General features: G+C 35.8%; 2 protein-coding genes across 2 annotated transcripts; one reads left to right on the top strand and one right to left on the bottom strand.

Moving 5' to 3' along the window:
* Positions 1–49,800: 49,800 nt before the first annotated feature.
* On the top strand, positions 49,801–53,720 carry LOC136211244 (cytochrome P450 71D445-like). Its single transcript, XM_066002711.1, has 2 exons — positions 49,801–50,764; positions 53,010–53,720. The coding sequence occupies exons 1-2, from the start codon at positions 49,853–49,855 to the stop codon at positions 53,631–53,633; spliced, it is 1,536 nt and encodes a 511-aa protein (XP_065858783.1). The 5' UTR covers positions 49,801–49,852; the 3' UTR covers positions 53,634–53,720.
* A 6,151-nt stretch (positions 53,721–59,871) lies between these two features.
* On the bottom strand, positions 59,872–63,509 carry LOC136220910 (cytochrome P450 726A27-like). The gene is made up of 2 exons (XM_066008753.1): positions 62,599–63,509; positions 59,872–60,749 (listed from the first exon to the last, which is right to left on the bottom strand). The coding sequence occupies exons 1-2, from the start codon at positions 63,469–63,471 to the stop codon at positions 60,141–60,143; spliced, it is 1,482 nt and encodes a 493-aa protein (XP_065864825.1). The 5' UTR covers positions 63,472–63,509; the 3' UTR covers positions 59,872–60,140.
* Between the last annotated feature and the right edge of the window lie 8,580 nt (positions 63,510–72,089).

Genomic DNA, 72,089 nt, shown 5'->3' with positions numbered 1-72,089 from the left:
GGCAAACAGTTTAGAGGCCTGATTATCTATACCTGTATTTTTCACCTTATGAAGAGACGACCTAACTTCTTCCAAAGTCAAAGTATCTTTACCAACAATACATGATTGAACAAAATTCTCATATGAAAGCAGTAAAGACACCAACAAAATCAAAGCAGCATCTTCATCTTCAACTTTCACATTAATATTACGGAATTCTAATAATAATGTGTTCACTTGATCTAAATGATCCCTAAGCTACATACCTTCCTGCATTCGCAGGCCAAACATACGTTGTTTCAGAAGAAGTTTGATTGTTAGAGATTTCATCATGTATAATCTCTCTAACTTCATCCACGGACCATTAGCAGTCGCTTCATTTGAGACCTCAGTGATGACGTCATTTGTGAGGAACAACATAATTATCGAATGTGACTTTTCTTCCAGAATAGCCACCTCAGCATTGACCTCTCATGTTGTCTTCTTCAACGACGTCCACAGACCTTGTTGTTTTAACAAAGCCCACATTTTAATCTGCCATAGACTGAAACTATTTCTCCTAGTAAACTTTTCGATTTTCACGTTCCTAGCAGACATCTTTCTCTCCAGAAAACAAAACACTAATTGGAAACCAAAAGCTCTGATACCAGTTTGTTGTGCAGAATTAATGAAAGATAAATAAGTAAATAATCGAAACACATATTTTTGTGGTTCACCAACGTTGTGTTGGCTAGTCCATAGGCAGAAGGAGAAGAGTATTTATTAGGAGGCAGAAAAACCAGATTACATTATTAGGTTACATAATGGGGTATTTATAATACCCAATCTAACTTAATCCTACTAGGAACCCATGATCCTAATCCAACTAGGAACTCGTGATCCCATAATGTCCCCACGATTTCGAATCCAAGTAGAAATCCGAAACACAATACTACTCTGAATAGGAAACAAGATATACTGTTTCAAGGCATTACGGAAATATGAAATGTAATTATCATATATAACGTCTCTGATGATTTTTTATAGAGTATGAAAGTAATCAGTGTATTTGTTTGATAGGGAATATAAATTTTTTCAACCGTTGTATTGGTTTTTTTAAATATTTCTTTATATGGAATGTATTATGTAACGTCTTTGATGATTTTTTTTTATAGAGTATGAAAGTAATCAGTATATCTGTTAGGAAATATAGATTTTTTGAACTGTTATATTGATTTTCCTAAATATTTTTTGGTGTGGAATGTAATTATCATATGTAACATCTCTGATGATTAACAATGTCTCAAACATTGGCTTAAAATTTGCACAATATTCGAAACATTGAACCTAACATTACATTGTTTTTCATGTTTGAATCATATTTCTTCTATTACGCTTGTAAGAATCAAAAGTGCACATTGAATTGTTTTTCATGTTTAAATCATATTTCTTTTATTATGTTTGTAAGAACCAAAATATAAAGACTTTTATGTAGAGTTCGTCTACATGACTTCAATGGTAGGTTTAGGCACTCGAGGCATAGATACTATAATGATAGATTATATGGTTGACTTTGACACTCATAAGTTAATTAACATTATAACACCAACAGTTTAATTACACTCAATAAGTAAAAAATAATATTGCAGGTGAAACTAAAATTAAAAGGAGTATGCGATATGGTGAGGATATTGGTAAAATAAAAAGTTTTATATTTCATTCCATTAAAAATTTTAGGGTCTCCGGAAAACCTCATAAAACAGTGTAAGAAAACTTAAATTTTTTTCTCATAAATCATGAGATAGAGAGAAGAGCATACTGTCTAACCCGAGATAGCTTACAGCTTGTAAGAAGCGATCATGAAGCCAATTAGTCCACATCACCTTCGGCTTCTTAGCAGCAACAACAATAAGAACATCAGAACTCTCAACCTCAATGATATTGAAAGCTTCACATTCACACACAAATAATAATAATAATAATAATAATAATAATAATAAAGTTTAAAAATGACAATTAACTCAGAATTTTTCTGAATTACATATCTCTGTGATTTTCCATAGGAATTCATTTTTTTTGAGAAAGGAGAAAGATGATCTCAAGGTGAAAAGTTGGATCTTGAAGTAAGAGAGATGGATGCAAGTAAGGCAAAATGATGGACGCTGAAAGATGGATGGATGATGAGTTTAACAAATATGGTGATATAAAGGAGAGAGTTGGGGTTTTTTTTATAGAGTACTAGTTTTTAAGTGTTAGTAAATATTATATATGAAAGTAAATATCATATATTTTTTATATGGAATATAAATTATCAACCGTTATATTGTTTTTCTAAATATTTTTTAATATGAAAGTAAATATTATATGGAATATAATATTTTATATGAAAGTGAATATCATATATGAAATTAAATATTATATATTATTGATAACTTGCCGAATTTGATTTGATGATCCTCGTCGTAGTTACCCGCAAAACAAAACAGGAGACAGGATCTCCGGGAAAACTCTCCGACGATCAAGTCAGTTTTATATGGAATTTAGTAGATCGATAATCGTATTGAGGAAAAAGTGTGAAGTTACCCCTCTTTTGGCTTTCTTATCTCTTTTATAAGCACTTCTAGGTAACCGCCGAGGGCGGTTACTCTTCCTGTGCCACGTCCTCCACGCAGTCATAAACGTGGTCCTGTTTCTCTGAGTGGGTGGTTTAGTGCCTTGTTAGGATTTTGGGGCGGTTAGTCCTTTCCTTTATTAGGAGCCCATTTATTCTTAAACCATGGGCTTAAGTTATCTTAGGTTGGGCCCGTGTTTCGGATTCGGCCCGGTTGGCTTTGCGAATCATCAATTATGTATGAAAGTAAATATAATATTTTATATGAAAGTAAAGATTATATTATATATTTTTATATGGAATATCTGTCCGCGATAGGAAGGGGAAAAAACCCTAGACCAACGCTGCTCCTCCAGCGGCGTCTTCTCCACTCGTCCTCCACTAACGGCGGCATCTTCAGGCCTCTGTAACGATCGGAATCATCTCCGATCTCCCTGTCGCAGTCTACCAGTCAAGATCGATGATGTGTTTGGGAGGGCGCTGCTAAGGGTTTCCTGGTTAATTTCTTCTCCTCCCATTCTTGATATCTGATGGACTACTATAGTCATGTTGATCTCTTTGCTCCTCTATCTCGGCCAATTTCTCCTGGGAGGGCAATACGACTGCTGATTGCCTTTCTTGCAAAGGGGCAAGTGCTTCTGTTGATCAGTGGTAGAATAACTTCCCCTTTTTTTGCTCTATATATGTTTTTAACAATTTTAATGGAACAGAATATAGAAGATATAGCTAGCTTCTAGTCTGGGACATGTTGTCCTTTAGAGTTCATCTCTTTACTACGTTCTTTTATTTTCATTGTATTTTTTCTTCCTATTTTATTAAATTGGTTGGCCGGAGGCACAACGACTGGTGCTTTCCTTTTTAGGATATGCCAATATTGCTTTACCTTTCACCTACAACTTTCACTTAAAAAAAATATTATATTTTTTTATATTGAATATAAATTATTGACCGTTATATTTTTTTCTAAATATTTTTTACATGAAAGTACTCCATATAATATTTTATATGAAAGTAATTATTATATTTTATATTTCATTGTATTTTTTCTTCCTATTTTAATAAATTGGTTGGCCGGAGGCACAACGACTGGTGCTTTCCTTCTTAGGATATGCCAATATTGCTTTACCTTTCACCTACAACTTTCACTTAAAAAAAATATTATATTAATTTATATTGAATATAAATTATTGACCGTTATATTTTTTTCTAAATATTTTTTACATGAAAGTACTCCATATAATATTTTATATGAAAGTAAATATTTTATATGAAAGTAATTATTATATTTTAAGTATGTCGTATTATATTGACATATAGATATATTAGATTAGTTTGCAAGTACGTCATATTGTGTTCACATGTAGACATATATAATTGTAAATAACCATAGATATATTTTCACAAATACGTCGTATAATATTCACACATGGAGAGAGATTCCTTAATTGCGTTTGATTTCATGAGAAGTGTGATGGTCGCTAATCATTTCTTTTGTCTTGCTTATTAGATTGCGTCATCAATTAAAAGATTAAAATTTGGAGCTTATCTTTTTTCATGTGTAACATGAGAGCAATTGTTTTGCTTGTTGGAAGGTGAAATTCATAGGAGCTCTTTAAAGCATCGTGATCATGAGTATGACGTGCCTCCTAAATATTGTATTCCAAATTTAGTCTGGTTTTTATCAAAGCTATGTTTTTATGTCTTAGTTTTCTTTTTTGTTATAAGCTTTATGTCGTGATAAAAAAAAAATTATATTATAGAAGTATTTTAATTAAAAGCTTAAATTGAAGTTTGAAAGAATAATTTTTACCATGCTTTATTCGTGCCAACCTAAATAATGTTTGAATTAAATATTTTAATATTATATAAAATAATGTTCGGAATTGAGAAAGTGACTAGATGTATTTGACAATGGGAATCCCCATTTTTGAGAAAGTAACTAGATGTATTTGACTCCAACATCCTTATATATGGAAATGAAAATAACGGTTTTGAAAAGGTATTATTGAAGATAATGAAAATGTTTTGTTCAATAGAATATATATGTATAGCAAGAGTCAACCTTTTTTTAAACCGTTGCGATAATTTATATTCCAGACATTAATCATCACAACCGTTACCCAGACATTTCCATATATAATCACAACCATTGGCGAGCATGATCTGGTATCACTAGGTGTGCCTTAGGTAGTAATTTGGCATCACATGAAATAATTCACCATTTTAAGGAATAATTAATTTAATGTTTAAGAGAAATATATAGCTAGTTGTACAACATCCATACACTGAAAGGTAAAATATCAAATCAACTTACTATTTAAGGCTTTGGGAGAATGAGAATTCCCTTACATTATTAGTTTTGATACACTCATTCTTGCATTCAGTTATACGTTTAGTTGGATTAATTTGGAATAAATTAATGGATATAAGTTAAAGAGTTAATTTTCTATCCAATTTAGTATTAACTAAATTGCAATATATGGCTAGTTGTGGTAAGGACCTCATGGGTCACACATTAATAAAACCAAAAGGAATAAAAGGATTCCAAATGTCACGGTTAGAAAGATGTGTGTATTAATTTGTTTTAATGAATTATATAGAGAATTATAATTAATATAATTCACCATTTTAAGGAATAATTAATTTAATGTTTAAAAGAAATAAATAAATTTAATTTATTTAATTTTTTAAAGCTAATAAATTGATTATATCTATTATAATAATTTATATACGTGACATTGGATAGGAAGAAGGTTTATTTGAAATTAAATTAATCCTAACCAAAAACAATCCACACATAGGAGAACTAAAAGGGTATATATTGTTCTCATTTCAAGAATAACATAATTTACATAAGTTATATATACCCTAGCCAAACTCTCTCTTTCTATGCCTCTGTTCTTCCTCGTTCTTCATTCTTGTGAAGCAACGTCAGAGATACTCGACTTCGGGTATTATAAAAGTTGACATCAACTCGTTATTTTTACTAAACTAACTAATTTTGGTTAGTTCTTCATATTAAATATATTATTATAACTTAATCCTGGTTTAGTGAGATTGACATCAGGATAAATATCGATCACAGGCATATCAAAATGTTTTATTTCCATGTTTCACCATTCTGCAAATTAGAATGCTTTTGATTCTGAATAACAGTTCCTGCTAGCGGCGGAGACAGGCCCGGCCACCGGAACCACCATGGCCACGAGTAGTTTCGGCTCCCTTCATAAAATTTAAGATTATAGTGATTCCAGCCCTCCTGTTTCCAAGAAATTTAGCTTGGGTGTTATATTAGTATCCAAATTGGTTTACCTCCGGTTAAGTCCTCTCTAAAATTTCAATTTTTTAGGGCCTGTTAGCCCCTCTACTATTTATGCCCAAATTTCTAATTTTTTTTTTTTGCCAGTTAAGCTCGAATTAAATCCAAATTTCTAATTTTTTTTTATTGTTTTAAATCTAAATTTCTAATTTTTTCCACCTATTAACCCATCTCTCTAAATCCGAATTTTTGCTATTAGACACCAATTTACAAAAAAAATAAAAATAAAAAATTACACACCACATGTAATTCGGCCCCCAACCGAGCAATCATGTATTGGCCACTCGTTTTAGTATCAACAAAAGTTTCCAGTACCACACAAAACAATACATTCTATAAATCAGAAACGATTTTTGAAAATAGATCCTCCAAATTACATATCAGAATAAGTTCTATTACCGCATACAACAATCAATCAAAAATCAACGATTATAGATTTTTCTCCACCTGTTTAGAAAGCAATAACAAGAGAAAATCATGCTCATAATAGATAATACTAATCTCATAGAATAGCAACAAGAAATTCCAAATGAAAATTATCCAAAACGAAAAAAGCATAACACAATGAGATATAGTATTTTATTACAGTTTCCAAAAAGAACAACATTGATAGCAACACAAACCATTACAAATCATGGCCTTGGAGGAACTGCAGGAGGCAGAAACTCATACATGGGAGTTCTTCAGGCTCAGAAGAGGCATTGCTTTTGGCTTCAGTGCGATGGATAGAATCCCATCTTGCAATAATGTCAGAATTGGAGGGTAGAAAAGTGAGAGATGTCTCTAACTCTATGATTTTTTCATTCTGTTGATTGATGGCATTGTTTAGGTCTGCAAATCCTTCCTTCAAAATAGCAGTTAAATAGAAAAGTGAGAGCTTTTGAATGTCAGTTGTACCAGATGAGGTGGAGGAGGAGCTTGGTTTGGATTCAGATTTATGAATGAAATCTTCTACAAGCTTAAGGCTAGAGATTAAGGGAAAGACCATTGATCTTGCTTTGGACAGAACATGTGTGGGACTAAAGGAGGATTGTGAAGTGGTGATAGGTGCAGAAATAGTTGGACAAGTGATAATTGAATCTATGAAACTTGGTGGATTCAAACTTAATGAAAGAGATGGACTAGATTGACTCATTGAAGATATTAGAGCATCAGCAATGTATTCATGTGGATTATCATTGCAATCATAAGTGTCTTGAGCATCATCAGATTCAGGGTTCATATTTGTTAACTCAATACATCTATCTTCTTCTCCTCTATGATTGTCCATATGAATTAATTTTTTGAGAAAGGAGAAAGGAGAGATGGATGCTGAGATTTTGAACATTAAGTAAAAACTTAGTTCTGTTGCTTACTAAACCCTAGCAACCTCAACCTCCAACCCCCTTCTCTTTGTAATCATTATATATGTTTTATTGGAAATATAAAAAATTCAGCCGTTATATTTGTTTTTCTAAATTTTTTTTATATGGAATGTAATGATCATTTAACGTCTCTGATGAATTTTTTAAAAAACCATTCTTTTTATATGGAATGTAATCATCAACGTAACGTCTCTAACAATTTCTTTTTTATAAAGTATGAAATCTGTTTTATAGGGAAAAATTCAAGTTTCTTTTGGAGAGGATTGTGGGAGGCGCGGAAAATATTTGAGGGTGGTCTAATTTGGAAAATTGGACGGGGTCAGCGTGTACACATTTGGAGGGATCGATGGGTTCCGAGTTTAAACGCCAAAAGATCATTGATAGCATGCAGGGTGCAGCGACCAACCATGGTTAGTGAACTTATCGACTATGACGCGGGACAATGGAAGCATAATTTTGTGAAGGAATCATTTGGGGGAGGAGGAGGCACATGCTATTTTGAAAATTAAGTTAAACTTCTGGTGGCCTGATGACGAGCAATGTTGGGAACGGACGAGCTCTTGGATTTTTTCTCTAAAATCATGTTATTATCTGGCTAAGGAAAAAACGAGATAGCTTAATCTGAGGCCATCTCCATCGTCTAGAAGCAGTGACATATGGAAAATATATGGAGATTGTGGGTTCCTCCCAAAGTTCAACATTTTATGTGGAAGTTTGTTCACAGTGCGTTACCAGTATTTAGTAACTTGAAACACCGATGAATTGAGGTGGACGCGCAATGTCGTAGCTGTGGGTATCCCTTCGAAGACGAGGAGCACATTTTTTTGAGATGCCCAGCTGTGAAAGAAGTTTGGAAAGCAAGGCTGTTACCGACTCGAGTGGATAAGAGAAGTTATAGCTCGGTAGTGGATTGGTGCATTGATATTTTATCAAGTTCTTTACCTTCGGAGCAACATGTCTTCTCGATCATGCTATGGTGGATTTGGTTTCGAAGAAACTGCTTTGTTTATGAAAATGTCCAAATTTCAGTCAGCAGCGCAACAACAAAAATCAGATAGTTTGTGAATGAATTGGAAAGAAGTGTAATGGGTTTGCGCGAAGAGACACATGTGCAAGCTCGTGCTATCACAAGACCTGCTGCTAGGTGGACCGTCCCGCCTAATGGATCGATTAAACTTAATTGCGACGCTGGGTGGAGTTGTGGCGAAAATAAATGCAGTGTTGGAATAATTGCTCGCAACTCTGAGGGCTTATTGATGGCATCTGCTGTAAGTGTTGTATGCCCTAGGCCATTCCTTTTGTATATTTTACAGTGTGAATTTTGTATCCAGATGGCAGTTAATAAAATATGTATTCATATGTAATTATTTGTATTGTTTAATTACTTAATGAATATACATATTAGTCCAAAGATTATTTACAAAGAGATAATATTATTAAGAGTTAATAATAATGAGATATATATTTCTTTGGTAAAATAATAATCTTAAATGTTCATAGTCGGTGGATAATGAATTGGACACTCATGTATCCTTAGACTATCACCTCTGTTTATTTTCTTGATTAGTATGAGATATTAATCAGAAACAGAAAATCTCATTGTGTTTGATATGTTGATATCAGAATAAATATGTGGACATTTGAAGAGGCGAATGCTTCGAACCATGACGTTAGATAATAATTGCACAAAGGTTTACTCCTAGTCAACATAATTATTATCTAGGTCATAACAGTGCATATAGTCCTTTGACTTGAGGAAACTTAGTTGTTCTTGCGCAGGTAATTATAGTTTGTTCCTGCTTTGTACTGGGATCTTAATTTTGGTAATCCGGCAGTGAATCGCTATAGTTAGTTGTGTAGTGTAACAAGAGTTTGCTAAGAGAGGATTCATTACTCTAAGTAAATAGAGATAAATCCTAAGATAGTTATTGATTAGTTTTTTGATGGAATGAGTTCCTGGCCAGGACAATAAGACTCATCTTATGAGATAAGTATCAAAGAATGGTTCTTTGATAAGAGTCTTATTTTATCAAAGACTTAATCAATATTTCTTAGTATCTTGACGATTAGAGTTTGACACTTTGTGACTCTAGTCAAGATCGGGATTTTTAATGAAAGGACTTTAGTGCATGGAAATTATGATCGATGGTTCATAATTAGTTTAATTATGAATTTACTTTAAGTAACTTCATTCTTTAATTGAGACGTCATGGCGCAGTGTGTTAGCTGGAGATCATGACCTTTAGAGGACTATAAGTATATATAAGCCAAGCTTATATAGGATACACTTGTAGTACAAGGAATTGGATTCCTAACATAATTAATAAGTGTTATTATTATGCCTCTAATGCCAGTTAAAGATGAACCTAGAAAGTCACACACTTATAAGTTGTCTGTATCAAGCTTTAGTTAAATTGATTAATTAAAAGTGTTTTAATTAATTAATTGACACAATTGAATATGTCAATGGGATTGACAAAACATTCTAACACTATTTGATATTCAATTGAGGAAATTATAAATTATTATTCTTGCTCAATTTAAATTGATGGCTTTTTCCAAAAACAATAGTCAAGTGTTGACTGTTGAAATAAAGGATATAATAGTAATTAATTAAGTTATTAATTAATTATTATTAAAAATAAATAATAATATAATTAATTATTATATAATAATTATATTATATATATATATATATATATATATATGTGAAAGATGAAGTAGGACACTACGTGTCCTACTCATCCATTATATATATATATATATATAACTTTGGAAAAGTTATCTACAGATAATTTTGTCCAAAGAGTTATATATACATAATACAATCAAAAGGGTTTTGATTGTTTTTCGTGTGGTTCGATTAACGTTGAGTAAGACTAATCCGTTTCTTCGAGGCTTGATCTAATCGACTTAGTGAACTGACTAGAGGCTTCACTAGTAGAGAAGTTTTAATACCTGATTGGAATCTACAAGAGGTATTTTTCAATCTCGTAGTATAAATATCAATTTGATTATTAAAGAATTTAATGATCTTGGTTAAGGATTTGATGTCAGACATCGGATGTTTGACTGTTAATCAGAGTGATTGGATCACACTGATTGTTTGCTTAGGGAAATTTTTTGAAATTCGTCTCCTAAATACCGACATGTTTCCGCTTCAAATCCTTCAAGTGGTATCAAAGCCATCTAAGTTCTTTTATAGTTAATTGATATTGTGTTCTATTGATTGATATAATTATGGATTATTGGGGCTTTTCTTTTATTATATTGCTCTTGTTGTAATTGTGGAGCAAAGTTGAAGAAACGACAAAATTGACAGATTGCAGAATTTATGGCGTGGGCATGCTTTAGACAATTTTTAGTTGTCTAGTTTATATGTTGTCTATTGTTATAAAATTGAAATGTGATTACAATTATATATTGGCCTTAAATGTAAGTGTTACATTTAGGAACAATTGAGGGTCAATTGTACGAAAATGGCCAATTGTGTAATAAAATCAATTTTGATTTTACTACATAAATATATATAATTTTATTAATTACATGTTCAATTTTATCCAATCCATAATTATACCAATAAGACTATATGAATGCTAAGATTGATCACCACAATGCATGTTATTGGATAATGTGCAAACATTAACTAATAAATTGAATTAAGTGTTAATTCAAGATAAATTTCTTTTTATGCAAAATTGCATGTTAGAAATTTAAATTGGTTAATGTGCAAAGTGAGACCTTAAGTTAAATTTAATTTAACTGCAAGACCGGAAATCTTCCAAATAAATATTAAATCCGATAAAGATACAAGAGTTGTATCGAGGCTCTCCACTGGTGCATTAATACACAAATAGTTTGTGTGATTAATGTGAAAATTAATTCCCATTGAATTAATTTGTGGGTTACATTGAGCAATTAACATTGTAAGAATGCCAATGTGAAGCTGAACAATGTTAATTCGGGCTTAATATAATCTGCTGATCTAGTGGGTTGGATTTATCTAGTGTTGAAATCCAAGAACGTCAAAGGGAAACTGAGGATTAAAACACTAGGAGCTAGAAAAGTATTAAATTGAATTTCACAGCATAGTGCAAGGTGATTGACAAGTGTTGTCAACTTATGAATTTATTGGTTATCCCAAGAATACCAATGTGAAGTTGAGGGAGAACCTAATAGAATTTATAAGAATTCGATTTACCCACTAGTAATTCATTCCAAAGAATTATCGTTTCCTATTTGGAAGTATAGGATTCTCCAAATTAGTGGGAAACCATTATGATAAAAGTCCATGTCATATTGGTTCGTATAATTCACCTTAAATATATAATTGACTAGCAATCTTTATTTTCTTCAGTTACTCTTTGATTCCAAACATGTTATCAACACCTCTCCAATCGATATTAGACCGTAATAGGCTCACAGGGCCGAATTATGTGGACTGGCTGAGAAACCTTAAGGTTGTGCTAACTCAGCAACGTTTATTATATGTAATTCTAAAGCCTAAGCCTGCATTCCCTAAAGAGGATGCAGCAAAGGCTTTACATGAGGCATGTGATAAATGGGTAGATGATGATACCCAGGCCAAATGCTATATTATTGCTTCTATGGATAATGAATTACAGAAGCATTATGAAATTATAGCAACATCTTTTGAAATCTTATCGGGCTTAAAAGACCTATATGGTGAGACCAGCAGGACTATGCGATATAAGATATCAAGTAAGCTCTTTAGGATGAAGACGAAAGAAAGCCAAAATGTTTCTGATCATGTTGGAGAAATGATCCATTTAATCCAAGCTTTGAAAAATTTGGATTTTGCAATGGCTCATGAACTCCAAATTGATCTCGTGCTTTCTTCGCTCCCACGTTCATATGGAGGTTTTGTTTCAAACTTCCAATTAAACAAAGTGGAGTGTACTTTGGCTCAGTTGCTGCAGAATCTGGTTGTTCACCAACAGAATGTGGTGGACCAAGATAAAAAGAAAGATGGCGTTGTAATAGTGGCTGCATCTTCTTTTAAGAGGAAGGGTAAGACCCAACCTAAAAAGAAGAAAAAGAAAGTTCAAAATACCACTAATGCAAGTCCATCGTTTGTGAGGCCAAAAACCTCAACACAACTTAAGGGTGCTGTTAAGCAGGGATGTTTCCAATGTGGAATGGAAGGTCACTTTAAGAGAAATTGCCCAATCTTTCTGAAAAGTTTAGAGAAGGGTAAGGGTGCAGCTTCTGCATGAGGTATTTCTCTTAATAATTATTTAAATGTTGATTTAAATAATGATCTTTCTTATAACTCATCTAATGCCTGGATTTTAGACACTGGAGCAACTTCTCATATTTGTTCCTATGTTCAGGATCTGGCAAATAGAAGGTTGTTGGAAGATGGTGAAGTGGAACTCACACTGGGAAATGGTGCAAGGGTTGCAGCCAAGGCAGTGGGAGATATTTCACTTATGTTAGACCATCATGTTTTGTTATTGAAAGATGTATTGTATGTACCAGGAGCATATAAAAATGTAATATCTGTATCTAGTTTGACAAAAAGGAATTATGAATTCTGATTTTGTAATAAAGCTTGTACAGTATATTTTGATAATGTGATTATCGGTTCTAGTGTTTTACATCGTGGTTTATTTTATGTTGATAAAAATATACCAAATAACAAAAATGAAAATAAGCAAGTTTTGCTTGGCAACCTAAAAGAGATGAATAATAATTCCACAGATAAACAGTCAGAATTTAATTCAAAATATTTATGGCATCTCCGTCTAGGACATATTTCTAGTAATAGACTCACTAAGTTGGATAAGATGGGAATTTTAACAAATTTTAATTCTCAATCCGATTATTCAACATGTGAATCATGTTTACAAGGAAAAATGACTAGAATACCATTTGTGGGACAAATGAAGAGAGCCAATGAAATATTAGAATTAATACATTCTGATGTTTGCGGGCCATTTAGTGAAATAGCTCGTGGAGGTTATCACTACTTCGTAACCTTTATTGATGATAAATCAAGATATGGTTATTTGTATTTAATGAAATACAAATCTGAAGTTTTTGAAAAGTTCAAAGAATTCAAAGCTAAAGTAGAAAATCAAATTGGGAAAAATATTAAATCACTAAGGTCAGACCGAGGTGGTGAATATATGAGTACTGAATTTGATGATTTCCTCAAAGAAAACGGAATTATCTCTGAACTCACTCCTCCTTACACACCACAATTAAATGGAGTATCTGAAAGGAGGAATCAGACTTTGTTGGACATGGTTCGATCGATGATGAGTTACACTGATTTGCCTATCTCATTCTGGGGATATGCAATTGAGACAGAACTTTACATTCTCAATCGTGTTCCTTCTAAATCTGTTTCTACCACACCATATGAAATATGGGTTGGAAGGGCACCAATTTTGAATCATGTTAAAATTTGGGGTTGCCCTGCTTATATAAAAAAGCAGAAAACATAAAAATTAGAGGAACGGTCTACTAAAGGACGATTTGTTGGATACCCTAAATCGAAAGGATCTATGGGTTATTATTTCTATCTCCCTGATGAATAAATTGTTATTATCAGTAGGGATGCCATTTTTCTTGAGAAAGAGTTTCTGCAAGAAGGTGGTAAAGGTAGAAAGATTTTATTAGATGAGGAATCATCTAATAAAGAAATCCAACATGCTGAACCAATGCAAATTGATCAGCCAGATGAGCCTACCAAAACAACAGATATCATCACTCCAACTCTTAGGAGGTCTGAAAGGGTTTCATATCCTCCTAATAGGTATGGTTTTATTACTGACCATGAACAAGAGTTATTTGTTTTTGGTAGTACTGACCATCCTGATGATCCAGTTACTTATGAAGAAGCAGTATGTGATACTGACTCTTCTAAGTGGTTAGAAGCAATGCAAAGTGAGATTGATTCCATGTATAAGAATGAAGTTTGGGAAATTGTTAATCCACCTGAAGGAATAGTTCCTATAGGTTGTAAGTGGGTATTCAAACGCAAACTGAATTCTGAAGGAATTGTGGATACTTATAAAGCAAGGCTTGTGGCGAAAGGTTATCGCCAACGGGAGGGAATTGATTTTGAAGAAACATTCTCACCCGTAGCTATGTTTAAAAGTATTCGAATAATGTTATCTATTGCAACACACTTTGACTTTGAGATTTGGCAAATGGATGTTAAAACTGCATTTCTCAATGGATTTCTTGAAGAAGAAATCTATATGGAACAACCGAAGGGTTTTATATCCAAGGAAAGTTCTCAAGTGTGTAAGCTTAAGAGATCCATTTATGGACTTAAGCAAGCTTCAAGGAGTTGGAATAAAAGATTTGATGAAGCCATACAGAGTTATGAGTTTGTCAAAAATCTTGATGAGCCATGTGTTTACAAGAAGGTTAGTGGGAGAGCTATCACTTTCCTTGTCTTGTATGTTGATGATATTCTGTTAATTGGGAATGATATTGGTATGTTAACTAATGTTAAGGTCTGGTTATCCTCTACCTTCTCTATGAAAGATTTGGGAGAAGCCGCTTATATTCTTGGAATTAAGCTTTATAGAAATAGAGCTAAAAGAATATTAGGGCTATCTCAAAAACTCTATTTGGAGAAAATTCTAAAGAGATTTAGAATGGAAGACTCCAAAAGAGGATTGATACCTGTTAGACATGGTTTGCAACTCTCCATGGAGCAATCACCTAAGACTCCAGCGGAGAGAGCATAAATGGCCAAGATTCCTTATGCTTCTGCTATAGGAAGTCTTATGTATGCTATGTTGTGTACAAGGCCAGATATTGCATTTGCTGTTAGTCTAATAAGCAGATATCAATCAAATCCAGGTATGACTCACTGGATTGCTGTTAAGGCTATCTTTAAGTACTTGAGAAGAACTAAAGATATGATCTTAACATATGGAGGAGGTGATATGTTAATTGAAGGCTTTACAGATTCTAGCTTTCAATCAGATAACGAGAAACTTATATCCACTTCAGGATATGTGTTTACATGTAATGGAGTTGCAGTTGTTTGGAAGAGTTCTAAACAAGATACTGTAGCTGATTCCACTACTGAGGCTGAATATATTGCCGCCTCAAGTGCCGCTAAAGAAGCAGTGTGGTTGAAGAACTTTATCACCGAACTTGGTGTGGTTCCTTCTATTGTTAGTCCAATCCCTTTGTATTGTGATAACAATGGAACGATTGCACAATCCAAGGAACCAAGGTCTCACAAGAACTTCAAACACGTGCTTAGGCGGTATCACTTAATCAGAGAGATTGTTGGACGAGGAGATATCTCGGTGCAGAAAATAGCATCAGCTGCTAATCCAGCTGATCCCTTTACTAAGCCAATGACTCAGTCACAGTTAGACCGTCATCTTGAGAAGATAGGTCTTAAATATTGTACTGAATGGCTCTAGTGCTAGTGGGAGATTGTAAGTGTTGTATGCCCTAGGCCATTCCTTTTGTATATTTTACAGTGTGAATTTTGTATCCAGATGGCAGTTAATAAAATATGTATTCATGTGTAATTATTTGTATTGTTTAATTACTTAATGAATATACATATTAGTCCAAAGATTATTTACAAAGAGATAATATTATTAAGAGTTAATAATAATGAGATATATATTTCTTTGGTAAAATAATAATCTTAAATGTTCATAGTCGGTGGATAATGAATTGGACACTCATGTATCCTTAGACTATCACCTCTGTTTATTTTTTTGATTAGTATGAGATATTAATCAGAAACAGAAAATATCATTCTGTTTGATATGTTGATATCAGAATAAATATGTGGACATTCGAACTGTGATGTTAGATAATAATTGCACAAAGGTTTACTCCTAGTCAACATAATTATTATCTAGGTCATAACAGTGCATATAGTCCTTTTGACTTGAGGAAACTTAGTTGTTCTTGTGCAGGTAATTATAGTTTGTTCCTGCTTTGTACTAGGATCTTAATTTTGGTAATCCGGCAGTGAATCGCTATAGTTAGTTATGTAGTGTAACAAGAGTTTGCTAAGAGAGGATTCATTACTCTAAGTAAATAGAGATAAATCCTAAGATAGTTATTGATTAGTTTTTTGATGGAATGAGTTCCTGGCCAGGACAATAAGACTCATCTTATGAGATAAGTATCAAAGAATGGTTCTTTGATAAGAGTCTTATTTTATCAAAGACTTAATCAATATTTCTTAGTATCTTGACGATTAGAGTTTGACACTTTGTGACTCTAGTCAAGATCGTGATTTTTAATGAAAGGACTTTAGTGCATGGAAATTATGATCGATGGTTCATAATTAGTTTAATTATGAATTTACTTTAAGTAACTTCATTCTTTAATTGGGACGTCATGACGCAGTGTGTTAGCTGGAGATTATGACCTTTAGAGGACTATAAGTATATATAAGCCAAGCTTATATAGGATACACTTGTAGTACAATGAATTGGATTCCTAACATAATTAATAAGTGTTATTATTATGCCTCTAATGCCAATTAAAGATGAACCTAGAAAGTCACACACTTATAAGTTGTCTGTATCAAGCTTTAGTTAAATTGATTAAGTAAAAGTGTTTTAATTAATTAATTGACACAATTGAATATGTCAATGGGATTGACAAAACATTCTAACACTGTTTGATATTCAATTAAGGAAATTATAAATTATTATTCTTGCTCAATTTAAATTGATGGCTTTTTCCAAAAACAATAATCAAGTGTTGACTTTGGAATAAAGGATATAATAGTAATTAATTAAGTTATTAATTAATTATTATTAAAAATAAATAATAATATAATTAATTATTATATAATAATTATATTATTATATATATATTATTATATTTAATAATATATATATATATGTGAAAGATGTGGCATACTCATCCATTACATATATATATATAACTTTGGAAAAGTTATCTACAGATAACTTTTGTCCAAAGAGTTATATATACATAATACAATCAAAAGGGTTTTGATTGTTTTTCGTGTGGTTCGATTAACGTTGAGCAAGATTAATTCGTTTCTTCGAGGCTTGATCTCATCGATTTAGTGGATTGACTAGAGGCTTCACCAGTAGAGAAGCTTTAATACCTGATTAGAATCTACAAGAGGTATTTTGCAATCTCGTAGTATAAATATCAATTTGATTATTGAAGAACTTAATGATCTTGGTTAAGGATTTGATGTCAGACATCGGATGTTTGACTGTTAATCAGAGTGATTGGATCACACTGATTGTTTGTTTAGGGAATTTTTTTGAAATTCGTCTCCTAAATACCAACATGTTTTCGCTTCAAATTCTTCATCTGCGGGCAGACTGATCAGTGCATGTACGTCAGTAGAGGAGGCTGAACTTGTGGTTGTGATCGAAGGATTGCAATTTGCTCATGACTATTGCTTCAATCCGTAATCCTCGAATCTGATTCTGAAATTATAATTAAAAAACTTCAAGATGTATGTATCCCTCAGTATCCACTCTCCTTCCTGTATGAGGATGCTTAATTCTTAGTCGAGCTTTCTCATCCTATTTATTTTAATTTACACCTAGAACAGGAAATGGTGCTGCTCATGCCTTAGTAAAATGGGCAAAGGATTTATCTTCCACTGTTGTTTTTATGGAAGATTGTCCACCCCAGATTTGGAGTCCCTCTACTCTTTATGTCCAAATTTTTAGAGCCTGTTAGCCCCTCTACTCTTTATGTCCAAATTTCTAATTTTTTTTGCCAGTTAAGCTCTAATTAAATCCAAATTTCTAATTTTTTTGATTGTTAGGTCATTTTTAAATCTAAATTTCTAATTTTTTCCACCTATTAGGCCCTCTCTCTAAATCTGTGATGCGGACATCCTAACTAATAGTACTGATCACGCGCGCTCTGGCGGGTCCTTAGACATCAAACCCACGGAGGTGACATCGAGGAGGGCGGATCCCCAGGATACGCGAGCGGGGCGGATCTAGGCGCACGCCAAGAGACGCATCAACAACTACCCTTGGTGGATCTCTAGGTTTACTTCCTGCCAAAGTAATTCCCCAACAACCCCTGACAATCCGTACATGTACCAATTTACTATTGTCGGGACGTATCACCCATTTTACCCTTTTAGGGATAGCCTTATCGTAACCCTAGTAGGGGTAAACTTTGTCTTTTATTATCATTAAGGGGAAGTATTTAAGCACTCATTTTGTAAGAATGAAACAACTTTATCAATAAAAAATCATTCTCTTTGAGAACCTAAGGTTTACACCTTGTTATCTTGGGATTCACTCCTTCAAGTTTAGCTTGAGAAGAACATCTTTGTTGGTTTACGATTGAAACCTTCATTTGTCGTTTTCAATCTGTATCAGTTGGTATCAGAGCCAACCATTTCCTGACCCGAAACTTCTTTGGCAATGGTTCAACCCCGACAACCGCAAGATTCCATGGAAACCAGTGACTGGAGGTATGAGGAGCTGAGGGAGCACCTCGCGGAACAGATCCAAGCCAGCCATGAACGGCAGACGCAGACCGATCAACGGTTCCTGGAGCTAACCACCTCCTTAGAAAACTTCAAGCTAGAGGTTCTAGCGCTAATCGACCAACCGCGGAAGGATCGACTCAGAGAAAGGAAGGAGCCCTTCAACAACCACTTCCACAAATGGGTCCTAGAGAGGTAAGAAGACCTGACTATGTCATTGTGCATAACGATGATAGTGATAGTGATGACTTTGAGGGTATCGGAAATGATGATCCCGTTAGAACTATGAGGGATGTTAGGCCTTTTGACAACCGACGTGTGGAGGTTGTTAGGGGATATCCAGGTCAAGGGAACTTTGATAGAGATGATGCATTTACGCTAAAAATAGACTTACCGTCTTTTGGAGGCGAACTGGATATAGAGGGGTTCTTAGACTGGTTATCGAAAGTTGAACGTTTCTTTAAGTATGCTGGGATTCCCGATGAGAGGAAGGTGAGGCTGGTGGCATATCGCCTGAAGGGTGGCGCATCAGTTTGGTGGGATCAGATGAGGGAAGAACGAAGAAGAGGGGGCAGAGATCCGATTAGATCTTGGCAAGGGATGAAGGCGATGTTGAGGGAGCGGTTCTTACCGCTGGATTATGAGCAGTATATTTACAGCTCCTACAAGGGATGCTCTCAAGGGACCTGAATTGTCCATGAGTATACATCTGAGTTCTTGAGCCTGTCGGTGATGCGGATTCCGCGAAGAACCCGATCTGAGGGATAAGTGTACCCCGTCGTTATCAAGTAATAAATTTCTGGTTTGAGTCCAGGTTATCGTCCACAAGATTTATTTCTGCAAGTATCAAGCTACTCGATCTCGGATGTTATCTAGGCTTAGGGGGTTTTGAGTTTGGTTTGTTTAATTAATCTACTCCTAGGTTGAATTACACTAATCCTAGCTAAGTTATCTAATTCTAACTAAGTTATCTAATTCTAGCTAAGTTATTCTAATCCTAACTAAGTTACTATACCCCTAATTGATCTTTCACCAAAGCAATTAACTGAATGAACATGAAGGAATACGATGATAACAATGATAGAATGTTTAAGCAATTGAATTGAAACTAAGTCGCTTATGTCCAAGGCGATTAACCCGACCTATCCTCCTAAAGTCCATAGTTCGTGATTCCCTTGTAAGGCCGAAACTAGCTCTAAGGCTCAGTAATTTGGGTTTAATCTTCTATAGGGTCGTCAATCCTATAGGCATTGACTATGTCAGATTCAGCTCGCAATATGTGCCAACCTAATATTGGGATTATCGAATGAGTTAAACCAGTCAGACAAGGCGTAAGACAAAGATTAAAACATCAAAACAATTGAATGAACAAAAACTATATTATTTATCAAAGATGAATGTATTGTCACGAAGTTACAATAAACCTAGAATTCATAGCATGTATCAGAGGCTAGACAGAATATAAAAGAAGAAAAATCCCTTTCAGGGAACCTGTCTACCAATGCAGGCGTCTTTCTAGGATTTAAGGATGGAGCTTGAGTAATCCTCAGAGAACGGAGCTTCGAAGGTATCTTCAATGGAGGTTTGAAGGATATGGACGAGGTGGAGAGGATTTCTCAAGGTGGAAGCTAAGCTAATTACAAAAGTAAAAGATATCTAATTTACAATTGAAAATTCCTATTTATAGACGTGTCTCGGGCCTCGTTTTGACCTATTTTCGCGTCCTTGTTGGTGTAGGAAGACGTGGGGCCGAACATGGCTTCGTGGGGGTGGAATTGGTCTTTTTGACCAATTCCCGCAGGGCTGCTCACCGAGCAGGAAAGGCTGCTCGGCGAGCAGGGCTGCTCACGCCGAGCAGCCCCCTGCTCGGCGAGCAGGCGCCTGGCGCCCTGCTCGGCGAGCAAAAATGGCCCGTGGGGCCCTGCTCGCCGAGTGTTTTCTCCCGAAGTGCGCTCGATCCAAGCTCGATGAGTTTCGCGACCTTTTTCGTCCGACTTCATACCTGCACACGCATAAAAACTCCGGAAAACATTAGTCCAAAAGCCAAATTGATCCGTCAATCGCTTATTTTGAGCAAACGCTTCGTTTGGTGCGACTTTTGACGGACCAATTAGCTTCAAAAGATAACGGAATTCTAATACGCATGCTATTTCGGCCGTATTTGCCTAAATTTATTACAAAACGAGCCTAAACGACGAAAAGTAAATAGAATGTTCTCAATTCCTAACTAACTCACACAAAAGCATTTAAATGCGATTATTGCTCTCTTATTAGCCAAATAACCCTAAAAACCGTCCTAAAACCGTACCCAAAGATAGGGGTTTTTTGACCCCTATCAGACCTCATCGCACTTAAAACTTTACTTGTCCCCAAGTAAACTAAAAAACTAAACCCGCCATCACAAGCAAGCTAGAAAACTTCCCAGTTTGACTAGGTGCTTGAAACAATTTCGAGCATCTGTAATTACATGCATTTGGAAATACAAAGTAGAGACACGATATCCAAAAGCCGCATTTCAATTACAATAGGTCATAGTTTTAAGCAAAAAGGACGCATGTTCAATTAAACGAGCTTGAGGGGATCGCTAAGTAAAACACCTCACTATAGGTAGTTCACTCATTCACACAATTTTTGGTGGCTAAGGTGTTTACTCACGGCTTATGTTCTTGCTTAGGATTACGTTGATTTTGCACGTTCATCCGAGTTCCTCTACTATGCTATATGACTCCGATGATATCAAAAACAGCCTCTAATTGGGGTTGTAATATGGTTAGAGGGTTAAAGGTACAACAAAGGTTAAATGTTCTAGCGCTACAAAAACAAAGTTTAAATGGCTTTAGCAAATATGAAGTGACTGAGCTTTTTATTCATCCCTTATTATTTTCTTTTTGGGATGTTTTCTTTGAGACGTTTTTTGATTTTTTTCTAAGAACTGGGGAATGGAGTTCTTCCCCTTTGTTCGTCTCTTTTTTTTTGTTTTCTGTCTTTCTCTTTCTCTTTTTTTCTATTTTTCGGATAGTGATGCTCATTCACTTCTTAGCCCTTTGGCTTGCTACTGTAATGCCATAAACAAAGATAAAGCGCTAGAAGAAAACAAAGGCTCAATTCGATCTTTGCAAAAACAAAGGTTAAGTGGAGAACCAAATTGTGGTTCGCAAAAACGGGTTAGAACGAAAGAAAAATCTACAAACTACAAAAAATGTTGGCTCAAAGGGGCTTCCTAGAGTGGATGAAAAAGAAAAACAAGGTAAAGAAAAGGGTTAATTCTAATGAGGCTGATTCATCGTTTATCATCTCAAATCATTGCATGTAGGTTCAACACAGTATTAGGTGCAAAATCTGTAATCTTCCACAAGTCAAAGCATTCACACAAAAATGTCAAGAAAAAGAGCTTTTTGATGTTCGCTCTTAGACTCAAATTCAGCTCACAATTCTTTGGGTTTCAATTTTGTGTTTACTAGTTTTCCCCAAACTCAAGTTTAATATCACATGCCTTCAATTCTTAAGTTATCTACCTAAGTAATGATTTTAGCATTTCTTCAAAAGTAGGGTCTAAATGCAAACTGTAGCTCATGCTTTTACAGATACAAGAGTTGTGTCCTACGCCTAAACTAGTTGTCATGCAATTTTAGATTTGGTTTTCAGCCCTCAAAGACAAATAACGAAGTTTAGATTCAAATGAGGTTCACGGTTTTAGGTCCTAAACATGCAAAAACATAAATAAAGCAAAAATAAAACACCAAAACGCAAACCTAAACTAGACACGACGCAACAAAAATTAAAAAATTTATACAATTTTTGTAAGTTTGTCTACCCCTCCTCCTCACACTAAAAATATGCAATAAGTTCCAACATTGCATCATAAATCATGAAGTACGAGTGTAAAAAGTTAGGGTGGAGAAGACAACTTACTGATCGGCCGGGGGGTATGGCCAAGGCATGTTGTAGCGCTCGCACTAATCAGCCGCTACGTATTCAAGACCCGAAAGCCTTCGGTCCATATTCTGCTCAAAGTTGGTGAACCGTTGGTCCATCTGTTGAACAGTGTTAAAGGTCCGTAGGTTAAGATCCCACATTTCTGTCATCATGGTGTTGATGGCTTGGAACTGGGCCTCCGTCCCCGGCGCTTGGTGTTCCCTTTGGTCTCCTGCTGTTGCAGGTTCTTCTTCCTTGGGTTCCTCGTCCCTTTGTTGTTGTGGACCCCGTGCTCTTTTTCTTCCCCCTCCGCTGGAGCTTGCTCCTCCAGTTGGGTTCCTGTTTAAGACTTCTTGAAAAGTAGATTTCCCCAAAAACTTGGAGTTAAGCAAAGTAGGGTAAATAGCAATTTCGGGGTTGTCCAAATTTTTAAATTGGCTCTCAAGCAGGTTGGTAACTAAGTGCCCAAGACCTAGGGAACCACGTTTCCTGCTCGTTTAGCTTGAGAAGCCTTCAAAAATGGTCTTAACATTATCCACATGCTTGTGGTTGGCCACACACCATAGTATGAGCAATTCCGTCTTTGAGACTTTATTGCTCTCATTTTTGCCCAACAAGTTATGGGCCACAAACTTGTGAACGAGATTGAGAAGTGGGTCTCGGAGAACGACTGGGCTAGCAGTCTGGGAGTCAAATGTTGATACGCCTGTCAATTGTTCCCAAGTGATATCTTTTGTTATAAGCCTCTCAAAATCTGAGATCACCTCTGGGTGATTATAAACTCTCATTAGGGCTGCTAGTGTGGTGGCATCAAGGCGGTAAGGTTTACCGTTTAGCCTAAAGGAATGCTTCCCACCGCCCAAGGATAGCTCCTTTTTCCAAGTGGTCAAGAATTCTATGGTAAAATTGTGATAAACCGGAGTCTGTGCTGTGGCTAGTCTATACCAGCCGTGGAATTTGAGGATTTCATTGAAATCCTTCTTTAAGCCTAGACTCGATAAATAGGTTTGATCGACAACTACATGTGTAGCAAGGTCTTGCTTGGAAAACCTATCATACAAAATTCCCTCTCGTTCATTAATAAGACCAAAGGGTGGATCATACTTAGCTTGGAGGCTCTCGTCGAACTCGACCTCCGATTCAGCTTCGTTCTCGACAACGACCTTAGCTTTTCCTGTCTGACCCATATTTCCTGAGGAATAGACCAAAAAAATGGAAGAGTTAGAAAATATTTACAAGTTTCAACATAAACCCCCAATAAACCATTCATAGGCAACAATCATAGCTTTAGGCACTTAGGGACTAAACCACAAGTATTTGGTCCCTAAGTGTTTTACCCGAAATTCACAAAATTCATGCAAAATTGAAGATACCCAAATGACTAAAACATAAAAAGAATTCAATTCACAACTATATTGACAAGTTTCTAACTATAATTTGAATAGTTGAACTTTGAGCTAAAATGAGGATTTTGCCCAAATTGAGCAATTTCTCCAAATATTCACAAATTGAGAATAGAAATCACACCCAAACTATAGATTAATCATTATGTTAACATAAATTGCAAGGAAATCAAGAATTTAAAAGCAAAAAAGACATTAATTTGAGAAAAGGGAAAAAACCCAAAACTTAGGTTTTTCTCAAACCTCAAAAATTATCACCCTAAGCTAAAATCTAAGCCTATAAACATGTTAGAAATCAAAAATAGGTAAAGATTCATACCTTATATCTTGAATTCGGGTTAGAATGGTGAATTTGGGGGGTTAGGTTTTGAAGAAGCAAAAGAGGAAGGAGAAGGGAAGAATGGAAGAATATGATAAAAAGAAAGAAGAGAGAAAGGAAGAAGAAGGTGGGGAAGGGGATGATGAGTCACCCCCCCCCCCCCCTTTTTCTTTTCTTATTCTTTTCTCTATTTTATTTTTTTTTCTTCTTTCTTTCTCTCTTTTTTTGGTTCGGGATTTTTAAAATCCCGAATAGCCCGTGTCGGCCGACCAGCCCGGCGAGCTGGGCAGTGCCTAACTCGCTCGGGTTGGGCGAAATTCTCTTTTTTTTTATAATAGAGTGTGGGGGAACAAAGTTTGACAGTTTAAATAAACAAACGAGATTAAAATTCAATTAACCAAAATAATAAAAGGAAATAAGAGCAAAATAAAAAAAAAGAAAAAGAAAATGCAGAATCAAATTGTTCAAACTTTGGATTAAAAGCCGAGGAGAACCCGATTTCTCCCCCTTACTCAATCCTTTCTCAGGATCTTTGGGTTCTTCTCCGTTGTGCTCGAGAGAGAACCCTGTGGCCTTTCTTGCCTGTCCCTATTAATCTGAGCCACCTGATTGCTCAAGTCCTTGCAGAAGGCTTCGTTGTTGGCAAGCCTAGTTGAGATCTCCTTCAGAAGAGTAATCACTTCGTCAGATTCCTTAGGGTGTTGCACTGGCCCTTGATTTTGCTGTTTGTATGGGGGCATGCCAAGCCCCTGCTCTCTATGCTCTTGAACAAATCCGCTAGGAGGTCGGAGCACATTCTGATTTGAATTCCCGTAGGAGAGGTTCGGGTGCTGAGGCCTCCTGTAGTTGCCATTGTTGTTGTAGGAGTTGTAGTTGTTAGGGTTACCGTTGTTGTAGTTCTGATTGTATCTCGGCTGTCCCCCAACGTAATTGACCATCTCCACCCCATCTCCAGCGAAAGGGCTACCTGCTTGACAATGCTTTCCATTGTGGTCGCCGCCACAGTGCACGCAGGTGGGAGGTCGGCTAAGCGTAGCCAACAGTACATCCATCTTCCTACTCAAATCTGCAACAGCTGGATTTTTTTTCCTGCTCTTCCACAGCAAATGCCCGCTGCCTAGTGGGACCGGCGAGCTTCTGTTCTTGCCACTGCACACTCTTTCTGGCCAGCTCATTAATCATGTCATATGCCTCTGCTGCTGTCTTTCTAAATAAATCTCCACCCGCTGCGTAGTCGACAATGGCTCTGTTGGTGGGTGTCAGTCCGTGATAGAAGACGCTCACTAACTGATGCATAGGTATGTCATGATGAGGGCACATGCGTAGCATTTTCCTGAATCGAGTCCAAGATGTGTGGAGCGCCTCATGCTCGGATTGGTGGAAGGATGTGATCTCACCCCTGAGCATTGCTGTCTTCGAGGGAGGGAAGTAGTGGGACAAGAATTCCTTCTCTAACCCTGCCCATGTTGTGATTGAACCAGGCTCTAGTGTTCTCAGCCATTCCAAAGCTTGCCCCGTCAGAGAGAATGGGAAAAGTTTCAGTCTAGCAGCATCTTGGGGGACCCCGTTGGTCCTTGCAGTGTCTGCGCACATTAGGAAGCGATCCAGATGATCATTCGGGCTTTCATGTGCTTCTCCTCCAAACAGTCCAGTCTGTTGGATCAAGTGAATTATTCTAGACTTGATTTCGTATGTATTTGTCTGAATGTTTGGAGCAGCAATGCCTGATAGATGCTGATGTCGGTGTGGTGCCAGGATCTCACTCATCAAATGAGTGTCGGTTTCTGGTCCGGTGTTCTCAGGGTTCCGCTCATTGTTCCGTTCATTGTCAGTCATCTTGAGAGGTTTGATAGGCTCGATGATCTCGTCTTACTTCAGCTTTTCGATCTGTTTGCTCTTGCGAAGAGTACGTTCAAGTTCAGGGTTAAGAGGGAAAACCGGTATTTTCGCTGAGAAAAGGTAAATACAGAAATAAATGAAAGCTGAAGGGAAATCATACAAATCATACCGTTTTGTACAAGTATAAGAATGGTACAGATAAATATATACAGACACGTATAGGTGAAGTTGATAGCTACATGTTCGTACAAACGAATACACACAAGCGTAAGTATAAACAAGGATGGTTATCATAAATGAGTATATATAAATAAGTGTATATAAACAAGTATAAATGGTATAGATACGTAATACAAAGAATCATGATTATAAACAAGTGTATATGATATTAACAAAGAAAGTATTCACAAAGAATGCCTAAACTAACAAGTCGACCTTTGGTTCGATATTGCAGAAGAAATAAATCCCCGGCAACGGCGCCAAAAACTTGATGCGGATTCCACGAAGAACCCGATCTGAGGGATAAGTGTACCTCGTCGTTATCAAGTAATAAATTTCTGGTTTGAGTCCAGGTTATCGTCCACAAGATTTATTTCTGCAAGTATCAAACTACTCGATCTCGGATGTTATCTAGGCTTAGGGGGTTTTGAGTTTGGTTTGTTTAATTAATCTACTCCTAGGTTTAATTACACTAATCCTAGCTAAGTTATCTAATTCTAACTAAGTTATCTAATTCTAGCTAAGTTATTCTAATCCTAACTAAGTTACTCTACCCCTAATTGATCTTTTACCAAAGCAATTAACTGAATGAACATGAAGGAATACGATGATAACAATGATAGAATGTTTAAGAAATTGAATTGAAACTAAGTCGCTTATGTCCAAGGGGATTAACCCAACCTATCCTCCTAAAGTCCCTAGTTCGTGATTCCCTTGTAAGGCCGAAACTAGCTCTAAGGCTCAGTAATTTGGGCTTAATCTTCTATAGGGTCGTCAATCCTATAGGCACTGACTAGGTGAGATTCAGCTCGCAATATATGCCAACCTAATATTGGGATTATCGAATGAGTTAAACCAATCAGACAAGGCGTAAGATAAAGATTAAAACATCAAAATAATTGAATGAACAAAAACTATATTATTTATCAAAGATGAATGTATTGTCATGAAGTTACAATAAACCTAGAATTCATAACATGTATCAGAGGCTAGACAGAATATAAAAGAAGAAAAATCCCTTTCAGGGAACCTGTCTACGAATGCAGGCGTCTTTTTAGGATTTAAGGATGGAGCTTGAGTAATCCTCGGTGAACGGAGCTTCGGAGGTATCTTAAATGGAGGTTTGAAGGATATGGACGAGGTGGAGAGGATTTCTCAAGGTGGAAGCTAAGCTAATTACAAAAGTAAAAGATATCTAATTTACAATTGAAAATTCCTATTTATAGACGTGTCTCGGGCCTCGTTTTGACCTATTTTCGTGTCCTTATTGGTGTAGGAAGACGTGGGGCCGAACGTGGCTTCGTGGGGGCGGAATTGGTCTTTTTGACCAATTCCCGCTGGGCTGCTCGCCGAGCAGGAAAGGCTGCTCGGCGAGCAGGGCTGCTCGCGCCGAGCAACCCCTGCTCGCCGAGTAGGCGCCTGGTGGCCTGCTCGGCGATCAGGCTCATGCTCGCCGAGCAGGCGCCTGGCGCCCTGCTCAGCGAGCAGGCCTGTGGCGGTCTGCTCGGCGAGCAGAAATGGCCCGTGGGGCCCTGCTCACCGAGCGTTTTTGCCCGAAGCGTGCTCGATCCAAGCTCGATGAGTTTCGCGACCTTTTTCGTCCGACTTCACACCTGCACACGCATAAAAACTCCGGAAACCATTAGTCCAAAAGCCAAATTGATCCGTCAATCGCTTATTTTGAGCAAACGCTTCGTTTGGTGCGACTTTTGACGGACCAATTAGCTTCTAAAGATAACGGAATTCTAATACGCATGCTATTTCGGCCGTATTTGCCTAAATTGATTACAAAACGAGCCTAAACGATGAAAAGTAAATAGAATGTTCTCAATTCCTAACTAACTCACACAAAAGCATTTAAATACGAGAATTGCTCGCTTATTAGCCAAATAACCCTAAAAACCATCCTAAAACCGTACCCAAAGATAGGGTTTTTTTGACCCCTATCAGTCGGCAAGGGCCAACTAGTTAAAAACTGAAAGCCAAAAGACCTCTAGGTACATAGAAGGGTTGAGATACAACATCCAGGATCGTATTGGTACACAGATGGTGGTTCGGGTACAAGATGCCAGGAATTTAGCCCTGAAGGCTGAATCTCAACTAACCGGGAGATCTAGGAGATCCGCCACTATTGAGTATACGCCTAGAGGAGGAGGCAATGTGAAGTCCTATGACAAAGGCAAACAGGTGGCAAATGCCAGTGGGGCAAAATTTAGCAACATTGGCAGAGGATTTGGGGGAGATACCAGGCCTTATAAGGAGGTGTCCATGCCACCAAAGAACAACAAACCATACGCCCAGCCTGCACCTTTTAAATGTTTCAGGTGCAATGAACCAGGTCATAGATCCAACGAGTGCCCTAGGAGGAAGAGTGCCAACATGGTGGAAAGATATGAGGATGACTATGACGAAGGGGATGAAGTGTTTTGTGAGCCCCTAGGTGAAGAAGATGACGCGGTGGATGAAGAGAGATACGCCATTCATGTGGTAAGGCATTTGTTAGTCTGCAGCCGGATAGAGGGAGATCAAAGGCACCGACTATTCAGAACCCGCTGTCTTATGAAAGGTGGGAGCCAAGGGAACATTGTGAGCAGCAGCGCCGTTCAGAAATTTGGGTTGATGGCGGAGGCGCATCCCGACCCCTATAGAGTGGAATGGATCAAAAACGTGGGAGAATTGAGGGTGACCTAGAGATGCAGTGTACCTATGGTGATTGGTGATTACAATGACGAAGTTTGTTGTGACGTGGTCGATATGGATGCCTGCCACCTATTGTTGGGCCGGCCCTGGCAGTTTGACAACGACGCCACCCACGCAGGAAGAGAAAACACTTACAGATTTGTGAAGAACGGGGTGAAATTCGTCCTCACGCCGATGATAAGAGAGCCAAAGGCAGAGGAGAAGTCTACCTTGGTATTCTGTCCGACACACAAATCATTTGTCAGCGAATGTGAAGAGAGCCAGATGGTGTATGTGGTAATGGTTAAGGCGAATCACGAATCCGCCCAAAGGGACGGAAGGGAGATGCCGATCGAGGTGACCCACCTACTTAGTGAATATCAAGATCTGTTCCCGAGGGAGCTGCCAAGTGGGTTACCAGCTTTGAGGGACATCCAACATCATATCGATCTTGTGCCCAGGGCTAGTTTACCAAGCCTTCCTCATTATCAGATGAGTCCAAAGGAAAACGACATCATGAGGCATAAAGTGGAGGAGCTCATTGAGATGGGATACGTTAGAGAAAGTATGAGTCCATGCGTCGTTCCAGCCCTACTTACGCCCAAGAATGATGGGTCTTTGCGGATGTGCGTGGACAGTAGGCTATCAACAAGATCACTATCAAGTATAAGTTCCCTATTCCAAGGCTGGATGATATGCTAGACCAGCTTGGCGGATCCCGAGTCTTCTCCAAGATTGATCTCAGGAGCGGTTATCATCAGATACGTATTCGAGCTCGGGATGAGTGGAAGACTGCTTTCAAGACCAGGGATGGATTGTATGAATGGTTAGTTATGCCCTTTGGGATGACCAATGCCCCCCAGTACTTCTATGAGGCTGATGAATCAGGTGCTTCTCCTGATGATTGGGAAGTTCGTAGTTGTGTATTTTGATGATATTTTGATTCATAGCCAGACCTGGGCGGAACATGAGGAGCACTTGCAGACAGTATTTGACCTGTTAAGGAAACACCAGCTATACGCCAACACCAAGAGCTTGGTTTTCCTTGGATTCGTGGTCAGTGGGGATGGAATCCAAGTTGATGGGGAGAAGGTAAGAGCCATCCTAGAATGGCCTACTCCAAGGAACGTGGGAGATATCATGAGTTTTCATGGGCTAGCAACATTTTATCGCCGATTCATTAAGAACTTCAGTTCCATAGTGGCCCCATTGATGGAGTGTTTAAAGAAGGGAAAGGGGTTTGAGTGGGCGGATGCCCAAGAAGAGAGCTTCGCCTTGATCAAGGAAAGCTGAGAACGGCGCATGTACTGGCATATCCCGATTTGGGATTGGTGGTGTCTTAATGCAAGAAAAGAGGCACATTGCATACTTCAGTGAGAAGCTCTGTGAGGCACGACAAAAGTGGGCAACGTACGATCAAGAGTTTTATGATGTAGTGAGGGCATTGAAAGTATGGGAACATTACTTGGTGGGACAAGAGTTCATTCTCTACACTGACCATCAAGCTCTCAAATACCTAGGAAGTCAGAAGCAACTTCGAAGCTCCATGCATGCCCGGTGGTCCGCCTTCATAGATAAGTTTCCCTATAAGCTTATCCACAAGGATGGAAAACAGAACAAAGTGGCGGACGCCTTGAGTCGAAGGGTGTCACTAATAAAAACAGTCAACCTGGAGACCGATTGTTTCGAACACATCAGAGGAGAGTACTTGGCGGATCTTGACTTTGGGAGTATCTGGGAGAAGTGTCAGCACCAACCTGGGAATGGGGCGTATCACTTGATGGATGAGTATCTAGTGAGGGGCAACCAACTTTTTTTACCCTGCACTTCCATCCGCGAGAAGGTTATCTGTGATCTACATGGCGGATCCCTGGGGGACATTTTGGGCGAGACAAGACCTATGAAGCAGTGAGTTCCCGTTATTTCTGGCCCAAGATGAGGAGAGATGTGGCGTACCTGGTAGAACGATGCTATATCTGCCAGACCGCCAAGGGACACGCTACAAATGCTGGCTTGTAGCTACCCTTTCCTGTACCAGAAACCATATGGGAGGATCTGTCCATGGATTTTGTCCTAGGATTACCCAGAACAGGGGCATGGATTCCATCTTTGTGGTTGTTGACCGGTTTTCGAAAATGGCACACTTCATACCATGCCGTAAAACTAACGATGCCTCAGCAACTGCCAAACTTTTCTTCAAGGATATCGTCAGACTACATGGGGTACCGAAGAGCATTGTCTCAGATCGTGACATGAAGTTCCTGAGTCACTTCTGGCGGACCTTGTGGGCTCTTTTTGATACTTCTATGAAGTTTAGTACCACCTCCCACCCTCAGACAGACGGACAGACAGAAGTGGTGAATCAAACTTTGGGAAACTTACTGCGCAGCAAGTGTAGGGATAAGCCCAGAATGTGGGACGTGGTTTTAGCACAGGCTGAGTTCGCCTACAATGGGTCTGTACATTCGGGAACTGGGAAGTCATCATTTGAGGTGGTATACACGAAGACCCCGAATCACGTCCTTGACATAGCCCATCTTCATAAAGGAAACGTGACGGCCAACCAGCTAGCCAAAGACTATGTACAGATGCACTAAGAGGTAAAGGTAACTCTTGAGGAGAGAAACCAGAAATTAAAGGCTAAGGCGGATGAACACTGCAGGGACCTACAGTTTGAAGTTGGGGATGAGGTTATGGTGTACCTGGGCAAAGAGAGACTTGCCAACGCCACAAGCAGCAAGCTTCGACCTAGGAATTACGAGCCATACAAGGTCACCAAGAAGATCAATACCAATGCCTAGCATATAGCATTGCCGAATTGGCTCGGTAAAATCTCACCAGCGTTCAACATCCGTGACCTTAGCCCCTGGAAGCCCGAAGGTCCTTTGGAGTTCAACAAAGACGAAGCAGTTTCGAGATCTTTTAAAGAAGGAGAGAATGATGCGGACATCCTAACTAATAATATTGATCACGAGGAGGGCGGATCCCCAGGATACGCGAGCGGGGCGGATCTAGGCGTACGCCAAGAGGCGCATCAACAACTACCCTGGGGGGATTTCTAGGTTTACTTCCTGCCGAAGTAATTCCCCAACAACCCCTGACAATCCATACTTGTACCACTGTACTGTTGTCGGGGCGTATCACCCATTTTACCCTTTTAGGGATAGCCTTATCGTAACCCTAGTAGGGGTAAACTTTGTCTTTTATTATCATTAAGAGGAATTATTTAAACCCTCATTTTGTAAGAATGAAACAACTTTATCAATCAAAAATCATTCTCTTTGAGAACCTAAGGTTTACACCTTGTTATCTTGGGATTCACTCCTTCAAGTTTAGCTTGAGAAGAACATCTTTGTTGATATACGATTAAAACCTTCATTTATCGCTTTCAATCTGTATCAATCTGAATTTTTGCTATTAGACACCAATTTACCAAAAAAAAAATAAAAAATTACACACCACATGTAAAATCGGCCCCCAACCGAGCAATCCTGTATTGGCCACTCCTTTTAGTATCAACAAAAGTTTCCAGTACCACAAAAAAAACAATACATTCTATAAATCAGAAACGATTTTTGAAAATAGATCCTCCAAATTACATATCAGAATAAGTTCTATTACCACATACAACAATCAATCAAAAATCAACAATTATAGATTTTTCTCCACCTGTTTAGAAGCAATAACAAGAGAAAGTCATGCTCATAATAGATAATACTAATCTCATAGTATAGCAACAAGAAATTCCAATTGAAAGTTATCCCAAACGAAAAAAGCATAACACAATGAGATATAGTACTTTATTACAGTTTCCAAAAAGAACAACATTTATAGCAACACAAACCATTACAAATCATGGACTTGGAGGAACTGCAGGAGGCAGAAACTCATACATGGGGGGAGCATCCTGAGTTGGCAGTTCTTCAGGCTCAGAAGAGGCATTGCTTTTGGCTTCAGTGCGATGGATAGAATCCCATCTTGCGATAATGTCAGGATTTGAAGGTAAAAAAGTGAGAGATGTCTCTAACTCCATGATTTTTTCATTCTGCTGATTGATGGCATTGTTTAGGTCTGCAAATCCTTCTTTCACAATAGCAGTTAAATCATTGAGTTGCAAGGAGAGCTTTTGAATGTCAGTTGTACCAGATGAGGTGGAGGAGGAGCTTGGTTTGGATTCAGATTTATGAATGAAATCTTCTACAAGCTTAAGGCTAGAGATTAAGCAAAAGACCATTGCTCTTGCTTTGGACAGAACATGTGTGGGACTAAAGGAGGTTTTTGAAGTGGTGATAGGTGCAGAAATAGTTGGACAAGTGATAATTGAATCTATGTAACTTGGTGGAGCAATAGATAAGCTACCTGGACTCAAACTTAATGAAAGAGAGGGACTAGATTGATTCATTGGAGCTATTGGAGCATCTGGAACGTATCCTAGGAGGTGTTCATGTGGATTATCATTGCAATCATAAGTTTCTTGAGCATCATCAGATTCAGAGTCTGTGAACTCAAGATAGCTATCTCCTTTAGGATTGTCCATAAACTCTATTATTCTGTGTATTACTTGTAAAGGGAGAAAGAGATTTACAACCTATTTATACATAAAGATATCGGTTATACGATGTAAGTAACAGTCAGCTATACTGGTGATTGACGGATTGACTAGCTAATTTTGATTTTTAACCGTTGATTTTCCAATAAGTGTATTATTGACCGTTGACCGTTGAATGTATACTTATTGTATCGTCAACCGTATTACTATATGAGATATATTTCTAATTAAGATTAGGGTAGAGAAATTTTTCTAATTAAAATAAGAAATATTGAAATATTTCAAATTTGAAATTTATCAACAGTCAATATTAAATTTGTTATATAGTAAACAGTCAAAAAATACACTATTGTAAAGTCAACAATCAATCCTATGTATAGCTAGTTATTAGTTACATTTACAAGTATATAGTTTTATGTGTAAATAGTGTTTTTTCCTCGACATATAATATACAAGAATAAAAAGTTTATTCTCTTTATTCTTTACATGTAAAGTCAACAATCAATCTAACTAATGTTTTATTTGGGGCATTTTTCAAGCATTAACGGTTTAATCTAAAGTTCCAACAAATTCATAAATTATATTAGTATATAATTTTTTTTATCTGACATATGATTTATTCGAGAAATTACGGTTTAAATCAAATTTTTGAATCTCAATATAATTATCAAATTATATTCGGGATACATTTTATTCAAATAAAGATATATTTCTTAATTTATCATAAATTATATTGGAGAAATAATTTATTAAATTCTAAGTATGATTTTAAAATGGTCATGCTTCAAATTATAATTCATTAAATAAATTCTAAAATTATTTCTTAAAATTATATAGGATAGCTTAAATATGTTTTATTTTTATAAATATGTTTACAATATAATTAGTTTAAAAAATTAATTTATTACAAATGAATTAATAATTAGAATGTAATTACATTCTAATTATTAATTCATTTGTAATAAATTAATTTTTTAAACTAATTATATTGTAAACCATTAAACTAGGGACATTCAGTGATAGGATGGCGAAACCCAAAAACTACTCTGTGAGACCTCAGGCGGCGCTAGAGAGAGGAGATCTAGACGGCCGTTCTGTGCAAGGTCTAGTGGATCGGACTGGGGAGAGGGCGTTGGACGCGGATTTGGTGACGGAAGGGCCGGCGGCGGATGGAGACGGGAGATCGGCGAAGTCGCAGTATGTAGGGAGATCGGCGGTCGATGAGGGGAATTTGGGGACTTCTTCACGAGATAGGCGGAGGAGCGGTGAGCGAGTGAGGGAGAGGTCGAGGGAGAGAGATAGGTCGGCTAGGGATGGGGGTGTTAAACCAGATATGGCAGGGAGTTTGGCGTGTGCAGGGGAGGTAGGGAAGGATCGGGGCAGGGAGCGAAGTCTGTGGGCTATGGCGTTCGGTTCAGGGAGAGGCGGGCAGGAGGTGTCTAGGACCTTTGGGGTACAGGCTTCCACTAAGGCTAGGAATCTTAGTCCTGGAACGCTGGAGTCCTATGAATTTGGTGGAAAGGGGCCTGATGCTAGTGTGGTTGAAGGCAGAGGACTACTATTACAGACCTGGAGAATGACTACTATGTCATTAAATTCACAAGAGCAGAGGACTATAATGCGGTTGTTAATGGTGGCCCTTATATCATATCCAATCATGTTTTGGCTATAAGGCCATGGGTTCCAAATTTTAACCCTCATGACTGCTCAGTAAATAGGATCCTTACTTGGGTCAGATTCCCAGGTTTGCCTATTGAATACTATAATGAGAGATTCCTTAATAAAATTGGAGGCCTTGTTGGGAAAGTTCACCACATAAACAAGACTACCGTTGAGGCAGAGAGAGGCAAGTTTGCCAGGGTTTGTATCGATATTGATCTTGCTAAACCTCTTTTGTCTAAATTCTGTATTCAGAATAAGGTCTTTTATATCGAATATGAAGGGATCCACAATATCTGCTATGAGTGTGGCATGTTTGGCCACACTTATGATGGCTGTCCTAAGAAAAGAAAGATGGATGAGAAAGTGGTGGTAGTGCCTAACATAGGTAAAGGTGAGGAAAATCAAGGTGAAGGGAAAAATTTTGGCCCTTGGATGCTGGCCAAAAGGTCGGTCAGAAGGAAACCTCGAGCTAATATTGGTCGGAACCATTCTCCAGACATCAGTAAGGAGATGAATTCTCTTCAAATTGCTCCTGTGATCAAGGTCAAGCCCCCTGACATCAAGATTGGTGCTGGTGTTGAGTCAACTTTCGGTTCAGGGTCAAGCTTCGGAGTCCTGTCTATTGAGAATGGACAGAATCTGGAGTTATCTGATGAGCGTAGGGAGTTAAGCAAGCTTGGCCTAGAATCTGCTGAGCCTGCTACCATCCTTGGTGATTCCATTAATCCTCTGTTCGACTCCAAAGCTATTGCTAAAGGGAAATCCAAAATAACTGGATCAACAGGAAGAGTTATGACTTGTGAGGTTAGTAATTCGAAAAAGCTTGTTAATATCCAGTTAGGAAAGACTATTGGAGTTAATAAGTTGCATCTGAAAAAACCTAAAACTAACCCTAAAAAACACCATAATTCTTTGGACTCTTGGGATAAAAGGGGGCCTGCTAGCACCTCCTCTAGGCTCTCAGGAGCCCCGAATAAATACCTAGTCTAGGGTTGGGGCCTGGGATCTGTAGTCTCTTTTCTGATGAACTTCTTTGTTTGGAATGTTAGAGGTGCGGCTAGCAAGGCGACCCGCATCCATGTTAAAGATCTAATTAAACAATTTAATCCTTCTTGTTTTGTCTTGCTTGAAACCAAGATTAGTGGTAGCAAAGCAGATGAGGTGGTTAAAAAGTTTAAAAATTGGAGTTGTGTCAGATCTAAAGCTACGGGTCGGGCAGGGGGGATTTGGCTTTTCTGGAAGTCAGATCGGGTTAATATTGACATTATTAGTATGAATAAACAGTTTATCCATAGCAAGGTTTGTTACCCTGGTAATTCTCCTTTCTTCTTTACTTTTTTTTACACTGATCCCGTTTTGGCTAACCGCAAAAGGCTGTGGGAGATCCTGCATTCTATTAGTACTTCCATGGTGGATGTTTGGTTGGTAGTTGGGGACTTTAATGATATTTCCCTTATAAGTGATCAGAAATGGGGGGGGGAATCATTATGTGAACCGTTGCCTTAATCACAAACAGAATATGGATTTATGCGAGCTTTCTGATTTGGGAGCCGCTGGCCATAAATTCACTTGGAAAAGGAATAGTGTGTTTGTTCGGTTGGATAAAGTCTAAGCAAACGTAGCAGCTATCTATAGATTCCCTGAAGTTAATGTTCTGAATCTTCCTTTCCGCCATTCTGATCATTGTCCTATCCTCGTTAATCTGGTTAAATGTCATCGGATTAAAGGCAATAGACCCTTTAGGTTACTTGCATTTTATCGTCTCTTATATAGTATAGGAAATTTTTTCAATGAGAATTGCGGCTCAGAAAAGTTTCAGTTGTAGCTTGGGAGTCCCATCCTGAGTTTAAAAATTTTGTCAAGAATAATTGGCAGCCTCATTCTAATGTTCTCCTTGCTGCTGAGGGGTTCATGAGGAATGTGGTGGGATGGAATAAAAACATCTTTGGCCATATTATCAGAAGAAAAAATAAACTTTTAAGAAGAATGGAAGGCATTCAACATTATTTGGAGAACCGCTTCGATCATAGTCTAAATTGTCAGCTTAGATCTCTCCAAAATGAGTTGGAAGCTGTGCTTAGACAGGAAGAGCTTCTTTGGTTCCAGAAATCTAGGAAGGCTTGGATTAAGGACGGAGACCGGAACACCGGGTTTTTCCACCTCTCAACGATTATTAGGAGGCAGAGGAACAGGATCGATGCTATCAAAGATTCCAATGGTAATTGGGCCTTTGAGGAAGAAGTTATTCGCCGCCTTGCCCTTGATTTCTATAAAAAACCTCTTTAAAGAGGAAGAGGTGGACCTGAATAGTGCCCACTCTGGGATTTCCTTCCCCAGGTTGGAGGAGGATGCTATTAAAGAAGCCTTCCATCCTATCGACCAGAAAGAAATTGATCTTGTCTTCTCCAGTATTGGAGCTACTAAGGCTCCTAGGATCGATGGTATTCCTGCTAGTTTTGACCATAAACACTGGGATACTGTGAATGAGGGCATTTACAGTTTTATTTTAGGTGTTTTTGGTGGGTCCAACGATATTAGGCTGGTTAATAAAACCCTCATGGTTCTTATCCCGAAAGTTGATAAGCCTTCCTCCTTTCTTCAGATGGGGCCGATCAGTCTGTGCAATGTGTTATATAAAGCTATCACTAAAATTGTGGCTAGTAGAATCCGGAGAATCCTTCCGGAGATTATAAGCCAGAATCAAGGGAGTTTTGTTCCTGGCAGACAATTGATGGAAAATGTAGTCATTGCCCAAGAGATGGTCCATTCCATGAAAATGAAGAAAGGTAGGAAAGGGATCGTGGCTCTCAAACTTGATCTGGAGAAAGCTTACGATCGTTTAAACTGGAGTTTTCTTCTGGATAGTTTGAAAAAAGCTGGTATTTCGGATAACTGGAGGAATTTGATTGAGGATTGCATTTCCTCTCCTGTTTTCCAGGTCTTGATCAATGGTGATATGTCTGAGGAGTTCTCTCCCTCTAGGGGAATTCGTCAAGGAGATCCTATGAGCCCCTTTCTTTTTGTTATTGCTATGGAAAGATTGTCTCACCTGATCCAAGAAGCTGTTAGCAAAGGGAGTCTCCATCCTGTTTCCATCAACAAATATTGCCCCCCATATTACCCATCTATTCTTCGCTGATGATGTGATGCTCTTCGTGGAAGGGAATGAGGAGCAAATTGGTGTGGTGATGGATATCCTTAATTGTTTCTGTACTGCCTCTGGCCAGAAGATTAATATCCAAAAATCTCGAATGCTTTTCTCTAAGAACATGGACAAAGGCATGTGTAGAAGGCTAAGCAATCTTTCTAGAATTCCCCTTACGCAGTCTTTGGGGAATTATCTTGGGATCCCTCTCCATAGTGACAGAGTCTCAAAAGCTTCCTTGAAAGAAACTTTGGACAAAACTAGTGGTTTGTGTACTAGTTGGAAAAATAATTCTCTGTCCCTAGCAGGCCGTCTTACTTTAATCCAGTATGTCAATTGCGCGGCTCCTAATCATATCATGCAAGCCTGTAGATTTCCTGAGCCAGTTCTCAACGAGCTTGACAAAATTAAGCGGCGTTTCCTTTGGGGAGAGTCTGGAGAAGGGAAAAAGATTCACTTGGTCCCTTAGAAGGAGGTTTGCCAACCGAAAAGCAAGGGGGGTCTTGGTATCAGAAAAGCTAATGACAACAATAAAGTCCTTTTAATGAAACTTCTCTAGAGAATGTGGCAATGTCCATCCTCTCTGTGGGTTCATCTTCTCTGTGGTGGCCCTAAAGAGAGAGTTGCCAACTGTTCCTTCCTCTGGAAAGGGCTTAGCGATGTTTTTACAGAGTTCTGCTCGGGGGTGGGTCTAGAGGTGGGTAATGGTAAATCCATCAGTTTCTGGTATGATACTTGGATTGGTGACAAACCTCTAATTGAGGTGTGTAGCTCCCCCCCGCCTAATAACATCCGTCATTGGAGAATTGCCAATGTGGTGGACTCTGAGGGAAACTGGATCTGGTCAAACTTTAATACCTTCTTTAACCTGGAGACTCTTCTTAGAATTAGAGGAGTTAAGATTAGTAATCATGAGGAAGACAATGATAGGCATTATTGGGCCCTGACTAACAATGGTGTCTATTCTTGCAAATTAGCCTTTGAAGCTTTTACCCCTAACCGGACTGATCCCCTCTCGGATACTTGGAAATCCATTTGGGCTCTTAAAATCCCTTACCGTATTAGGAGTTTCCTTTGGTTTGGAGCCAAGAACAAGTTGCTTACTAATTCGGATAGACACAGACGGCACTTGGGGGATTTAGGAGCTTGCAGTAGATGCAGAGGCCATGTTGAAACTTTGTGCCATGCTCTAAGGGATTGTTCTAAAAGTAAAGAGGTGTGGAAGAAAATTCTTCCTCACCATATTCTTCCTTCCTTCATGACCTACTCTGAAGATGACTGGTTCTCTGATGGTGCAAGTGGGAAATTATTGGCTAACATGGAGCATGGTGACATTTTCTTTGCTATCATCTGTCACCAAATTTGGAAGTATGCTATCATCTGTCACCAAATTTGGAAGTAGAGGAATGAGGAGATTTTTTCTAATAGAACTGTCTTTATTTATGACTTATTTGATTTCTTCTCTAAAAAACTCTCTATTATTACTGAGAGCTTCAAAGGGGATCCCCTTGCCAGGTCTACCCAGAGAAGAGAGGTCCACCTCATTGGTTGGAGCAAGCCAAGAGAAGGGGTGGTGAAGTTAAATACGGATGGCTCCTGCCTTAGTAATGGCAAGATTGCTGCCGGTGGAGTTCTTCGTGATGCGAGTGGCGCCTGGTTGTTTGGGTTTACCCAGAACCTGGGGATGGGTTCTTCTTTTTTGGTGGAGCTTTGGGGTATTCTCTCAGGTATCAAGCTTGCCATAATCTTAACAGCCAAAATCTTATCAAAGCTATTTTAAGGCTTCGTCCTTCCTTCGAGCTCTTAAATTTCAGCTACATCTACAGGGAGCAGAACCGGGTTGCGGATCGCTTGGCGGTGGCTGGGCATGAGGGGTTGTTAGGTGTTTCTACCCTTTTTTATCCCCCAGTTTTCTTTCGTCTCTTCTTTTTAAGGATAGGATTGGGGTTAGCCTTCCTAGGCTGATCCCGAGTTAACTTTTGTTTGTTGTTTGTTTTCCCTGTTTCTACAAAAAAAAAAAAAAATTAGAATGTAAATCAAATTATTAAATAAGAATTGAAAAGAAAAGTAAGACAAATTAGAACTTTTATTAATAAATAATTAAAATTTTCAAACTAATGTCATTTTGCATCTCTTCACTCATAGATAAATAAAATGTAGATGAAAATTGGGCCAAATCCATGTTAGAATTGGGTCAGGATCCACATCAAAATTTAAATTTTTTTATTTTCAAGTTTAATCAGATGGTTTGAATACGTTTGAGGCTATAGGCGATTAATGCATCTTATACATTTGGACCATTTGGGTCTTTATCTCACTAACTACCTTGTTAATAGATTATTAGTTTTATCTAAAACCTTCAAACTAATTCCACATTTCTCATTTCTCATTTGTTTCCACAATACTTGATTTCTTTAAACTAATTTCACATTTCACATTTTTTCGGTATATGTCTTAACAGGGTGTTTGTTAGGAGGGATATATGAGAAGGGATAGGGATAAAAAATACGAGATAAGTTTTCCCGTGTTTGTTTGTGAGATAGAAGAGTGAGACAGATGAGGGATAAACCTCTTATCCCTCAAATCCTATACCCAGGAGGGGAGTGGTATAAGGAGATGGGATAAGCTCCTGCAATTTTAATAGGATGGAAAAGTCCATCGTATCCCTCAAATTAATGTTATGTAGTTTAACTAAGGTTAAAATAGTAAAATGTATTATTTTATCCCAATTCCTATCCCACGTACCAAACATCGAATAATAATTCGGGACTTTCGTATTTTATCCTTATCCCAACCATTTATCTTTATCCTTATCTCAACCTTTATCCTTATCCCTATCCCCATAAAATACCAAACGCCCCATAAATGTATTCAAGCCCATTTAAGTTTTGTTACTACTCTTAGGTGTCGTTGGATTTGCGGAATAGAATAGAATGACTATTCCAAAGGAATGGAATAGTAGAAAATGGAATAGATATTTTTAGGAATAACTATTCCTATATTTGGTTAGTGGAAGAAAATAGAATGGAATAGATAAAAAAAATTTATCCAAAAGACAACATTGCCCTCTAATGAAATTTTTTATTTCTTTTAAAATTTTAATTATTACTATAAATTATTCAAATATTTAATATTTTTAAAAATATATAAAAAAACAGAAAAATAGGAAACATGAAGCACACGAAAAAACGTTAAAAACATGAAATCGTTAAAAAATATGGAAAACAGTAAACCTGACAAAAACGCAAATAAAAAATGTGAAAATTGTTAAAAATATGAAAGCATGAAAACACAAAAAGTGGAAATATCCAAAAATCACGATAAGTAAAAAAATGTTAGAAACAGAAAAATATGAAAAGTGGAAAAACACAAAAATATGTAAAAAGCGAAAAACACGAAAACGTGAAAAAAATACGTTAAAAACACAAAATTGTGAAAAACATTTTAAACGTTAAAAAACGAAAAAATGTGAAAAACTACGTTTATAACGTTTGTTCATATTTTCATATTTTCTGTGTTTTGTCATGTTTTCGTGTTATTCACGTTATTGTGTTATTTTGCGTTTTCTTTTTCGGGTTTTTCCCTTCGTGTTTTGTGTTTTCGCACATTATCGTGTTTTTACGTTCGCATTTTCATGTTTATCGTGTTTTTCATGTTTTTCACGCTTTTTTTGTCCGTTTTTCGTATTTTTTTATGTTTTTTCATGTGTTTCGATTTTTTGCATTTTCGTGTTTTTTTTTGCGTTTTTCGCATTTTCATATTTATTGTGTTTTTCACGTTTTGTCACATTTGTATTGTCGTTCTTTTAATATTTTTGTATTTTTGTGTTATTCACATTTTTGGGTTTTCATTTTTTTTTGTTTTCTCACCTTTTCGTTTTTTTTTTCATTTTTCGCATTTTCATGTTTATCATATTTTTTTTTTGCATTTTTGCATTTTTCATTTTTCCGGGTTTTCATGTGTTTTCCCGTATTTGTATTTTGTCATTTGTCATGTTTTTTTCGATTTTTTCATGTTTTTGTGTTTTTTTTTCATTTCTCACCTTTTCTTTGTTTTTGTGTTTTTTACGTTTATCAAATTTTTGCGTTGTCGTGTTTTTCACGTTTTTGTATATTTTCGTGTTGTTCACGTTTTTGCATTTTTCATATTTTTACGTTTTTTGGGTTTTCGTGTTTTTCGTGATTGCTCACATTTTCTTTTTATTAACGTTTTTTCACGTTTCGTATTTTTCTTTTTTTGCGTTTTCTCACCTTTTTGTTTTTTAGTTTTTTTCATGTTTATCGCGTTTTTAACGTTTTTGTGTAGCCGTGTTTTCACGTTTTTTTCACATTTTTGTATTTATCGTGTTATTCACGTTTTTGCTTTTTTTTTGTTTTGTTTTGTTTTTTTTCGTTTGTTCATGTTTTTCGCGTTTATTTTTTTATTTTTTAACATTTGTGTTATTCACATTTTTTGTGTTTTCATTTTTTTTTTGCATTTATAATGTTTTGTGTAAATTAGGAATGAATGGACTAGGGATCCAGTAATTGCAGATTCGATAACGTTTAGTCGACCCATTTACTAAATTGTCATAAAAACTTGTCGGCCATATTGTTTAAGAACCGAGTACAGGGAGCTCCTTTGAAAAGCGGGACACCCAGGTAATTAAAAGGTAAATTATCCAAACGGATCCCGAAACAGTAAGCAAGGCGAGCTGCACGTAATCTTGTAACATGTCGGCCAAAATGCATAGATGATTTACCCCACCTAACCCAAATGCTACCATAAAACTGACAGAGCTCTTTAAGGGCAAACATATTACGCAATGATGCCTTGCCGAAAAGCAACATATCATCATCGTAACGAATGGTAAGGGAAAGCATTACCTCCAGAATAGTACATGACGAGTATACACCATCATTTTCAAGCTTTGCTAGCCATCTAGAAAAAAAAAGTCTTCTGCAATACCAAATAGAATTGGTGAGTGCGGGTCCCCCTATTTGACACCACGAGAACATCCAAAATACCCTTTTGCGACTCCACTCAACATAACAGAGATACGAGATGATGCTAAAATATTGAGAATCCAATCCCTGAAAGTCAGTGAGAAGTCAAAAGCTTCTAAAACAGCAGAAAATTCCAGTCTAGGGCATCAAAGGCCTTCCTGATATCGACCTTTATAGCCATGTGCCCTCCAAACCCGCGTATGTCGAGTATATTGATCCCTTCTGTTGCAACAATAATACATTGGTGCACACTGCGACCCTTAAGAATGTTGAAAGTAGTTGGTTTGAGTTAGGATTTGTTTGTTAGAATAAGATCCTATTGTTTAGGATAATTTGATTTTGAATTTTCTGTTTTGTTGTTACCCAAATCACGTTGTGTATTTGGTTCCTATTTTTTCTCTGTTTCAGTTTTCTGTATGGCTATATAAGCCTTTGGTATTTATTAATAAAGCTCAGATGATTGAGTCAAGTGCATTCTCTTCTATTTGTCTCTACAATTGGTATCAGAGCCTAACCAGGGCCTGATCGTTGAAAATTGAGTGTGTGAGGTTAGGAACTGCAGTATCCTAACGTAAGGAGAGTGAAAACACATTTGAGTGAAACACCTGTGTGTGAAACATTGAGAGATGGCAACAGAAGCAAATGCTAGCTTTGTTCAAGCCAACATTCCTAGGTTTGATGGAGATTATGATCACTGGAGCATGCTGATGGAGAATTTCCTAAGATCAAAGGAGTACTGGAATCTCATTGAAAATGGGTGTGATGCTGAAAATGAAGAGGGGACTACTGCTGCACAGAAAAAGACGTTAGATGAGCTCAAACTGAAAGATTTAGAGGTAAAAAATTCTCTCTTTCAGTCCATTGACAAATCAATCCTGAAGACTATCCTTCAAAAGGATACATCCAAACAAATTTGGGAGTCAATGAAGAAGAAGTTCCAAGGGAATGAAAGAGTAAAACGTGCACAACTTCAAGCACTTCGACGGGACTTTGAAGTTTTGGAGATGAAAGTTGGAGAGACTGTCTCTGACTATTTTTCAAGAGTGATGACAGTCACTAATAATATGCGAAATTATGGAGAAGACGTGGCTGATGTTAAAGTAGTCGAAAAAATTCTTCGCTCTTTAACAGAACAATTTAATTACATTGTTTGTTCCATTGAAGAGTCGAAGGATATCGATTCTCTATCGGTTGATGAGTTGCAAAGCTCTTTGATCGTACATGAACAAAAATTTTGAAAGAAAAATGGTGAGGAACATGCTTTGAAAGTAAGTTCAGCTGGAAATTTTTCCACTAGAGGACGAGGCAGAGGCACCTTCAGAGGACGAGGTAGAGGAAGGGGAAGACATGGCTTTAATCGAGCCACAGTTGAGTGTTACAAATGTCATGATCTTGGGCACTTTCAATATAAGTGCCCTTCATGGGACAAGGAGGCGAATTATGCTGAGGTTGATGACAAAGAAGAGATCTTGTTGATGTCATACGTGGAGATGAACAAACCCAAGAGAGATGAGGCGTGGTTCCTTGATGCGGGATGCTCAAATCACATGTGTGGAGAAAAGTTCAATTTCAGTGAGATGGATGATTCGTTCAGACATATTGTAAGGCTTGGGAATAACACTGAAATGCAAGTGCTTGGAAAGGGAAATGTGAAGTTGATGTTGAATGGAATAGCTTATGTGATCACTGATGTGTTTTAGATACATGAACTTAAGAATAATCTCTTGAGTTTGGGCCAATTGCAAGAACGAGGTTTGGCTGTCCTAATTCAATCAGGGATGTGCCGAATTTATCATCCTCGCAGAGGTTTGATTATTCAAACGAAGATGACAGCAAATAGAATGTTCGTATTGTTTGTTCAAACCCAAAGTCAATCATGTTTCAATGCTACTGCACCAAATATCAATGAACTATGGCATAGTAGATATGCTCATCTCAGTTGCAAAGGCTTGAAGATACTGCAGACAAAGGAAATGGTTAAAGACCTTCCTGAATTTCCAGATTCTGCAGTGGTGTGTATTAACTGCATAAAGGGTAAACAACATCGTGATTCCATTCCTAAGGAGAGTACATGGAGAGCAAATCAAAAACTTCAACTAATCCACGCTGACATATGCGGTCCTATTACTCCAGTTTCAAATAGCAACAAGAGGTACATATTATGCCTTATTGATGATTATTCGAGAAAAGCATAGATATATTTTCTGTCAGAAAAATCAGAAACATTTTATTTCTTTAAATGTTTCAAAACTCTTATGGAAAAGGAAACCAGTTTGCCTGTTAAGTGTTTGCGTACAGATAGAGGAGGAGAATTTAATTCTCTAGAATTCAATGAGTATTGCCAGCAGAATGGGATAAAAAGGCAGCTAACCACAGCTTACACTCCGCAACAAAATGGAGTGGTTGAACGCAAAAATCGAACTGTGATGAATCTTGTTAGATCAATGTTGTCAGAGCAAAGATTGCCAAAAAGTTTCTGGGCTGAGGCAGTTAGATGGGCGGTGTATGTATTGAATCGTTCGCCTACGATATCTGTGAAAAACCAAACGCCAAAAGAGGCTTGGAGTGGTGAAAAGCCTTCGGTAAGACATTTTCGAGTATTCGGATGTGTGGCACATGTCCATACACCTGATGTTAAGAGAACAAAGCTCGACAACAAAAGTGTTAGTTGTGTGCTTCTTGGTGTGAGCGATGAATCCAAAGGGTACAGATTGTTTGATCCCATTGCCAATAAAATTATTGTGAGCCAAAATGTAATTTTTGAAGAAAATAAACGATGGGATTGGGATGCAAGTTATGAAAATGAGATGTTGATGGATATAGAATGGAATGACAACGAACATGTGGAGGAGGAATATGGAGAAAATACAGAAGAAGAGGAGGCTGGAGCAGGAGAATCTGAAAGTGAAATTGAAGGAGCTGAAGCAGACGACACTGAAAGTGAAACTGAAGGAGCTGAAGCAGACGACACTGAAATTGAAGAAGTCATTGAAGCTGAACATGTCCCTACCAGCACAAACAATGAAGAAGGGGTAAAAAGAAATCAACGTCCTCCCTCGTGGATGAAAGATTATGTTGCAGGAGAAGATTTATCTGAAGAAGAGGAGATGAATTTGGCATTTAATATATCTTCAGATCCATTGAATTTCAATGAAGCAGTAAAAAGTTCAAAGTGGTGTTTGGCTATGGATGATGAAATTAAGTCCATTGAGAGAAATCATACTTGGGAGTTAGTCGATTTACCAGCTGGAGCGAAAAAAATAGGAGTAAAATGGCTCTTTAAGACTAAACTCAATGAGCTTGGAGAGGTTGATAAATACAAAGTGCGGCTGGTTGTTAAGGGATACTCGCAGCAACATGGAGTAGATTATACAGAGGTTTTTGCACCTGTATCTAGAATGGACACTGTCAGGCTAATCATAGCACTTGCTGCAAATAAAGGCTGGAAACTCTATCAACTAGATGTCAAATCTGCCTTTCTACATGGAGAGTTAAGTGAAGAGGTTTACGTGGAGCAACCCTTGGGATATGAAAAGAAAGGAAGCGAGCAGAAGGTCTACAGGCTATGCAAAGCTCTTTACGGACTAAAACAGGCCCCAAGAGCTTGGTTTAGTCGAATTGAGTCTTACTTCATCAAGGAGGGGTTTCAGAAAAGTCATAGTGAAGAGACTTTATTCATCAAAAGGAACAAAGGTAAAATTCTCATTGTGAGTATTTATGTTGATGACCTGTTGTTCACTAGTAATGATGAAAATATGCTGTGTGAGTTTAAATGCTCCATGAAAAGGGAATTTGATATGACTGATTTAGGGAAAATGAGATTTTTCCTTGGGATTGAAGTGCTGCAAAGAACAAATGGCATTTTTATATGTCAAAGAAAATATGCAGCTGAAATATTAGATCGTTTTTGTATGAAGGAGTGTAATTCAGCCTGCAATCCAATAGTTCCAGGTCACAAATTATGCAGGGATGAGAAGGGAATCAAAGTTGATGAAACGTTGTACAAACAAATTGTCGGAAGTTTGATGTATCTCACAGCAACACGGCCGGATCTTATGTATGTTGTAAGTTTGATTAGTCGCTTTATGTCTAATCCAACTGAGTTACATCTACTAGCAGCAAAGAGAGTTTTGAGATATGTAAAGGGAACCATGAATTATGGAATCCTATACAAGAAAGGAGGAGATGATAATTTAGTGGCTTTCACAGACAGTGATTATGCAGGTGATGTGGATGATCGGAAAAGCACATCTGGCTATGCCTTTTTGATAAGTAAAGGTGCAGTAGCCTGGTCATCAAGGAAGCAACCCATTGTTACTCTATCAACAACTGAGGCTGAATTTGTGGCAGCAGCAGCTTGTGCATGTCAAGCAATTTGGATGAGAAGAGTGTTGAAAGAACTTGATCACTCACAAGAAGGAAGCACTGTGGTGCAATGTGATAATAGTTCTACTATTAAGCTTTCAAAGAATGCAGTGTTACATGGTCGATCTAAACACATAGATGTACGATTTCACTTCCTCAGAGATCTCACCAAAGAAGGGGTTATTAATTTAATTCATTGTGGAACCCGAAATCAAGTCGCAGACCTGATGACAAAACCGTTGAAGCTGGAAGAATTTCAAAGATTTCGTCAAGAACTTGGAGTTAGTATAGTTCCAGATATGAACTGATTGTTTTAGAAGCAATAAGTTCAAGAGATGGATTGTTGAAAGTAGTTGGTTTGAGTTAGGATTTGTTTGTTAGAATAAGATCCTATTGTTTAGGATAATTTGATTTTGAATTTTCTGTTTTGCTGTTACCCAAATCACGTTGTGTATTTGGTTCCTATTTTTTCTCTGTTTCAGTTTTCTGTATGGCTATATAAGCCTTTGGTATTTATTAATAAAGCTCAGATGATTGAGTCAAGTGAATTCTCTTCTATTTGTCTCTACAAAGAAACCCAAATTGATTGCACGAGATAATTCGAGTTGCGATGCCTGCCAACCGATCTCCAAGAATTTTTGCGATGATTTTAAAGCCGAAATTGCTCATTACTATCGGTCTAAATGTCTCAATTTTGTCCGCTTCAGCAAATTTAGGAATCACTGCCATCAGATTGGAATTCAGCCCAGGAAAGATAAAACCATGATCGAGAAAAGCTTGAACCATTTTGCAAACGTCTGAGCCAACCATATTCCAGAAATTCTGATAAAAAGCACCTCCGAAGCTATGGGTAATTATGTATCATTTTGTTAGTAGATCATACTTAATTATATTAATCTTCCATGTGTATCGGTGAACTGGACTGGCTCATACATATTAAATTAAATTATTTTAACAATGATTACAACTTTTTTTTTAAAATTTTATACTAATAAATCAACATTAATAATATTTCTCAGATATATAAATTTAAACAAAAAAATCATCCTTTCAGAGCTAAAGATATTCGTATCAACTTCTTAAATAAAAAATATTCGTATCAACAAGATCTGAAGTGTTATTTCATATTTATATAATATAAGCATTAGAAACGAGACTATCAATGCAATTCTATTCTAATTTATTTAAATCTGATACCTAAATTTGACTTAAACAATATAATTAATCAACTTACTTCAAAATGGATTTCAGATATTTATTTACAGTTGGTTTAATTCTAAAAGTACTTATGTGTGATTTTTTAATTTTTTTTTTAATTCTAAAAGCTACATTAAAAGGTTAGTATTATCTCGCATATTTAAGGAGTTATATAGCTTTCTAATTTAGCAATATAGGATGATACACTATTAATTTGGTACCTGTCGCTAATATTAACGGAGATCCCAACATTGAACCATAGCTTTGATACTATGTAAACCGTGCCTAACTAACCCCAAAAAGTACATAGAAGAATTAGGTTTATCTCACAGAAACCATATATCTTTTCAATTTGATTGGGTGATTAAAGCCCTCAAATCAGTTTGAAATTTCAAATTAAAAATACTAATTTACGCATAAAACTAAAATAGAGATCTCTTGAACATAGAAATGGGATAATTGTTTTAGTTTTTTTTAAAGAAAACAAAGGCTATTTATCTTATTCTCACTAGGCTAGCTGATTAAATTTGACTTCTTAGTGTAGAAATACTTTCAACATAACTTGTAATAAACAATTTTACTCCTAAAGTAGGTATAAAATTGTTCAATTTTACCATAACGATAGAAACAATTAGAAGAATAATGTAATTAGAAGAATAATATTTTACATTAACGTTTAATTACTGGTGATTAGAATAATATTTCAGCAGTTTAGCTGTATTGTTTTGAAAAGAATCTTTTAATTGTTTATTATTTTAGGGATTTGATTAGTATAAATATTATCTCATTTTCATCACCAAATCAATCAAACTAATCCATTATCAAAATCTTCCAATCCCAATCAATTATCATAATGCTACAATTCCAATTTCCCTCTTCAGAATTAGCAATAATCTCAATTTTAACCCTCTTCTTCCTTATTCTAACATTGAAGAAAATCAAAACAAAACATTCAACCCCAAACCTTCCCCCAGGTCCATGGAGACTACCACTATTAGGAAGTATGCACCATTTAATCGGAGGTTTACCGCACCAAAAAATGAGAGATTTAGCCGAAAAACACGGCCCAATTATGCATCTTCAGCTCGGCGAATTTACAAATATCGTCATTTCATCTCCGGAAATCGCTAAACAATTCCTCAAAACACATGATTCCATCTTTGCTCAAAGGCCACAAATGAGTGCCGCTAAAAGTGTTACTTATGGCTACAAAGACGTCACTTTTGCTCCGTACGGAGACTATTGGCGACAACTACGAAAGATTTCAACGACGGAATTGCTCGCGGTGAAACGCGTTATGTCATTCCGATCAATCAGGGAGGAAGAAACAACGAAGCTCATCGAATCAATTTCATCGAGTGCTAATTCGGTTATCAATTTTAGTCGGGTGATCACGTCTTTAACGTATCGAATGACTTCGAGAGCGGCTCTCGGGAAGATATTAAAAGGGGAAGATGTGTTTATTACATGTTTAGAGAAGATAATGATGGAATTAGGGAGGGGGTTTAGTATTGGTGATGCTTATCCTTCTATGAAATGGATGGAGATGTTTAGTATGACAAGGATTAGAGTTGATAAACTTCAGAAACAACTTGATGGGATCTTTGAGAGTATACTTGATGAACATAGAGCTTCTAGAAAGAATTGTAATGATGAAGATGAAGATGAAGATGAAGAAGATCTTGTAGATGTTCTTTTGAATCTCCAAGATAATGGGGATCTTGAAATACCTTTAAGTGATGACTCCATCAAAGCTCTCATCTTGGTTAGTATCTATTTTTTTTAATCTTATAAATTTTTGGTTTGCGAATTTACATTGATTTTTTTATTTTTTTATTTTGGTAAAAAGCACAATTAAACCCTTAAACTTTATCTGTTTTAAGGATTAAACCCATGATCAATTATTTTTCTATATTGAACTCTTGATCATTGATTCTGTTAATGTTTTCGTCGAGTTTGGACGGCACGCATCGTTAGGGCCATTCGGCTTATTGACATAGACAAATAAAATTAAGGGTTTATTGACTATGATAGATAGAGAGTAAAAAGTAACAAGAAATTATTGAAATTAATTTCCAGTAGTTCTTCCAAACTCGGTCTTCTCCTCTCCCATTATGTGATTTTTAACATTAGAATCGCCGATCGATCTTCTCCTCTCCCAAACTCGGTGGAAAAGTTTAATAAAGCCAATTCCATAACAAAATCAATGATCAATGGTTTAATATGGAAAAATAATTCATTAGAGACTTGACCCTTAAAACAGGAAAAGTTCAGAAGCTTAATTACACATTTTTTTTTTTATTATTTTTTAACATTGATTAAAATAAATCCAATTGCATGCAACCCTTAATTATAGAGATTATGGAAATGGTTGTTTAACAAAGGTTACTTCTTGTTAAAATAATGATTTGAAAAATCGATAATGGTGATTCACGAAAAATGTAGTTCTAAAAGATTTCAATTCTTGATTATTTATAATTGAGGAGAAATATTTTATTATACCATAGGTCAATACATCCGTCAAATCAAATAGTAACACTTCTACATATTTATTTTTTAACATCAATCATCTCTAATTAATTGGTATACAACATTTTTTTAATTGATTGGGTATATTACACCCGATGTATAGTAGAAGTTTCTAATTTGAGATTGTGCTTACTCATTTTGACTTCGTCAATAGTAAAAGGTATTATACTAGCTAGTAAAGTGCAAAGTATAGAGACCATAATACCATAGTTGAAACTTGAGGGGTTATAATGAAAGTAAATATAAAATTTAAGAACCATGGATGTAATTTACCCTTAAATAAATGGCATTTTTTCTATCAGATCACACTTTACAGAATCTAGACATTCCATTTAACTGTTTCAGCAAGCAGACTACTTCAAGTAGTTATTCTTTTATTAGAAAATTTTATAAATTTTAGACAACAAAAAATTGGTTTTATGTTTCCAATTATATTAAAAATTAACTTATTTTGCAATATTTTATTTTAAATAAATTCCACAATTGATTTGGTAAAAATGCTCAAGCTAATATCATCAATTTTAACAATAACGTTTGTCCTTTTCGTTAAAATCGATTTTATAAATTTTAGACAAATAATCGGCTTTATATTTACAATTATATTAAAAAAAATACTTATCTTGCGATATTTTATTTTGAATAAATTATACCAGAGAAAGATTGATTTGATAAAAATCATCTTGCTTAACCGTAACATTTGTCCTTTTTATTAAAATCTAAAATTTTATAAATTTTAGATAAATAATTGGTTTTATGTTTGGAATTATATTAAAAATTATCTCTTATCTTGGATATAATGTTTTGAATAAATTCCATGAAAGAAAGATTGATTTGATAAAAATCGGCTTGCCCATGTTATCAAAACCGTAATATTCATCTTTTTTATTAAAATTGAAAATTTTATAAATTTTTGACGAATAATTAGTTTTATATTTGTCATTATATTAAAAAATTCTCTTATCTTGTAATATATTGTTTTGAATAAATTCCACAAGAAAATGATTGATTTGATAAAAATCATCTTGCTCATGTCATCAATTTTAACTGTAACATTTGTCTTTTTTATTAAAATTGAAAACCACAAGTAATAATAATTTGTCACAACAAAAGTTCCACGACTCCCAAATCAAAACCGGAAATGCCATTTGTTTTTTCTTTTTTACTTTTCCTATATACACCTTTTCAGTAGATATATCGGGGTGTCAGTCTAACTGGAATACCTGTAATCTGCACTCTCTGATTGCCAGCCTTTCAATTAAAAACGTTTTCAGTAGATATACCTAATTAATTACTTAATAGAATTTAAACTCGAGACATAAATTAAACAACTGACGTCAAATCAACCTTAATTGGTTATATAAATACGCATTTTAATTTGTTCATTACATTCTCGTTGAAAATTGATTAATATGAGTTAAAAATAAATTCATAATTGTTTAGTTTTATAAAATCTAACAAGCCTATGCATATTTTATTTACAGGACATGTTTCTTGCTGGTGTAGATGCTTCAGCTGCAACAATAGAATGGGCAATGTCTGAACTGATAAAAAAACCCAAATCAATAGAAAAAACCCAATCAGAAATAAGAAACAAATTCAAATCAAAACAACACATAAACGAATCAGATTTACAAGAATTAACCTATCTAAAACTAGTAATCAAAGAAAGTTTAAGACTCCATCCACCTGGACCATTATTAGCAAGAGAATGCAGAGAGAAATGTGTGATTAATGGATATGATATTCCTGCAAATTCTAAAATCATTATCAATGGATGGGCTATGGGAAGAGATTCAAAGTATTGGGATGATCCTGAGGAATTTAAACCAGAAAGATTTGTTGATAGTTTGGTTGATTTTAGAGGGAATAATCTTGAATTTGTACCATTTGGTTCTGGAAGAAGAAGTTGTCCTGGAATTGTGTTTGGGTTAGCTAATGTTGAGCTTCCACTTGCTAAGTTGTTGTTTCATTTTGATTGGAAAGTTGTTGATGGGTTGGAGTTTGAAGATCTTTATATGAGTGAAGAGGTTGGAGTTAGTACTAGAAGGAAATTTGATCTTTGTATTGTTCCTATTCCATATCTTCATTCAAGTTCATCCAATTAGTAAAAATTGTGCATGTTTGAGTAATAAAATTGTAGGAGTTATTATGGAAGGTTTTTTATTTGTTAAATTATGTTACTAGGAATTAATTTTTGCGTGTTTTGTCACAGATAATAATAAAAACTATGGTTGATTAAAAAAATCATATAGTTACTGATTTATATATAAATGACTAGATTTTTTGTTGTCAAAACGAGCACTGTTTTTCTTGATATTCGTAAAATTGATATAATTTCCTGTTAACAACTACAAAAATGAAAAATTTCAAATGTTGACAAGCACAGTGATCGTTTTGGCAACAAAAAAACCATTGTCATTCATCTGCAAATCAGTCCACATAAGTTTTTTTTTTTAATTAACCCTAAAAACTATTCTTAGCTTTTACATATAGGTTTAAGCCTTTGGGTCAATTGACTCTTTAACGTGATATCTTAACTCCTTAGGCTAATTGTCGTGTAGGGATCCTCTAGAGTTGAAAAGCCTCTCGAGTTGGTGGAGTTGTAATTTCAACCATTAATTGCAACATTAATGGATGGGATTTAATTGATAAATTTTAATATTTAATTAGTGATTTATTGATCTATCAAATCTCATCCATTTATTTTGTAATTAATGGTTGAGATGCCTATAACTCCACCAACTCTAGAGGATTTCAACTCTAGAGGATTTCTAGCCTGTATTGTCATTGATGGTTCAAATATCGATATTGTTAATAATAGAATATCAATATATGGTGATGAGTTATTAGGATTTGAACAATGATTGTCTCCTAGATTATGTGCTGGGAGCGGTCCTTGAATACATTCCGAGGTTTCGATCTGGTTGTTCTTATTTATAGATATTGGCTGAAGCTTTTAAATTAATTACAGCTAAACCCCGCCTTGCCTCGGCCCGGTTAAGCTCTTGGAAGGGTTCCTAAGTAATAATGGGGACCTTTTTGAGAGCCTTGGGCCTTCTAGTTCGACAGGGACCGCTTCGGGAGCCTTGGGTTTTTTGGATGGTCCAAATGCTTCATTATACGGTAATTAAAATGATTCTACATAGCAAAAACGGTGATGAGTCCGGACTTGAATGATGTCACTTTTGAAATTGATGCAATTAACCAATCATGTGAGGCGATATCTGAGGTCGGAGATATATTGTAACGATCCGGTCCGGAGTGGGTGGCGCCGGGGTAGAAGGCCTGAGCAAGGAACGGCCCTAAGAGATGGCGATGGGGACAGGAATGAACTGAATCCCACATCAGAAATGGAGAGGGAGTGATTAGGGCTTATTAGTAAGATGTGAATCCAATACATGCAGACGCGTTTTAAAGCCGTGAGGCCCAATGTGTTGGATTTGGGCCAAAGAGGACAATATCTACATGGTATTGGACCAGGGTGTTACAATTGGTATCAGAGCCGACTCTCCACGTACGATGTGTGGTTCGGGGACGAACCAGACGGAAGCTGGTGGGCCTATAACGACCCGGTCCGGAGTGGATGGCGCTGGGGTAGAAGGCATGAGCAAGGAGTGGCCCTAAGGGATGACGATGGGGACAGGAATGAACTGAATCCCACATCGGAAATGGAGAGGGAGTGATTGGGGCTTATTAGTAAGATGTGAATCCAATACATGCAGACACGTTTTAAAGCCGTGAGGCCCAATATATTGGATTTGGACCAAAGTGGATAATATCTACATGGTATTGAACCAGGGTATTACAATTGGTATCAGAGCGGCCCTAAGGGATGGCGATGGGGACAGGAATGAACTGAATCCCACATCGGAAATGGAGAGGGAGTGATTGGGGCTTATTAGTAAGATGTGAATCCAATACATGGAGACGCGTTTTAAAGCCGTGAGGCCCAATGTGTTGGATTTGGGCCAAAGCGGACAATATCTACATGGTATTGGACCAGGGTGTTACAATTGGTATCAGAGCCGACTCTTCACGTACGATGTGTGGTTCGGGGACGAACCAGGCAGAAGCTGGTGGGCCTGTAACGACCTGGTCCGGAGTGGGTGGCGCCGGGGTAGAAGGCCTGAGCAAGGAACGGCCCTAAGGGATGGCAATGGGGAGAGGAATGAACTGAATCCCACATCGGAAATGGAGAGGGAGTGATTGGGGCTTATTAGTAAGATGTGAATCCAATACATGCAGATGCGTTTTAAAGCCGTGAGGCCCAATGTGTTGGATTTGGGCCAAAGCGGACAATATCTTCATGGTATTGGACCAGGGTGTTACATATATAACAATGACAATTACTCTGTCTTCTTAGTTCGAAGGCAACCTAACAAGATGTCTCACGCGTTTGAGCAGTCCTCTCATTTTTCATCTTGTCCTGTTTACTTTGATAATTTACCAAGTTATATTTCGTCAGTAATGTGTTCAACTTGCCCCATTGAGGCTTCTTAATGAAATTTGAGTTAAAAAAAAAATGATTCCATAGTGTACACGCTTCAACTTAAACACATGCATATAAAAATATGTTAGGGGTTATAATAAAATCTATTTTTTGGTATTGCCAATGAACTTAAGTTTTTAAGTCGAACGGGCTCTTGCATGTTTTAATTTACATTCTCAATTTTGATTCTACGAGTTACCTTTTTTTCTATTATTACCTATGTGGCTATGTAACATATATAGTATTAAACATTTTCAAACTAAACTATAATGTGAAACATTAAAATGTTTCACAATTGTTTTAAGAAGCTTCGTATGAGTTTAAACCAATTTCACGCCAGTAAAATAGTTTCAAAGTGAGTAAAATTTGTATGAAATGACATTCAAACCTATTGAAATACAAATTAAACGTTGGACTTAATGTAAGTAAAATAGTGTGAAATTGTAACTCAACACGTTGAAACTCAATTATAATTTGATGAAACTTTGGATTAATGTTTAAAAATAGTTTTAATCCGTTTTATATGAGTTTTAATCAATTCCACCAAATTTCACATGAATGAAATTCACGTGAAAGTGAATTTAAACTTGTTTAACCTCATCTATAATTTGATAAAAACCTTAGAATTAAAATTTCATTATAGTTTTAATTAATTTTACATGAGTTTCAGTCAATTACACTCAATTTCACATTAGAGAATCATGTGAAAGTGAGTAAAGTTTTTGTGAAATAAAATTTAAACTTTTTCAACCTTAATGTTGTTGTTTGATTGAACCCTTGAGACTATAAATATATAGGGAAGGTGGCCATGTGTATTTTCTTGTTATACTTTAGGCTAGATTATAATAATGAAGGTCGCGGCTTCCACTTTTTGACTATTTGGAGTGCCTGTATTGTTTTTTCTATATGATTTTTAAAACAATTTATGTTTAACATGTGAATATATGAATATTATAATAATGCATATACATTTAAAATTATTTAAGAACTTTTTATTAATTTTATAATAACAAAACAACAAATATTGCACAAATATATAAAAACAAACCTACCTGGAAGCTAAGAGATAAGAAACAAATGTAAATATAAAAAAGAGAAATGAAGAATATTTACAGAAGGTGAAGGTCTTGGCCTGTTGTGTGATGGGATGTTTCCTTTATCGGACATTAATATAAGATCTATTATTGGATCGTAACTACCATGTTAAACTTTTAGTTTAATTGGTTCTATCATATGATACTAGAGTGTTTTGGACCAAACTAAATCCGGGAGAGATTTCATAGAGCTAAAGAAAATAGCTACAATCCAATTTTCATATATAATGTATTTCAATTGAAAAGAAAAACATTAACACTAACAAAACAAACACCAAAACTACGAGGATGAACACGTTGATACGACTATGAAGAAGATCTAGTTACTTTTTTCTTAGATAAAATGACAAATCTGTTGTTATTGGATTTAAGATTTAAGAAAACCTCTCTCTCATTTTGCAAATTTCTTTTTTGTGATTGCAAATCAGAGTTTTCACTTGGGAACCCTACAAGAGGTATTTATACTGTGAAATTAATCTTCATAGTTCGTCATTCTGTTGATACGATTATGATGTTTGATTCATGTTTTATAATCTTGGACTTGATTAATTGTGCGTTAATCTATTAATAATTCAACAAGCAGGAACAAGAAAGACAAACTTACCTTCTCCATTCTCCTAGTAGATCTAGTTACTTTTTTCTCAGATAAAATGATAGATATGTTGTCACTGACCAAAAAGAGCATTACCATAGATCTCAAAGCCTTTCGGAGTTTTCGGCTTCTAGAAAAATTTTGAAGCAAAGATTTCTCCCATCTGCCTAAAAGATTGTAATAGATGAGTCGATACCTCCATTTGTTAATGGAATATCATAATGTTGTAATTAAGATGATTATATGTTATATATACACACTTCAAGCCAACATACACTTGCATAGAAAGGTAATAAAAACTATTTTTGAATCTTACCAATACACATAAGTTGAAGTCAAACGGTTTAACACATGCATTCTCAACTTAGATGTAATATATATTGGATTTTTTTTTTCACCCGAGTGATTAAGTAACTACATTTTAAGCAAGTTGGAAGAGAGGATTTTAGGGATAATTTAAAAGTTCAGATGATCAATCAACTTTTTGATAAATTAGGGTGCTTAAGCCAACAATATATAATTCATGAAAAATGAATGGCATAAATGTTATTATTGATTTAGACATTAACTATTCATTTTGCATGAACAAGTCATCTTGTAAACATCTAGTACAATTTCTTCTACACATGTATAGAGGAAATAAACCCAAAATATCATAGAGACTAATCAAAACAAGAAGTACATACTTGAGAGAATATGAACTTCACCCATGGCTTAAGGAGAAAATGGAATGGAAACCAAGTAAAGGTCTTCTTTTCTGTTAAGGGTACCACAAAAAAATTCCGTCATATCAAGAGTCTTTTGTGTAATTCCATCAAGAAATTTCCAATCGAAATGATATAATAAGTTTTCCAAGAGAAGCTCAAGGTAAACTACGGCTAATGTCACATCTAGACATATCATTTTTTTCAGCACCAAATGGTATCATGGCCGTCCATAAGCCTGCCAATGAGTATCAACAAATCCACTAATAGGTGAAGGAAACTCTTCAGGAGCGGAACAAAAAACTAAAGGCAAATGTTGATGTGCATCGGAGGTACATTTAGCTTGTAGTTGGGGATGAGGTTATGGTGTATTTGAGCAAGGGGCAGCTCGCTAGCGCACCAAGTAAAAAACTTCGGCTAATGAGGTATGGCCCTTACAAAGTCACCAAAAGGATCACTGACAATGCCTACCACATTTCTCTTTTGAATTGGCTAGGTAAGATGTCATCGTCGTTCAATGTACGTGATCTTAGCCCATGCCAACCGGATGGTCCTCTCGAGTTTACTAAGGATGAATTTGAGTACAACTCTTTCGAAGAATGGGAGAATGATGAGGGAATCTCCTCACACAAGTTGTGTGAGCCAGTAGCTGGACGCAGAATTCACAGAGGGCGAGCCACATGACATGTTAGACCTACACACGTCGTGTGGGAGCCAGACGTATCACCTTATTACATGCCTTGTAGGAAATAAAGGGGTATTTCGTCGAAGATATTCACCAACAAGTTTGAGCCCAAGGCTCACGGAGGAAAATAGTTCAAAACAAGCCACACGATGTGTCAGATAGACCACACGATATGTCAGATAGACCACACACCGTATGGACTGCCTTAGCCACCAAGTTCTGCGTATTCTTGGCCAAATCTGCCACAACTTTTTACTATTTTACCACCCGATATTTACTGTCTTGCCATTTAGGGTTATTTGCTATTTTACCACTAGTTTAATTCCTCTAAATTTACCTCATTATCTTATACTATCTTGTAACCCTAGTAAGTAAGGGCTTTTGGATAGTTTCTTACCTATTGTATAGAGGTATTTAAGGTTCTTTTTGTGAGGGAGAAATAAATTTTTATCAATCAATACAAATTTCCTCTTGAAATCAAGGTTTCTAATCTATTTGGGATTAACTCCTACTAGTTAGCTAGTCAATAAAATATCCTTTGTTGATTTAAGATTAAAATCATCAATATCGTCATGAATCTTTATCATGAATGGAGCGGATAGAATTTACATTAAAGCAAATAAGAACTTCATTTTTAATATGTTCTAATCTATAATGTGAATTATGTAATATTGCGAGGCGCATGAAAAACACATTTTCCATGTAGCTTATTTATTTGCAAGGAGTGATTAAATTACTACATTTTAAACAAGTTGAAGCTCTATAAGAACACTTTAAAAGTCCAGAACGCTAATCAATTTTTTTAATAAGTTCATGAGATAAATTATTTATTGAGCCAACCATATTTAATTCACAAAAAATGAATGGCATACATGTTATTATTGATTTAGACATCCACTATTCATTTTTCATGAACAAAAGTCAGCTTGAAAAACAACTAATACATTTTCTTCTACACATATATATAGAGGAAATAAACCCAAAACATCACAGAGACTAACCAACACAAGAAGTACATACTTAACAGAATAGGATCTTCACCAATGGCTTAAGGAGAAAATGGAATGGGAATCAAGTAGAGGTCTTCTTTTCTGTTGAGGGTACCACGAAAAAATTCCGTCATATCAAGAGTCTTTCGTGTGATTCCATCGGGAAATTTCCAATCAAAATGATATAATAAGTTTGCCAAGAGAAGCTCAATGTAAACTATAGCCAATGTCACGCCTGGACATATCCTTTTTCCAGCTCCAAATGGTATTAATTCCATATGTGCACCTCTATAATCAATTTCACTATCTTCAAATCTGTCTGGGTTGAACTTTTCGGGCTCGGTCCAAACTGTCGAATCTCTTCCGATCGCCCAAACATTGATGTAAACTGTAGTGCCGGGAAGAATCTCATACCCATTGACTTTAGTTTTCTCTCTGCATTCTCTTACAACCAATGGTCCTGGAGGATGTAATCTGAAAGCTTCTTTGACAACATTTCTCAAGTATTTACATTCTTGGATTCTTGATTCGTCAACCCTTCCAATTTCACCGAAGATTCGCCTCACCTCTTCTTGTGCTTTTCTCATTGTTTCCGGTGTCCGCATCAGCTCCGCCATTGTCCACTCTGTAATTTTCGAAGATGTATGGCTCCCAGAAAGAAACATTTCCTAGATTAACCAATCGAGTTTCCAAATTTTAAGTAAGGAACCATTTAGGAAATACGAAATGCTAGGATTTTCAACAGGGCTAAGATTCTCAATCCCTGTTAGGGATCCATCTAATGAAAACAAAAAACTGTGACCATAATGAGAATACGATATTTTTGCTTCACATGATTTTATCTACAACTTCCTAAAGATTTGAAAAAATATTAATAATTTTATATTTCTATTTTTTTTATGGTTTTTATATGTGCCGCTCTAAGAGCTGTATATAAGCATTAAATATTTAGTGTTTCAATGCAGATTTAGTATTTCAATGCATATTTTTTTTTTGTGATTTATTTCAATATCATTTGGTGTTTCTGTGTATTATTGAAAATTAGTAAAAATATTTTATATATTTAATACTTATATATAACATTTAGAGCTGCGTATATCAAAACCGGTTTTTCCAATGCTAATATGATTTTATACTTGATAGATTTAGTCATAACATAAATTATAATATTTATACACATAATTTGTTTTTAATTAAAATATAAAATTATTATAATTATTTTTTTTACTTCGGATTTTATTTTATATAAATTTACTTTTCAATTAATATTCTAAGAAAAATAAAGAAAAAAAGGGAACCATTATCATTAGCTGTCCATACTCCACCATGCTTATAACTATATAAAATGTTTTAAAGTCAAATTTTGTTGTGCACTAAAGCAAGTGAGAGGGTATATTACACAGGTGGCAACTTAACTTTATGTTTACTAACATTTGACCACTTAACTTCAAAATCTAACATATATATCACTCAACTTTATATTTATTAATATAAAAGTAACTAAAATTTGCATTTACTAACATTATGGTCATTTATAAAAGTAAACAACCTCAAATAGAAAATTCGAAGAATTAACATTATTTAAAACCATAATTCCATAAAATCCCGTTTTTAAAAATTCCAAATCGTCATTTTCAGATCCTTCTATCTCTAAATTATTACTTTCGCTTAACCACCAACAATATCTAAATTTCCTCAAAATCAAAAAGTTCAAGAATTAGAGGTTTTTAGAACCATATTTTTTTATGGAAACACGTTTTCTAAAATTCCAAATCACCATTTTGGAATCTTTCTCTCATAATCTAACAATAAATAAACTGACTTTATATTGAAAAAGTTGAAAGAATTCAAATTGTTAAGAATATCATTTCTATTCGCTCTACAATTCAGGATTACAATATAGAATCTCAAATAGCCTTTTAGTTTGATTCTTAAGTTAAAATTTGAGTAGAGAGAACTAAAAATCAGCTCAGACTCTTAGTGGCTCATCAAATCACTGGGAGGCTCTCCATCATCTCTATCTCTCCGCCTCTTAGTGTCTCCTAACTTTATTTTTTATTAATAATTTATTATTAGAGAGTCTCTCTCATTTCACTATTGGTAAATATAACAATCATTAATAATTTTAATTATAAAATAATAAATAAGGATTGATCATAAAAAGTACTGTTGGAAATGATATACCTTATTCACTCTTAAATCACTAAGAGTCAGTTATTTATATTATTTTTAGAGAGTGCGCTAAGAGTCTTTTAGAAATATTCTTATGTTCTTATATTCGACATAAACAGACAGAAAACAATAGAGTAACATTACCATTTTTCATCATATTATCACTGTTCTGAAAACTAAGATCTGTTTCGTTAAAAATCTAAGAAAATAGATAAAATGACAAAAAAAAAAACATTAAGGATGATAAAAGATATAAATCTTATAACATGCTATAAAGGTGGGACTAATGAATTATTTACGGTAAAAACAAAGTGGAGTGGTGATGATATAATTGAATATACTAACCAGCATATTGGCTTTGATCTGTGCAGTTGTCAAAGGAACATGAAGGCCTCCATTTTTCTGAAAATCCAGAAGAACCTGCAAAAGATTCTCTCCAATGGTAGCCTTATTAGCTTTATGTTCTTCCAAAATTTCATCAAGTACAACATCAATCTCCTTATGTTCTTTCATCATCCTCGCCTTAGCTCCACTCAGATCCGCAATAAACTTAAATCTCGGAAACAAATCAGCAATAGTTCCATCAACAACAGCCTCCCTAATCTTATCCAGATTCAATTTCTCCCTAGATTTACAGTTCTTCCCAAACGCAGTAATCTGAATAATCGAATTCGTTAATCGATACACCGTCTTCGTCAGATTCGTCGCAGATCCACCATTAGACCGAAGAGATCCGATGAATTTTGATATCTGTTCTTCCCTAACTGGTTTAAAAGAAGTTACTCTTTTAGCACTTAGAAACTCTAGCGTCGAGATTTTCCTCATTTGTCGCCAATAATCGCCGTATTCAGTGTATGCAATATCTTGAGCATCATAAAATGTTATATCTAGAGCCATGGTGGATGGCCGGCCGGCGAACTCTTCGCCTTGGATTTTGAGGACTTCTTTTGCGGTTTCTACTGAGGAAATTACGACGGCGGGGATTTGGCCTTGTTGAATGCTCATGACAGGGCCATAGGTTTTGGATAACTCTGCTAGGCGTTGATGGACTGGTGCGCCGGTTAACTGAGGGAGGTTTCCGATGAAGGGATATTTTCTTGGACCTGGTGGAGGGACTGAGTTGGGATCGGTTTTCTTCCATAGTTTTAAGAGCATGAAGATGAAGAGGAGGAAGGTGAAGAGGAGGGGAAGAGGAGGGGTTTGAAGAAGTAGATCCATTTTTTGGTTTTGGTAGAATGTGCGAAGGACTTGATTTCAAGTATGGAAGTATATATTGATGGAGTGAGACCTTAGTTTGTTGTTTTGTTTAGTAATTAAAGCAGGAAAAAGTACGAAAAAACAAAAAAATGCACGTGGTTTAAAAGTGGTATGTGGTTTAAAAGTTTACAAATAAAGTCTGTAGTATTTTTTATTTACAAAATAAAGTATTACAATTACACAGTTAAGTTCTGATTACGACTAAAGACATTTTTATCTTAAAAAAAATTATTCTTATATATCAGCAAAATATAATCTTTGGAAAAAAACAACTTCCTAAATCGAAACAATAAATAATATAGTGGAATTTTACGTTTTTTTTATTAATCTGACAGTTTATGAACTAAATTGATAATTAAATTCATTTTACACCGTTTCAATTTGATTTTAGGATCTGTGTTTTGTCAATATATAAATATAATTGAAAAAAAATGAAAAAAAATACTCTTATTATCATAAATTACTTAAAAGTTTAATTTTAAATACTTTATTTTGTAAAAAAAAAGCATACCACATACCTCTCTTTGCAAACTTTTAAACCACGGACATCTATTTGCAAATAAGGCAAACCACGAGCATTTTTTTCGTACTTTGCCCATTAAAGTAATTAATGTAATTAAGTAGTGCTTATTGTGGTGAAGCTCTTAGCCTAGTGGTTGAGAGCTTACCTATGCCTTGGGAGGTCATGAGTTCGAATCACATCCGAGTCTGGTGGGGATTTTTCTTTCTTCTTTAAAACGCATTGCGCAAATTTTAAAAAAAAAAAATTAAGTAGTGCTTATTGTCAAGGAATCACTTAGATACACGTGAATATCAATTGAGTTACAGTTTGTTGTTAGAAAATGTTGGAGACTCCACTCAATAGTAGTAGGGCTCGAGCTGAGGTGGGAGCACAATTGGCTTGTGCGCTTTCGGCTAAGACCCATTCTCATCGATGACCACTTGGTCTAATAAAATGTTTTAGTGTTATGTTAAAGAACCATTTGACAAAAAAAAAAAAAGAGATAAATTACAAATTTAGCTTTATGGTTATGTACAAGTATATTTTAGCTTTCATGTACAAAACAATGCAGTATGAAACGAAACAATAACAAATAGTGTAATTTCAAGCATAGTTTACAGTATGACTAGAATCTTTCTAAATAGAATAAGATTTAAAAACTTTATTTTTAATTGAATCATCTTAAGGAAATGTTTGGGAAAAGTACAAAAATAAACTTTGTGCTTTGGACCATTTTCAAACATAAACCACAGGTTCTAAAAGTTAACAAACATGCACCTTGAGGTTCATTCCGTTAGTAAACATTGTCCAAAAAGACTAGTGGTCAGAAGCGTATTTTTGTTATTTCATTTATTTATATATTTTATAATTTATTTTATTTTTATAATCTTAAGCTTTACTCAATCCCCTACTTACACCTTAGCTCCCATCTTTCTCTCACATATGATGCCTGATGGACAGTGGCGGAGCCAGGATTTAAGGTTTAGAGGGGCTAATTTTAGTTGTGTAGTTTGCGGTATTTTTTTAAAAGTCCAGCCCATTAGGGCTGGGCAAATTTTTTTTAGCCTTTAGTATGATAAAACTGCTTCATTCTGACCAATATGAAAATCGTAAACTTATTTAATTTTCTGTATGTCCAATGTTGATTTCTTAAACTAAAGACACCTAAATTTTCATCGTTTTTAATGCTAAAAAATTAAAAATGTTAAGGTTAAAAAAAGTAGAAATTTTTAATGTTTTTATAAATCCAACATTAATTGCTTAAAAATTATATTTAGAAAAAAAAGTTTAAAAGAGCAAAAAAAATGAGGTTGAGGGGGTTTGAACCCATGACCTTTCATGGCAAAACAAGTCTCTTAACCAAACCAACCATCTCAACATATTATTATAATAATACAAACGCGTATTAATATATTATAATTTGGTGGGGGGGGGCTATCAACTGCCGAATAAATTCTACTCAAGGGTGGAGCCGGCGGTCGGGGGGCCGGAGCCCCCCCGAGCCCTGGGCTGGCTCCGCCCCTGCTGATGGAGTACTTCCATGGATGGTACAGAATGCTGACAATGAAGCCCTCTCAAATCAGATTGCGTATACTCTGTCAATTGACATATTATAGCATCCCTAATGTATAAGAATTGATTGTTACTTTCACATGTGGAGTTGTAAGAGCATCTCTAATAGAGGGTGCCCAAAAGAGTGCCAGCTGATGTGGCATCAGCTTTGGCAACTTTTAAAGGATGCCCACTATTGGAGTGATTTTGGGTGCCAAGGAAAGTTGCCAATTTTTGACAACCTCTTGGCAACCTTGTTTATTATTTTTTAATATGAAATAGGTGGTCCCTTTCCTAGAAATAATAAAATATGTAGCTTTTTATTTTAATATTTTTAATAAAATAATAATTTCTAAGCTTATAATGGCAACTTTTCAAGCAACCTCTATTGGAGTATTTTTTAAATAAAGGTTGTCAAAAGTGATGTGGATGAAAGAGACAATAAAATATTATATTTTAAAATTATGTGTCAAGTTTTGGCACTCTTTTGGGCACCCTCTATTGGAGATGCTCTAACCCACCACCATTAGATTACTTGTTACATTTTGTAGTTTGTTACTAAAAAGTGTTACAAACTGTTTCTTTCAAATTATAAAATTAAAAAAACCATCACGGGAGGCGTGCGCATCTGGCGCGTGTTTGACACGTGTCAGGTGAGACATGTCAGACGCCTCCCAAAGCAGCAAATAATACTGCTTTTTACTTTTTGGGGTTTTTATAAGTTTAATCCTTATTTTTTAATTAAACTATTTTTTTTGTACTCAGTAATATTTTGAAATAACAATCTATTCTGCTGATATGTTACTTTTAACTTCTTACTTTTCGTATGTCACTTTGAAAAGTTACAAAGTTTGTAACTTGGAACTTGCTCTTATACTTCCTTTCCCTCTTATGAATTTCATGTGTCCCACAAAGCTCACCCGTCATAATTCTGTCTCCAGCGCCGTCCTCTTCTCCAATCCATCCTTCAACGCTGACTAGTTCTTTTTCACCGGTGGCTGGTCATTAGTCACTCTACCATTCTCTCTTTCTCTATCCTCTCCTCCGTTTGGATTTATGAAAAATCACACAATTAGATGACTTTGTTTTTGCCACTGTTTATGTTTAATGGTTGTGTTTTCTATATGATTTAGTTGGATCAATTTCTTGAATTCGTTGTAATTGTTGTCCAGTTCTTCAAACATTGAATTTGAACTTCTTTTTGAATTGTAAATTTGAATTTATGGCATAAAATAAGCCATTTACGTCTTCTTTGTAGACCATGTATCATGTACAAGGTAATGCTCTAACATAGTATTAAATTATTGTATTTTCCCAATTCTTTGTAACAAATTGGAGATTCAGATGCCATAAGCTTTAACTAGTACTGTTCTGAACAGTAAGAAAAGCATTTATTTAAAGATTCGAATTAGAATAAGGTTTGGCATTAATGGTTTTCTAGTATTTAAACCTTCTTCAATACCTATACATTTAAGTTTTAAAGTGTCAAAAGTAAATGGTGAACCGTTGAGAGATAGACAATTGATTTAAAAGCAACTAGAACTGTAGCATTCCCAAGGTAAACTGGAATTTCTGCTTTAGGCTTCAACCATATATTTCTTTCTTAGATAAAAATACAAGTTAACACAATTGCATTGCAACAAACTTTAGAGACGGACACCGACTTTAATTGGAATGGTGGTGATGCTCACTAAGATAAGAAAACTTGCAACTATTCAAGTGAAAACAGAATCCCTAAAGTATTGAACATCTATGTCTAATGGTTTGGCATGTTATGCTACTCATGACATGTTCGAAACAACTATTGAACTTCTATGAATTGATTCTGACCTCGATGAGTCCATCCAAAAAAAGTACTTAACCATTCAATCAATTTTAGAAATTGTTATATATGCAACAAAAAAAGTTTTAGATAAACAACAATAATAATTCCAATACAAAAAATCTATGAACTTTTATGATTGTTTGGCATGTTATGCTACCCACGAGTTTTAGACTAACAACAACAGCAATTCCAATACAAAATCAATAACATTAGAATTTACTACATTCACCAAACCCAATTCATAAAAGTCACAACTCTAAAAGATCAAAATACCCTTTAATCATTCTTCTCAAGTAGATCTAACTTGTTAATATCCCTACAAATTGATACAGATAGAGACTCGGATCAATTCATATCTATTCAAGTGAAAACAGAATCCCTAATGTTAATAATACTAGCAAATTCAAAGAGCAAGATCTACCTAACTCAGCAGCACCCACAATAGTTTCACGAAGTATATTCCTAGTTATAAGGAATTTCATGTGTAGCTAAGAGAAAGACCCACCTGTAATAGATTCAATGTATCTCTAACGCACTAAGAAAATAACAATACCGAAAAGAAAGAAATATGAAAAAACCAAACCAAAGAGACACATGAATAATGTACTATGTGAACATTTTGCTTGACACCATATACATCCTTATTCTAGAAGCTCAACAACTATAGCAATAGTAAATATGATGATTATTACAACGTAGATCAGGAAAAAACTCAATTAAGGAACAATAAAACCCTAGTAGATTAAGGAAGAGAACAAATAGAACTTACTACTTCTATGTTTCAATTTAAGAAATGAGATTTGCATGTTGAAGCTTCCATGGAGTTAGGCAAGAGAGAGATGTGCGAGCTAAAAAGAATCATCGAGCTTGGGAGAAACCTAATTTTCTCTGCAGAATAAATTAGGTCTTTCTTTTTTTGTTTAGATATGGCTGAACTAAAACGTTTGAGCGTGTTATATTTTGGGGAAAAAATTCCTCCCCCACGAAACGTACAAAATGTGCTGGTTTTTTTTGTTAACAATGGCAGTTATATATAAAGAGTGTCATATAGGGCTGGGCACAGTTCGGTCCAAGTCGGGGATTCATGAATCTCCAGTATTAGATTGAAATTCGGAGATTAATAAAAGGAAATCTCCAGGATTGGATTAAAAGAATAAATCTCTAGAATTGAATTGTCCTAAAATTTCAATCCAGTCCAGTTCGGGGATTCGGATATTCAGTTCCGGTCCAGTCCAATATAATTTTTCGGTGATTTGGATAAATATCTAATATTTTAAATCATAAAAAATAAATTAAAAATTTAATTTACGAGATGATAAAATATAGAATTTTATTATCTTACATAACTTGGAATAAATAATATTGTTTTAGGAAGTAAACAACATTCATTAAAAGTTACAGTAGACAACAAAGCTAAAACAACCCACAAAAATCAAAGTTACAAAATAACAAATCAATAAAAACAAACAACCTTTAATTTAAAAAAGACAACACTTTATTAGCAAAATATGATCATACCACAATCTCTATAATCATCATCCAAATTTGTAATTGAATCTTCTTAACACAACAAATTCTTTGTTTTCCAAAGGAAATGCAGTAAAAGCCAAACATCAACCTGAACATATAAAATTTATCATATTAGTGAATCAACAAATGTTAAATTAATTAGCTTTCACTTCAATAAAATTAATCAACACACTAGCAAAAAGTAAAAGGAAAAAAAATATGATTACCAAAGTGCTTTTGTTTCAGTTAAAAAACCTTAGATATCCAATTGAAATATGGATAAAAGAGACGGTGCAACTTCAGGATCAGAACTAATTTCTACAAATTAAATAACAATTATATAGTTAGTATTCATAAACATTTAATTAAAATAAAACTATGAAATATAATTGCTAAGTAAATATTACCTTCTGCAATAGCTTCAAGATCTTCAACTTCTTCTTCATGCTTGAAAGATTGAGTTGAAGTTTTCAACCAATCTTGACAACAAATCAAAACCGCAGCTATAGCAGGAGTTAAAGAACTCCTAAATTCATCCAAAGTTCTACCACTTGTGCTAAACGTAGATTCAGAAGTCACAGTTGAGCATTGAATTGCAAAAACATCTTTTACAACTTTGGATAAAGTAGAATATCTTATAGCATTGACCTTCCACCACAATAGAATGTCAAACTCAATTACATATTTTTCAGGTGTCTCATTGACATATCTTTTCCATTCTCCCTCAATTGACATATCTTTATCAATATTCAAAAAATAATCATCAATATCATCATCAATGTCATCATCCGCTTCATCCAAACTAGAAGAATTTGTGTTCCAAGATTCACATTTTCTTGCACATTTTGCACTATATACTCATCTAACAATGCAATAATAATCTTTGTGACTTGTGCCACCAACTTATTAGCATCGTTCTCACTATAAAATTCAGTGTACTTAGCCATCAAGTACTTAATTTTATACTTTGGGTCAAAAACCACCCATACAAAAAGCATCACATTCATTGTGTCAATAGAACCCCAATACTTATCAAATTTTTCCCTCATTTGAGTTCCCATGTATTTTAAGGAAGGATTTTTACTGTTTTGACATATTGTAATATCCTTGAGAATTTTCATTACCTCGGGAAAATAAAGGCTAGAGGTAGGATATGATGAACCTGAGAATTTACAAGTTATATCATAAAATCTTTTCAAAAACCTACAAAGGTTCTTAATACTCAACCAATCACTCTCAACAAGAATATCATTCGCAAAATCTTTTGCATATTTCTTATCAAGATCTTCTAACTTGTCAAATGTCTTTTGATATCCTAATGCAACATCTAACATCAAATAGGTTCTATTCCACCTAGTGGGGCAATCGTAGCATAATGCAATATTTATTATTGCTAAACTTTCGGTTATTTCACTAGTTCGGTCCAATTCAATCCAATTCGGTTATCGGTCCAGTCTTGGATAAATTTTGGTCCAGTTTGGTCCAGTTCTTTGACGAAAAGTCAACGGTCCAATCTAGTTAGGTTCTCCAAAAAAAGTCAACGGTCCGGTCCAATTCCGGACTTTTTCCTCGGATATTCGGTCTAGTCCAGTATCTCTAGGATCTGCTATGTTTATGTACGTTTTCAGTTAAAATCTAGTTTTCTTAGAATGACAAATGTGTGTCATCGTAAAGCCACATGCAATTTGAGGTTCATTGCACTTAATCTTTCAGATGACAGAAATTTAAAATATAGTGGGCGAAAAAGAATTAGATGACAGGAAAAAAATGTATGGCATATATCTTGTGTCATTTGAAATGGAAAATGACATAATGAAGCCTTCTTTTATTGCTTTGAAACAGAAATAAAAACCTAAGGGGCACGAAGTTTTACATTTGATGAGTTGAGCGGACTAATAAGATGCGTTAGAAGAGTTGATGGGGCTAATAAATATTATGTACGAACATAAAAGGGTACAAAATGTTAAATTTGTTTGGTTGAAAAGACAGATAAGTTGACCACTAAATAGATAGAATAAATGACAAAATGAGATAAGTTAATGGGAGAACCGAGGTATTAAGCCTAATATTTTTCTATTTTTACAAAAAAAACATCGAGAGTTTTCACTTTTAGCCTATAAATATGTAATATTTAAAGGGAAAATTATAAAATTGGGTCCAATGGGAAACTTTATTTAAATATTTAACTCATTTACTCAACCTACTGCATATCTAGACTATGTTTGTATGACTTTCCCAAAATACCCTTAAAATGTTTGTAATTTTATGTCGCATTTGTCTCCCTCTCGTCTGACTTCGCAGATTTCACGATATGTGAAGTCTGCGAAGATAATGTTTGGGTTATTAGATGATTTCAATTCGCAGATTTCTCAATATGCGAAGTACGAACGTGTTTTTTGCGAAGTGGTATATAACAACAAAAAGGCACAACAACAACGGATTCCAACACTAAAATCATAACATTATCAAAATTTACAACAAGATTGCCATAATAACAACATGAAAATCATAACATTATCAAAATTTACAGCAAGATTGCCACAGTAAACTCCTAACAAATCGTTTTAAAGTGAACGTGATGAATCTGGACGGAAATTTCTCCCTGTATTGGAAGTCCAGACCTTTTGGGATGAGAAATGGAAGTCCAGACTTTTTGGGATGGATGTGTCTCACAGTACAGAATAAGATTGGCACAATAACTCTTAACTAATCACTTAAAGTTGAATGGGACCAATCATGATGGGAATTTCTCCCTGTATCAGAAGGAAAGTCATCCCATCTGCATCCGAGGACACCACCTTCTTGCGGGATGTTATGTATTCAACCACCATCAGAAAAATTTAATCGTGTTAGCCAGAAAAAAGGAAGATTTGTCTTCGCAAAATGAGGATTCACGAATTATGCGAAGATAAGATGATTTTACTTAGCAAAACGATGATTTCGTGACGTCACGAGGAGAAATGTGACGCTCTGACTTAGCGAAATGATGATTATGAGGAGTCTGCGGGAGAAATTTATCGAATTACCTCGCATACTTCGCGTAATCATCGTTCCGTGAAGTTAAATCGATAAATTTCTCCCTGCAGACTTCGCGAAAATGGCATACGCTAAGTGAATTTATGGGGAAAACGCAGAGAAAATAGTATATACTTACATTTTTCGACAAAAACAATATGATAAACTGGAAAAAAC

Source organism: Euphorbia lathyris, chromosome 1, assembly GCF_963576675.1.
Source record: "Euphorbia lathyris chromosome 1, ddEupLath1.1, whole genome shotgun sequence".
NCBI classification, from domain to species: Eukaryota; Viridiplantae; Streptophyta; class Magnoliopsida; order Malpighiales; family Euphorbiaceae; genus Euphorbia; species Euphorbia lathyris.
Note: the sequence above shows the minus strand (reverse complement) of the source record. Positions and strands in the feature narration are given on the sequence as shown.

What these genes read in the sequence shown, in the direction of transcription:
- LOC136211244 (XM_066002711.1), top strand. Translation starts at nt 49,853, where the DNA reads ATGCTACAATTCCAATTTCCCTCTTCAGAATTAGCAATAATCTCAATT. An exon ending in CCATCAAAGCTCTCATCTTG is followed by an intron (nt 50,765 to 53,009) that starts GTTAGTATCTAT and finishes TTTTATTTACAG; the next exon opens with GACATGTTTCTTGCTGGTGT.
- LOC136220910 (XM_066008753.1), bottom strand. Translation starts at nt 63,471, where the DNA reads ATGGATCTACTTCTTCAAACCCCTCCTCTTCCCCTCCTCTTCACCTTC. An exon ending in AGATCAAAGCCAATATGCTG is followed by an intron (nt 60,750 to 62,598) that starts GTTAGTATATTC and finishes TGGTTAATCTAG; the next exon opens with GAAATGTTTCTTTCTGGGAG.